Source organism: Pezoporus occidentalis, unplaced genomic scaffold (genome assembly GCF_034315485.1).
Source record: "Pezoporus occidentalis ecotype Australia unplaced genomic scaffold, CSIRO_AGI_Poc_V1 ctg36, whole genome shotgun sequence".
Classification (NCBI taxonomy): domain Eukaryota; kingdom Metazoa; phylum Chordata; class Aves; order Psittaciformes; family Psittacidae; genus Pezoporus; species Pezoporus occidentalis.
In genome coordinates, this window is record NW_026915591.1 from 3,168,549 (window position 1) to 3,231,665 (window position 63,117).

General features: G+C 40.0%; 1 protein-coding gene and 1 long non-coding RNA gene across 2 annotated transcripts; one reads left to right on the forward strand and one right to left on the reverse strand.

The window, feature by feature from the left end:
• Positions 1 to 474: 474 nt before the first annotated feature.
• LRRC9 (leucine rich repeat containing 9) lies at positions 475 to 39,317 on the reverse strand. The gene is given in 26 exon segments (XM_062630861.1): positions 475 to 629; positions 6,344 to 6,457; positions 10,124 to 10,256; positions 10,587 to 10,793; positions 11,283 to 11,432; positions 12,150 to 12,169; positions 12,172 to 12,210; positions 12,213 to 12,292; positions 12,294 to 12,361; positions 12,733 to 12,887; positions 12,890 to 12,917; positions 16,071 to 16,217; positions 16,681 to 16,749; positions 16,751 to 16,795; positions 17,644 to 17,681; positions 18,141 to 18,308; positions 22,205 to 22,331; positions 25,500 to 25,554; positions 25,556 to 25,567; positions 26,956 to 27,042; positions 28,379 to 28,592; positions 29,230 to 29,234; positions 31,042 to 31,109; positions 32,444 to 32,584; positions 33,098 to 33,345; positions 39,254 to 39,317. Coding segments are annotated over 26 exon segments (2,637 nt in total).
• Positions 39,318 to 45,425: 6,108 nt separating this feature from the next.
• LOC134169915 (uncharacterized) lies at positions 45,426 to 54,782 on the forward strand. Its single transcript, XR_009967073.1, has 3 exons — positions 45,426 to 45,668; positions 52,766 to 52,959; positions 54,530 to 54,782. It is a non-coding gene; the product is annotated as an uncharacterized LOC134169915 (long non-coding RNA).
• Positions 54,783 to 63,117: the final 8,335 nt, after the last annotated feature.

A 63,117-nucleotide genomic window follows, 5' to 3' on the forward strand; every position in this document is an offset into this window, starting at 1 on the left:
CAATCATCAAGTACTTCACTTACTCTTTTCTTCTTTATTTTCCTCACCAGAACAACATTACATCATTTTTTTTCCCAGTTCCTAGCATAATCTAATTTGCAGACTGAAATGTGTTAATAAATTATAATAATTTAAAAAATTCTAAAAAAAAACCCAGCCCCAAAACCAAACCCAAAGCTTTTGAAAGTGCTGAAAAGCTAACTCTTCTGTCAGTGATTCAGACTAAATCTGAAGAACCATCCTAGGAAGCAGAACTGACCAAGATAAGTAATCCTTCAGAAAACACATTCCTCAGCTCTGGGAAGGTTGTGAGAAACTTACAGACTTGCAAGATACCCAGGAAAGATAAAAATGTTCTTGTTAGAAATGCTTTATATGGCCCTATAACATGCAGCATGAAGGAGTATAACTATGTTAAGTATTTAGGAATATGTAATCCTGTTCGGTTTTGCTCACTTTCATTTGACTTATTCACTAAGGCACTTCAAGTTCATGACCAAATACAAGATCAGAGCCAAATAAATGCTTACTGTTTTCATTCAGATTCCCATTTGTTATTCTGAAATGATTATGCCTTGTAAAGTTTGCTCTCGGTGCCGGAAATCCAGAGTCCTCTGGAGAGTTTGAAACTGAAAAACCATTCATAAGAAAAGGAAAATATAAAATAGTGTTTACATTTCTTGGTCTTTATGATAGAAACATCTTTCTGATTTTACAGTAATACAAACAGTAATGATCAAGTTTAGTCAATAGAGAACCATAAGATCAGTTCTTCAAATTACTGTTGTGAGCTTAAGATGTGAGAATTGCATTTTCCAGATTATCTGTCAAACAGAAGCAGTGCAAGCTGTGTACATTAGAAGGCACCAGTAGCTACAAAACTCAAATGCTTGAAACAAAATGTAATCTCTTGAAGAGCAAAGCTACTATAATTCACTGAAACTGGTTTTACTGAAAAACCAATACATTTTCCAATGTAAACTCATTACAGGGGATGGCTGTCAGGGGGCTGATAAAAATTCAGATGTGAAAGAATCTTTATAGTATTTTAAAATACTTAGTAGTTCCTAAGTCTCACTTTATGACTGCCACTTCTTGTAGCAACTGATTTAAGGGAGTTGATGCCAGTCTGTGCTGATTTGTTAGTTTTGTAAAAACAGGGTACAGTACACTGACAACAGTGATTGATTGCCTCCTGTAAATCATCTCTAGTTCAGCAGTGATAGTGTTAAAAGAGGTTTAACCAATAGCATGAAAAAAGAAAATACCATTATTAATAATATTAATACAGAGTGCTCTGGTGTCTACCTAAAACAGTACTAAATAAAGTGCTAGCCTACTTTTTGCTGGGAAAATCTCTTTTGAAGCTTAAGATCAAAAGCACTTTTTAAGCTTAAACAACACCATATGGTTTCAATTCTTGCTTTCCAACAAGCACTTTAAAAAGCACAACTAAAATGCAACTGACAAACTTGAAAAATCTTTTGTGTTGTTCCACTTGAATGATCTAATGAGAAAATGGCTCAGTTCTGTTGTAGCTAATGAGGTATAACATCTTCACTGAACCTGAATATATAACAGATACTTCTCTAAAGATCTAGTCTTAACATGCTTCTATTGCTTTACGCATTCTGCCATGTTTTTATTTAAGTGATGTCCAATGAATAAAAGCACAGGTCAGTTTTGAAACAGAACATTTACACATGAAATTACTCAATCCAAAAGTGCTTTGAACTCTGTATACAAGCATTGTGGTTTCAAGTGGGAAAATTTGTTTCACCAGCTTACTAAGGCCCTGAGTCTGCAAACAGAGATATTAATGTAGCCAGGCAGAGATCTGTGAAAACACATTTTTGGCAGATAAAGTTCTGAGACAAAGCCCAAGTGTATGTGAACTTAAACCTGTCTATTTCAGCAGTGACCTACTATCAATGTGAAGACAGATTTGGCAAAAGAGTGAAGGTACCACTAGTATCAGTATCAGCAGCATTTATTCTGGTAGTACCTAGAAGCTATTATCCTGATAAAAGGCTTTATTTATACAATAAAATATTTATGCCAAGAGATTTATACAAGGATGCAATAAGGATGTAACCCATAGGTGTGGGAGGCTTTAACATAACAGCAAAGGGGTTAGATTCAGTGCATCAGGTAGTATTTGCAGCTTAGCAAGAGTTTAGACAGGTTGATGAGGGCAGAATAAAACTGATCATGCTGGTGCTTCTTATAATCCTTAGTACTTATGTTTCAAATATGTAAAAGAACATGGTTTTATGCTCCATAAATGTGAAACTGAGACATGAAGAGAGAGCTACCTTGCACAGCTAGTGGGACCACAGAGTGGGAGCAGAGTCTAGATCTCCTCATTATGCTACTGGTCCTTATGGGGAAACTGATGGTTAAAATTCATACTGCAGTCTTTGAGCTGGAAGGAAATAATTCTGTTCATCCAACAAATATCCAGACAAGTTTCATGCTGTGATACAGAAAACACAGGTCTGCTGTCGGACAACAAGCTCTTTCAGTGAGTGGGGTCTTAGTGATAAACAGAATTACAATGAACCTTCTGTTTGTAGGAGAGACGTGCTAAGGCTGGCCTCCTCTCTGACTCCTTGCTGTTATTGTTTTTCTTGCATTTAGGAATCCTACTAAAAATCTCTGTTCAAGTGAATTTATACTGTAAAATGAAATGATGCCTACCCAGTGAATGCAGACAGACTGACAGATGGGTGAGTACAAGAAAATAATGAGCAATAAAATTGATCAGTGACTGTGACAGACAATGGTCACAGCAGATGCTCGACTGTTGTGAAGCTTTCTTTTGGTTTCATAGTCAAACTTCAGGGCAAGGTCTGGAGGAAAGCAACAAGGTAGCTTGTTCAGGGACCCCCTTCTCAATACAATGTGCAGCAAAGTAGAAATATGGCAGTGAAAAAGGGTGTTGATAACCAGTAACAGTGGTCAGCTTAAGGTATGCAATTGCATCTCAGGGCATTAAGACAGGACCTCACTCTCAATAAGAATGAACAATGGAGACAAATGCTTTGATGTGGAGGGGCAGGGGGAGCTAACACAAAGCAGCAGGCTTACAGGCAAAGGCATAAATGAAGAGCGTTATCTGTGTTAAAAGTATTTCCGATGGACATAATGAGACAAGATGGTTTCTTTCAAAACTCAACAATGTGATATTGCGTTATCAAATTATAGTTGAAAATAATTATGAACATAACTATCATCAAGAAGAGAAATTGGAATCAGGTGTGTCAAGAATCCCAAATAGTAGACATCTTCCTGGCAGAATGATAGAAAGAACATATTACATGTCCTTACACTTAACCAAATCCGGTGGTGAAGAAAGGAAGCAGATAGTATGTCTTTTATTTTCCCTGACTTTACAAAACCTGAGGTTATCTAGAAAGAAAAAAAAAAATCTGTGTTAATACTAGGATAACCATATGTCGCACTCCTTGTGGGTGACATGAATATTGTCCTTGGAATTTGAATGACATTTGCTTTACTTGTTCCAGGGGCTCATAGTCTGATCTTATCCTCTCTTCTGCATTTACTGGCAAACAAAACACAAGCAATGAACAGCAGTTCTTGAGAGAACCCTGTGCAAAGAAAACATAAATTAACCCAGTGATGGGGTCCTTTTCCAAGAAATCCATCTGACAGTATATCTCTCAGCTACATGAGTAGCTGAACCAAATCTTACTCTAATGCTACTCTTAGAAACAGAATCCAAATTGCAGAAATAGCTATATATCTTTGAGCAACATTTTTTGACTTTAAGTGCCCATGAATAACTGACGCTTTGTACTGACAAAGTGGCATGCTATGGGCAAATTTATACGTTCCTCATCAAGTTAGCCTAGACCATGGCAGCTTCTTATGGCCCTCAGCCCATATGAGTATTTGAGTGCACTGTGTGCCTTACAGAGATGTGACTAGGAAACAGCCTTGCAGATGGCTGTGTTGAGATGCAGGCTGTGCTGCAGACAGAAAAGGCTAGCATTATTTTCCTCTTTTAATATACAATGTTATTGAAAATGATAGGCGGTAGGGTATCTGAAGTGCTCCCGTGAGACCCCACTTGGAGTACCATGTACAGTTCTGGTGTCCTCAACATCAAAAGGACATGGAACTGTTGGAACAAGTCCAGAGAAGGGCCACGAGGATGATCAGGGGACTGGAGCACCTCCCGTATGAAGACAGGCTGAGGAAGTTGGGGCTGTTCAGCCTGGAGAAGAGAAGGCTGCGTGGAGACCTCATAGCAGCCTTCCAGTATCTGAAAGGGGCCTATAGGGATGCTGGGGAGGGACTCTTCATTAGGGACTACAGTGACAGGACAAGGGGGAATGGGTTCAAACTTAAACAGGGGAAGTTCAGGTTAGATGTAAGGAAGAAGTTTTTTACTGTGAGGGTGATGAGACACTGGAATAGGTTGCCCAAGGAAGTTGTGAATGCCCCATCCCTGGCAGTGTTTAAGGCCGGGTTGGATGGAGTCTTGGGTGAGGTGGTTTAGTGTGAGGTGTCCCTGCCCACAGCAGGGGGGTTGGAACTTGATGATCTTAAGGTTGTTTCCTACCCTAACTATTCTATGATTCTACTAACCAATGCTTACTAATACATTGTGAGGTGTACTTCTTAATGCCACATTGTAAAGGAGGCAGCTGAGCCCAACACCTTGATACTCTTATGAGAAAGTATAAGCCTGCAGTTCTAAAGAAGGGAACCTTGGAATAGCAATTTCCCAAGAGGAATTTGTTTTTTTTTCCTTTGTGAAGAGCATGACTGTTCTTGCCATTACTGAGTAATACTTAGTTTGCTTGACATTCTTGTGTCATTTCATCATCTGTTTCAGAAGTCAGTTCATTCCCCACTCAGTATAACCCTTTGAAAGTTGACTTAAAAATGTCATAAGTGCAAAACTATGCTTTTGAGTCAATCATTAAAAGCAGAGATCATGACTGCACCATAAGTACTACTGCTCCAACGTGCCCTGGTCTTCTCTCTTTGCTGTGTTTCTAGCTGTTGTTTTAGATGAGAAACTGCTGGTTTATGGTAAAAGGAAGTTAAGAGGCATTTAGAACTTGGACTTTCCACCTAATCTTTAAGAGTCTATTTATGGAAACATTCTGTATGAACTATATTTTCAACTGAAATTTAGAAAGACGCATTTTTTTTTCTCAAAACTAACAATGAAAAATGAATTTTGTTTCCATTTATGTTTATGCTACTGTTAATCTCAGCAGTGTTAAAATACTTAAATATATGAAGCTGAGATGCTACAAACTTTATGCAAACACTTGGCCCCACTGAGTTCCACTTGTCCATTTATGGTTACCAGGAAAGCCTTTTCTACTCTATAAAAATGTTAACTGTTTTCTGTCCCACAACTATGTATTCATAAAATCAGAAAGGCTAGAGTCTCCTTTGCCCTGTTGTAACAGTTTGTTCCCAGGGATAAAAAAGGCAAACCAGCAGCACTACACTGAAAAACAGAAGTATGCCTGGAAAAAAAGAAACCTGAAATTTCCCTTTGGGACTTTTTCAAGGAGTGATGTGGAAAACAACAAAGAAGATGATTGCTATTGAGCCATTTTAAAAATAAAATCAAGCATTTCAGAAATCCTTTAACATTTTTTGATCTTTCTTAACAGATCTGACCTGCTTTAGAATATTGAAAGGACAGCCCATCACTGCAACATACTCAGGCAAACACATACATTTTAAATTTATCTTGCATCACTATGAAGAACAGCATCCTGTAGAATGAGTGGCTTCTGATCACAGTACTGCACTGAGACAGGCACAGTGAGTCAATGTGATCATCATGTATACTGTGAAGCTATCAGCCTTCAAAAAAAATAGCTCATTCCTTGGAATGACCCAGTTATAATGCAAATCTTTATAGTTTTATTGATTATGAAGAGTAAATATTCACTGTATAAAATTAAAAGCACATCTAGTTTAACAATGCCAGCAAATATAGTAGCTGGATTTCAAAGCTTTGAGATTGCCTTAAGAATGGGAATAGCTTGAAGTTTTTCTAGTTCAGATGATTCCTGTCCTAAAGTTAAAAAATACACCATATGTTAGGAGATCTCAAAAATCTCACAACTGATATGTATATTTTTTGGAAAATATCAGTAATTTTACTCAGGCAAATCCATAGAAGAAAATGGGAATTTTGTCCAAAGACAGTCCACCATATTTAGTCCACTGAATATAGAGCATTAAAAAAAAAAATAAAATACTGTTTTTGAGTTCTGTTGGAAGTCCAGAAAAGATTTCTCTAATTATACCAAAGCTTGTAAACTGTTTGGTTCTCATATTTGGTTTTGCTCCAGATGATGAGTCAACAGAATGTTCTGTCTATGAAGTAAACCTTATGAAACTGTTTTAATTCAGTTATGGTCCAATACCAACTGCAGAAACTGGAGACTTTGAAGTCCTAGAGTTTGCTCATGTATTTTCATAATACAGCAAGAGTAAATACATGGAATTGTCTTTAATGGATTTGGATTTCTTTCCAGAAAAAAATATATCTTAAGCAAAAGCAGCTCATGAATATTCTGAATTACTTGTACATTGTTTTGGACCACTTCAATGACAGTGGAAGCTGTGTTTGATTTCATCCATCTATCTATCTATCTATCTATCTATCTATCTATCTATCTATCTATCTATCTATCTATCTTATTTACTATCTCTATTTATAGCAAAGTATATTCCTAAATAAAATTTGGACATCTTGAGAAACGAGATTTAGGGCAATTTTTATTGTCAGTATTGCTTATATCGAGGAGGAAATTTCCTCAGTGTACGACTTGCTTCAGGCCATCAGCTGACAAATCCCTCTTCCACATGCTGGTCACCTTTCTCTGCCCTTGTAAGAGATAAGTGAGGCATGGTGGTGCAGTATGAAAGAATTTCAGTGCTCAGTATCTGAAGGATCTTGGAGCCAGGGCAAGAATTAAACCTAGGGTATCATTCTTATGGAAGTCAAGTCCAGAAAAGACTGTCCCCTACAAATTCAAGTGAAGACTGGATGTGAGGAAAGTACTGTAAATCCTTAAGTGCATGTACAGAAAAGCTGCTCATATCTACCCTGCCAAACCAGAAATCTCAAGTTTTTTAGCCTGCTATACTGTAGGTGGGCCACATTAGTAACTAACTCCATTGTAGCCCAGGATCAGGGGCAGTTTTCTACAGATTCTGTATCCCTAAGCCAATAAAGCAAACAGGAGAATGATGCCACAATTTGCCCTGGGTGAAAGAACTTAAGCAGTTCCCATTCCCCCAAAATATAAAATTATGAAGAGTATATGTGGATGACTGCAGTTTCACTAATCACTAGAAGAGGTCATAGGAATTACACCTGTATATGATGAAATAATCTGATGAAAAATGAAACAAGTGCACTACTTGGAGGTGGAAGTATATCCAGGTATGTCTGCTCTGTGGAAGCTAGATCAAGTTTTCTGCATCCAGACCATCAAAATCAAACAAATAAATAGCCCTCCTCCTCTGGTCACAGAAGTCTGAGGACATGAAAACCGCTGTAAACTGCTGTTTAATTTGGTAAAATACTTGTGGGAACCCTTGCGTTTATTCTCACAACAGTTGAATGACAATAAGGCAAAATAAACCAACGTGCACTGTTCAGTAACTTGCCTGTCAAAGCTTCATTTCTGTTACATCTGACCTGTAATTAGGTAGCATGAGCTAATAGATAAAGAAAGAGAAGGGGAAAAAAAGAGTTTGCATTTTAGCTTTGCTTCTTCCTTACTACCCAGCTAATGAAACAATGTGCTTAGCAACCTCAATTTCTCTAAAACCACTAAATGTTGGTGATTGCTGAGCAGGTAGTAGATCTGACTTGATTACATTCAAACATCACAAACAAAACAATATCCAAACTGTATGTTAATATGTAATAACAATTTGTGTTAGATACGTAAATATGTACTGTGCATATTTTACGCTTTACACAAGCTTCTCTCACAGGGCTACAAAAACTAAGAGCTAGTTCAACTTCCAGAGAAAGCGTCAAGAGGATCTGGGGAAGGTTTAAGAACCTTTTTGTTCCTAGAATATCTCACAGTTGAGGAAGAATGCAATAGTCAATAAAAAGATAGTATCTACTTAGTGGGAAATTAAAAGCAGCTATAATAAATGGGAAGATAAAGAAATTGTCAGTAAGAAATTTAAACTTAAAAAAAACAAATGAAAACCAATGATGAAAAGGGTAAATGCACATAAGGAGAAAGTGAGAAACAGTTTAAAAGTATATCAAAACCAAAAGGAATCTGGACAATGGTACTGGATCGTTACTAACTGAAAATGGTAGCATCAATAAACATGAAACAAAGCATAGTTGTTTAATAAATACTTCTGTGCTGCATACGGGAAAAAAAGGGAAATGTTATTCAGATTCATACAGTAATAATGACATAATTTCCATGCCACTACTGACTTGAAGTCCGTTAGGTAGCAGCTACTGAGCTAGAATCTGACATGTTTAAATCAGTGCCTCTGAGTAAGCTGGATTTGAAAAAGCTGGCTGAGAAACATGAAGTACTTACGTTGATTTGCTCTAAGTTTGGGAACACTGGCCAAGTTTCAGGTGCCTGCAAGAAAACTGAATCTTGTTGCTGTTTAAAAAGGGAGGGTGGAGAAAGCTGGAATGCATTAGTGTAAAAAAAAAATCCCTCCCATCAACAGGAGAGGCATTCGCACAGTTACTGAACTATTATTTCAAATCCTTTTTGAGCCCCCATTCTGTGTAAAGAATGTTCACCTTTCATGGGGAAGCAGATAAGCAAAATGAGCATAGGAATTTGTCACACTGGTGGAAGCCCAGACAGCCCATATCCATGAGTGCTTCCGCCAATGTCTCTTTTCTCCAGAAAATCTGAAAACAAATTCATTTTTTTTCCTCACACTTCAGATGTGGAGCATATGCAGAGAATGAAAACAAGAAGAGCTGGGTGAAGTCTTGAGAAGTATGCACACAACAATTACATTTGGCAGGATTCTCTGATGCTTTGTCACTGTTACTTTTGTAAAACTTGACCAGTGTATAGAAGGAATTCTTCATGGTCACTTTGCAAGACTTGACTGATGCGATAAAACTGAATTTGATAATGGATGTTGCCTTGTATGTGCAGAAATAAGTAAATGCATCCTGACAGGTCCTGCAAGTTTTAATCCAGAAAGAGTGCATAGATGAGAAATGCAAACTGAAAGGTAATTTGAAAATGCTCTTTAGGACATAAGCTGATCTAACGTTGATGGCGAAAGGAAGAAGAAAGAAGAAGAAAGAAGAAAGAAGATCCTCTGTCTCCCTCAGAGGATGATGAAAAGGGTATCAGTTTTGAAATGAGCACAAGAACAGAGGTTTAGTGGCAGGATGAATGACTGCTAAGACTGCACAGAACACTGCAGAAGAACATTGGATGAATGTACAAAACCCTTCTTTATGCTTATGAAAGGTACTGTGGATTGAACTGCCTGAATTTATTGATTCTAAGAAGAGATTGTGACTGCCATCAGAATATTATACAGTGTAAGACAGCTGAATTTTCACAGCTCAGGCTCAAAGAATTGAAATAGTATATATTCCTCACTATCTGAATATATTCCTAACATTTTGTAGTGTAATATTGCACCTATTCAAATAAGGAATGAAAACAGAATATCAATAATCAATCTGATCAGAGATACAGGTACACACTCTCCCAGATCAAACCAGCAGCCAGAAAGAGGTAGGTGCTTCCCTTACTCAAAATGAAATCCTTTGTAAAAAAGTAAAAAAAATCCAATATATGTTTAAAATCCAAAGAACAGAGGACAGCAGCCTGGTATAGTTAGTTTGATGAAGAAGTGTACTAACAAGTTGTTCACAAAGAACTTAGGAAAGAAAAGCCAACCAGATGATGCTTAACATACTATATGTGTGTAAAACAAACAAAACCCCCACAACATACTGGGTTTCTTCAAGCTAGTAGTGTTAAAAAAAGGGAGATCCAAAGCTACCGACACCAAAGACACCTTATTGCAACTCAGTGGAGTAAAGGAGTGATAAAAGTATGTTTTAAAAGCTGATGGTTCTTGCTCCCTTTTGCAAGTGCTTGCTGTCCATATCCATGAGAGGCCACCTTTCAGTACAGCTGCTCTTTGTTACCTGATTTGGGAGATTTTTATCCAGGCAGTATTTGTTCAATGTGAGTGTAGTTCGGACACAATACATGTAAAAAGGAAACATAATTAATCAAACAGAATGTTCTTCTGCTAACACATTAGCAAAACTACCATTACATTTATCCAATTCAGATATTTGATCTTTAGAAAGATGATTGGTCAGTTTAAAGTGCTTAAAATGTTTGGTGCAATTAATTGATGAGATTACTTTAACAATACTGGAAAATGGAAACGGTTGCAATCAGCTTTGTGCTGGTTGATTGCTGTTACAAAAAACCACAAACAGGGTATTGAAGGAGATCAAAGGCCATTTTCAATCAAATGAAATTAGTTTAATATTGTTAGAAAATATTGAAAAGACGATGTCATGAACCCACCTTGGCATTAGGAATGAAGATTTAACCACTGAAAGACATGAGATTATTGTTCTGTAAATTTACACTGCACGCATTTCTAAACTGGTCCGTTAGCACCAGAAGGATTGAGAATATAAATAACATGGAAAACTGGTAGAAATTAGATACAGAGCATGAGCGGATCCATAACATGCTAGATTGTAAGAAATGGGGTACAAAAGAAGCACCCTGATGAAAATCTCACAAGAAATTCACAGTTCTTTATCCAGCAGTAAACAACTGGTTTGATTCTGACACCAAAGGCAAGGGATTTCAACAGTCAGCTCTGCTTCTATGTTGCATTACTGAAATTCTAGTTCCATAGCTTTCAGGCTCTTTGATGTTTATATGAGCAGACCTGAACATCTGTTTTCTTATGGAACAGATTAACGGAGAGTCTGTGTTCTCTCAGTTAGTTTACAATATAGATTTGTAGGTAATATACACTAATTTCACAGGCGTTAGAAATATTTTAACTCCAAATATTACAGTTAAAGCCTTGGGAGCCCTAGCAGTGTGCTAGGGTACTATCACAAAAAGTGCAATTTCTAATCTGAAATGGTTAAAGAGAGACAGAAATAATAGAGTATTAGGGAGTATATGAAAAGTTTGCACACATATTAAAAAGTCTGATCAGCTGGGTCTCGATATCTTAAGGAACCATTTTAAAAATCTTACAGAAATAATTTGCACACAATAATTTACTACTGCAGTGGCATCTAGGGCTTTGAGAGAGGGATGATGGAATAATACAAATAGTTGCTAGTGATCTTGTTTTCAGGCTATTCAATTTCTGCTTATGTCCCAAATCATAAGATAAGTTAAACCCTAAGTAGAAAAAAGCACAGGTTTATTAATATGACTTTAAACCATCCATATATAGGTATATTCAGACTACTTTGTTTTCAGCTCCTTCAGCTGTCATCTGCATGACCCAAAACTGAGAAATTGCTTAACAAAATACAGATTATCTTAATTTAGGCTAATAGCACTTTTCAATACTCAAGCCACAAAGGAAGCCCTTAAAGTAATTGAAAACTGTACCGACATTGCCTTAAAAGCCTTTGCACTCTCACACAGTTTTACAGAGTCTGAACATAAATAAGAATCAGGGCCTCAGAGTTCCATTAGTGTCTGAATCCAGTTGAAAACGTTTAGGATACATACATAAGCATACCAGGTAAGCTGAAAAGATCTGGAACTGGTGCAGGTGTAATTGCTTGCTATTTAAGAGAATTATTCCATGGATTGTAAACCTTGATTTAGCCTACCTGTTATAACTGATGTTAATCTCTGCAGAACATTTAGAGTTCAGTACACCTGGAGGGTTCAGTGCCTCCATCTCAGGAGTGAGTATTACTCAAAAAATGTTAGATTGTGGTTCGCATCAGTTTGGGTTCCGCTGTAAGGATGAATGAATGCAGCACGCACAGGCAGAAATTCCAATTATGTTTAAGTATAGGTTCCTCTATACTTGACCAAGTGGGGAAACACTGTATTTCTAATGAATAAAAACAAATTAGTTTTGAAATAATAAAGATTTACCTTTAAATGATGAATCTTTTTGTTGACATACAGTTACTATTTGTGTATAGCTCTACTAGACAGTTTTATTTAAACAAGCTAAAGATGTGATTATATTGTTCTCAGTGGATGTGTGATAAGAGTAAGGCAGATTTTCAAACACGTCTTTTAAGGCTGACAAGACAGTTACTATTTGCACTATGTGGTGTAATCTTGGTTGAGCTTTGAAGTTCCTTGAAAAATAACCAAGACCACTCAATGCTGTTAGTTGTAATAGAAAAAGGTGGCTGATACAGGAGGTAAAACAAGTTACAAGTGTCAGAGTTTGCGTTATTCAGTCCATCTGTAACTAGATCAATGATCATTAGATCAGTTAGATCATTAAACATAGATAAATATGCACATTTTAAAAAGAAACACTCATTTTACTGGAACGTAATTGTTCTGCCTCACTCCCACTCTTCAGTTCTGCTAAAGATGCAATTAAAATGTTTAATATTTGAAAACCTGACTTTGTTGGCAGCTAGTAAAAACTCGTTATAATATTTCACTATAAAGAAACAATTCTACCATGTCCCAGGGTAACAGCCTGCATTATCACTACCACGGTAAACATAGTACCATTTAGTGTTGAGATGTAGTTCTCACCTAAAGTGAGGTCAAGACTAGACTCTATTCCTTCTGTTTGTGGGCGATTGCTGTTGCTAAATGAGGCTTATCTTAAATGCTCCACTTTTTCAAAGTTGGAACTTCTGAAGAGTGTTGGTCATCCAGATTTAAGTTAGCAATCTGTAATAAAACTCAGTTTTAGAATTGAAAGAAACCAACCAGTCAATTAGGCTGTAAACTAATTCCACCTGTGTATTCGGTGCTCAGTTTCTATGTGTACATTTCCCACTAATATCTGTGGCAACTTCTTGGATGCAGGATGTGATATTTCCATATTATGAAACAGAGCTAGACTTCAAAAAATTTCAGCTCCTCCTCCAAAACTAAGAATTGTAATGCGTAAGTAAGCCAGCTCCCAAATGTACCTTTGCAGCTGAAGGTATCTCAACACAGACCATTTTTTTACTTTTTTAATTGCATCAGATCTTAGATACCTTTATTCCATTTAAATCCATCTGCAGTACAGAATCATTTTATTAGCTAGTCTGCTTTATACACCCTTATTCTGCAACAGGACTTAAATAGAAACAGGATTTCAGCCTAACACTAAGGCTGGATATTTGGTCTAGAAGGGACTCAGTGCAAAGTCAGAGCATAATTTATCCTAATTTTATGGTTCTTCATGCTTTTCATATACAAACTACTCTTTCCCTGTATCACAGATTAACAAATTCAGTAATTTTCTTGTTTGAAATATTCTTGAACAGAAACAAATAAATGTCAATTTCAACCATATATTTTGCTGCCCATTTGTGAAACGAACAACTTTCTTACAAAGGATCTGACTTCAGATACCTGGCAGCATACTTCCTGTAAAGAGAAGGGTGTCAGTGATTCTATCCACAACCTGTTTATACGATTACAGCTCCTCCTTTCTGATAATACTATAGCATTAGCCAATCATTGTACAATAGAGAAAAGAAAAGATCACAGAGTCCCAATCAAATAATTCAAATTGCATTGTAAGGGGACAAAATATCCAGTATTTTATCTAGGTTGTATCTAAGACACATAATATTTAAATATTCAGTACCATTAGATTGGCTTTGGTGGTGACTAAAGAACATTTTTTGCCTATATTATTTTATTTTCCAAAGTACTTCTTATACCAATTCTGAATCCCTTCTCTCTGATACCACAAAACATGTATCATGCTAAAGCATTAATTTTCCTGGCATTTTTTCTAAATATGAATTCCCTAATGTATTCAGAATGAAACGCTACGCTTATCAGCAGAAACATGTTTTCCTCTAGCTATTTTTTTCCAATACCAAATTAAACTGACAGGGGAGCTTTTAACCTTTCATGCTGAGTAGATTAACATGATTTCAGCTGATGGATCAGCACAGGTTAGGATGACCTTGGATCTTCCTCTACTGAATCTTGCGTTTTTTTCTAGCTTGGTTTCCTACAGGAACAAGGCTAATGTGACTGTGCTGTCTGTATATCCATCTGCTAACCTTAGCAGGAATTTTGAAATCTATTTGTGAGTTTCAGCCCAATTTTTCAGACAAGTACTATTTGACTTCTACAAATTCCATGAAATGAGCAGCTGAATTAGAGTTCTAAACTGATGATCCTAGTGAAGGAAAGGCTGCCATACTGGCTCAGCTACAATGCCTGACACTAAAGTATCCAGGAGAGTCTTATTCTGAATGATCTGAGAAACTTTGAGAACTCACAGCTGATTAAGCACTGAATAACCCAAAGACAAAGCTCTTTCATAAGGCAAACCATTTTTTCCTTCAGTCCAGCTGCTCATCAAGTGAGTGCTTAATTAGTTTATAATTTTAGGTAGTCTTTCAAGGCAAGAGACAATGTTGAAAGAGTTATTCTTGATGTTTGGTGGTTTGAAATTAGACCTACTAGCTCTCTTCTTGCAATCTTTCATATTGGGATTTAGTAGAGCTGTGTAATTTTAGTCCTGACTGATCATGAGAAATGGATTAGAGAGTTCAATATGCACGTGGCAAAGTCCATTTGGCTTTAGACATGAAATATGCCTAAGCCTCTAAATTTTAGGGCAGGGCATATTTGAAGGGACAGTATTAACTGTGTTGCTATATGCATTAGAGAATTCATGTTTATTGAGTTTACTAGGAGAACTAATATTTTAATATATTTCAATATTATACTTTCGTGACATCAAGAAAAAGTTGGGTTCAAAATTGGCAGAATAAATAAAACTAAGCTATTATGATTCTATGATATTATAATGAAAAATTCTCAGGTCCAATCTCTACTGATCTGAGAGAGAAGGAAAGCAAAGGAGCTGGCTGCAATGTCCTGAATCAGTCTAGTTCTGTCATTATCTTTGCCACCAGTGTTTTTGTTCTTTAAAAAATTGTTCAGTATTCTTGAAGCTTCACTGAGACTGTCCTTTTTATATCTTAGTGTGTATTGAAAAGATTAGTTGAAGCTTAATTGACAGCTGACACAGACAACCCAGCATCAACCTAGGATGTTCCTGGGTACCCCAATGGAGTCCTGTTCCTTTGTCGGCTTGTTGTTATAATAAAAGAGATGTTCTCTTCTGTTTGCCCGACTTTTTAGTGTTAAATAATAATTTAAAAAGCTTCGTTAAAAGTCTTTCAATGACTCAAATTTGTCAGGTTTAACTCTGTGGATTCTCACTGAGCCCTTTAAATAATGTTGAAATGTACTGATTCAAAGGGAATAAAGGAGAGAGGGGAACATTTGTTCCAGAGCCTGGCTGGGCAACAGGAATGAATAAGAGTCAGTAAAAGGGCTGAGTATTGCCAAAGCTCTAGCCAACACAGCTGTACAGCTGCAGGTACATGCAGTAATAGAGGCTAACATTGTCTATGTGCATCACCAAGGCTAGGAACTGTCTCTGCTCCCACCCCTTATTCAGTGAAGCTGAGACAGCAAAATTAAAGCCAGGGCTCAGATTTTGATAGCTGGCACAGGCCACCAATAAATTTAATGCTTAAGGGAAGTAAAAAAGAAAGGAATTATGCTTCAGAGATGTCTCAGCAAAAAAAGTCACAAGAGCTCATTTACTTGGTTAGGCTGTGACTACAAAGAGAAGTGAAGGCACTGTGAGAACACAGATGCCATAGCATGATCATAAGGCTTCTTACACTGCAAGTGTCTTTAGAATTAATAAGCTGGAGGACCAGATTTTAAGCCTTTTGAACTGTGGTCATGGTTAGAATGCTTTCCCAGGAATTTCAATTGCTGATATGTACCCTATGCCATGGATTGTGTATGATGTCATGACTGAGCATGTTAGGAATGTGTTTATCACACATTATTATTATTTAGAAATATTATATCACACTTTGAATTTTTCAGCTTGTTCCAGCTCAGGTTGAAGAACTGCAGTTTGCTGAAGTCTCTGATGCCCTCAAAAGTCATCATGTGGTTATGGCTCACATCAAATTATTCGTGGCTGGGCTACAAGACAGTGTAGTTTTGAAAATAGTTGTATGGCTGAAAGTGTTGCAGAAGAAACTTCAGTTAAAGTTATCAGTTGCATTTAATCTTTAAATATACTTAATGGGATCCAGTGCCTGGGACTCCCCTTGCGCATTATTGGGTCTGTTGGGAGAGGCTTAGTGTGCTCCAGATAAGTTACTCTATTTGCTAAAACGAAATGACCATTATAAAGGTCAGACGGGTGATATAGCAATACCACTGTAATATCGTGATTCAAATTGGAGATGATATGAACAGGCACTGAAACTGTGAGCTGATAATTATAGCACAGTATTCATGACCCTAGTTTAGTCCCCCATTCTGTTTCCCTGTGTGCATCCTGGCCCAGTCTTGTCTTGTAAGCACACATCACAATGCAAGAACATTTATGCTAGTAAATGTTCCATAAAAAGAAAAAAAGAATTAGAGCTTAATTTCTCACCAGGTCATGAATATTATTAAAGGAAGTAAATTCATTAAAGCTGGTGATAATTTTTTGAAGGGTTTTTAAGTCTAGAGATGTCCTATAGTGTGCTCAGGCTGTTCCCATTGAAATTCTAAACTTAGACCAAAAGTCAAACAGAAATGACAGTCTTACCAGACCTGCAGCCTTTAAAATCAAAAAACTCCAACGGGTGGAGTGCAAATACAATACTACCCCACTAGTAAAATATAAAAAGACTATAAAATGTAAGTACAAACTAACATAAAATACTGAAAAGACTTTTCACTTATTTGAAAACTCTCTATTCTCTGACTGGTCCCTGAAATTAGGTGACCTGGCTGAGGTGGGAAGTCAGATAGACAATTGGTTCACAGGAGAAGGGAACAGATGCTGCTGACTCTAAGGAACTGGCAACCCTTCCATTATGAAAAATCAGTATAGAAAGGGTAAAGCTGAGCAGAGACAGGCAACAGATCCTCAGGAAAAGGCAAGGTGAGAGGAGAATGCTAGTATCTCACTGCAAACACAGATCAGTGGAAAGATGGCCCTTTGATAAAATAACTAAAGAATTGTTATTCTCGTCTTTCCTAACACTGACTCTAAATAAACTTTAGAAAACAAAAAGTTTATTTTAAACTGTAATATTATATATTACATGTTTTATTATTATTACATATTATAATTATCACATATTTTAAACTGTAATATATATTACAGTTACCATCAAGTATAAGAAATAAGACCATCTCACAAACTAAAGTTAAAAATGGGACAGTTCAAAAACTATTTCAGTTTCACGTATCGGATATTTAGAAGGCGTACTCCATCAGAAAAGGGGACTACTGAAGGTGCCACATGACAGTTATGCATATGAATGCAATGCCAGAATTATGCATATAAATGCCCACCTGAAGAAGTGTTTTTCTGTGCAGCTACTATAACAATATATATGTCCGAAACTAAAGTCTGTAGCCTGCTACAGTTTTTTTCCCCCTAGGCTTCATTCTTGAGATGTCAAATCTGACAAAAAAAAAGAAAATCTTTTCAGGAACAACTGACATAAAGGCATGAAGTCATGGGCTTCATAAAATTCAAAGGAAAGGGTGATAGTTTATGTACAGCCCTATTCTCTGGTGCATTCTTCTTAAACTGTTTCTTGATTAAATTATGTATTTTACACAATAGGAATGCGATTAGGATTCCGTTCAATAACTGTAATTCAGATTGCAGAGTAATTGATAGAGAAACACAAGTTCTAGTGATGTTAAGTAAATGTAAGCAACATCAGAGTCAAGCCCAAATGGAAATGTTAATTTTTAACTTTTGTGTTTGATTTAGGTCATGGGCCAACCTGAATAACAAAGTAACAATTACATAATACATCTATTTTACTGAAAATTTGGCAGCAATACCTTACCTGTACCTGACTAAATATTGGCCTCAGGCTCTGAAAATACTGTTGTTCTCTTTTTCATTCAAGAAAGCAACCTAAGGACTGACCTTTACTGTCATTTCCATGTTCAAAACTTCATCATCACGCTGCAAATCATGAGACAGAATAAATCTTTCTGGGCTTCTTTTTTCCTCTTCCACAATTATTTTGCACATAGAAAACAGGCACTGATCTTTGAACTATATAAAATAAAAGGCATTTGAAGTTTGTAAAGTTTCTAATTTTTAATTACATATGACAGGTTTGATTAGGAAATTAATAGCAATCAAGTCAGGAAATGAGCTGAGAGCGGCCTCACAGTCACAGGCCGTGGTCGTCATGGGGGATTTTAACTTCCCTGATGTTTCCTGGAAGGACCACTCGGCAACCCAGCCGCAGTCCAGGAGGCTCCTCCAGTGTATGGATGATAACTTCCTCCTGCAAATGGTGGATGAGCCGACCAGGAGAGGAGCGCTGCTGGATCTCATCCTCACTAACAAGGAGGATCTGGTTGAAGCAGTAAGGGTTGAGGGCTGCCTTGGTTGCAGCAACCAAGAGATGGTGGAGTTCAGAATCTCGTGTGGTAGGACTAGTAGAATACCAAGTAGAATTGCAATCCTGGACTTTAACAGGGCAAACTTTGGCCTTTTCAAGCAATTGCTAGGGGAAATCCCATGGGCAAGGCTGCTTGAAGGTAAAAGGGCCCAAGATAGTTGGTTGACATTCAAGGATTGCTTTTTCCGTGCTCAAGATCGGAGCATCCTGACACATAGGAAGTCAAGGAAGAGGGCCAGGAGACCTGCGTGGCTAAATAGGCAATTGCTGGGTATGCTCAAGTGGAAGAGGAGAGTTTACAGGTCATGGAAGGAGGGGCTGGCCACTTGGGAGGAATATAAGGCTGCTGCTAGAGGATGTAGGAAGGCAGCTAGGAGGACTAAGGCATCCTTAGAATTAAACCTGGCAAGAAGGGTCAAGGACAGCAAAAAGAGCTTTTTCAAATATATGGCAGACAAAACTAACACCAGAGGCAATGTAGGCCCACTGATGAATGGGATGGGTGCCCTGGTGACAGAAGATGCAGAGATGGCAGAGTTACTGAATGCCTTCTTTGTCTCTGTCTACTCTGCTGCAGGCAGTCCTGAAGAGCCCTGTACCCCTGAGACCTTAGATGAAGTCAGGTCAACGGAGCGGTTTGCCTTAGTCGATGAGGAATGGGTTAGAGACCAGTTGAGCAATCTGGACATCCATAAATCCATGGGTCCAGATGGGATGCACCCGCGGGTGCTGAGGGAACTGGCGGAAGTCATTGCTAGACCACTCTCCATCATCTTTACCAAGTCTTGGGAAACGGGAGAGGTGCCTGAGGACTGGAGGAAAGCAAATGTCACTCCGGTCTTCAAAAAGGGCAAGAAGGAGGACCCGGGTAACTATAGACCGGTCAGCCTCACCTCCATCCCTGGGAAAGTGATGGAACACCTTATCCTTGGTGCCATCTTAAGGCATATCAAGGATAAGAGGGTTATGAGGGGCAGTCAACATGGCTTCACCAGGGGGAAATCATGTTTGACCAATCTCTTAGCCTTTTATGAGGAAATAACATGGTGGATGGATGATGGCAGAGCGGTGGATGTAGTCTACCTTGACTTCAGCAAAGCATTTGACACAGTCTCCCACAGCATCCTCACAGCTAAATTGAGGAAGTGTGGACTGGATGATCAGGTAGTGAGGTGGACTGTGAACTGGCTGAAGGAGAGAAGCCAGAGAGTTGTGGTCTATGGGGCTGAGTCTAGTTGGAGGCCTGTAACTAGTGGAGTGCCTCAAGGGTCAGTACTGGGACCGGTATTATTTAATATATTCATCAACGATTTAGATGAGGGAATTGAGTGTACTATCAGCAAGTTTGCTGATGACACTAAGCTGGGAGGAGTGGCTGACACGCCAGAAGGCTGTGCGGCCATCCAGCGAGACCTGGACAGGCTGGAGAGTTGGGCAGGGAATAACTTGATGAAATATAACAAGGGAAAGTGTAGAGTCCTGCATCTGAGCAGGAACAACCCCAGGTTCCAGTATAGGTTGGGGAACGACCTGTTAGAGAGCAGTGTAGGGGAGAGGGACCTGGGGGTCCCAGTGGATGACAGGATGACCATGAGCCAACACTGTGCCCTTGTGGCTAAGAAGGCCAATGGCATCCTGGGGTGTATTAGAAGGGCGGTGGTTAGTAGGTCGAGAGAGGTCCTCCTTCCCCTCTACTCTGCCCTGGTGAGATCCCATCTGGAATATTGTGTCCAGTTCTGGGCCCCTCAGTTCAAGAAGGACAGGGAGCTGCTGGAGAGAGTCGAGTGCAGGGCAACAAAGATGATTAAGGGAGTGGAGCATCTCCCTTATGAGGAAAGACTGAGGGAGCTGGGTCTCTATAGTTTGGAGAAGAGGAGACTGAGGGGTGACCTTATTAGTGTATACAAATATATAAAGGGGGAGTGTCACGAGGATGGAGCCAGGCTCTACTCAGTGGCAAACAATGATAGGACAAGGGGTAATGGGTACAAACTGGAACACAAGAGGTTCCACTTAAACTTGAGAAGAAACTGCTTCTCAGTGAGGGTGACGGAACACTGGAACAGGCTGGCCAGGGAGGTTGTGGAGTCTCCTTCCCTGGAGACATTCAAAACCCACCTGGACACATTCCTGTGCAACATTATCTAGGTGTTCCTGCTCCGGCAGGGGGATTGGACTAGATGATCTTTTGAGGTCCCTTCCAATCTCTAGCATACTGTGATACTGTGAAATAATCTTTTTGTAACACAGATCTGTTAGAAACTTGGTTTAATTGCCTCATATTCAAAGCACTGCAAAATGTTTTTGCTTGTATGGGTTGTGTAATATCCAGAACTTTGGCTAGAGTCAACAGAAGTACACCTATGCACTGAAATTCCCAAGGGCCAAGAATCACAGTAGAGCAGCCTAACACTGGACTAATCTGACTCATCAGTGGATTCAGCTGTCTCCTTCCTTTCCCCAGAGCTGAACATCCCACTTTCCTGTACTCTCTTGTGAATAACAGAGTAACTCAGAGTCTGAAATGAGTGCTTCTATCTCTGCAGCAAGTCATGAAGTTAGATGAGGGAAACAGCAACATTGTATGTTTGTAAAAATAAATAGAAAATCAAAACAAACCTGTTCACAATACCAGCTAAGAATAAAATATATTTTATAAGAATACAATCTATATATATATATATGAGAATAAAATATCTTCTTTCAAAACTGCACATCTCACAATTTCAGTCAAACAACTAAAGATCATTTGCTCCTGTCAATATTTAAAACCAGTGAAATCTGAAATACAAGTAATTTCAGGAACAGTGGAACATGTGAAGCCAAGTGTTCTTTGGACTTGCGTCTTCCAAACTCTTTCTTCCATACTGCAGTAAACCCAGCTTCTCCGGGCTTCCTAGGACACCAAGGCCAAGCAGAAGTTTGATGGCAAACTTGCCAGAAGTCCATGCTGGCTGCCCTGTTGGCTGATGCTAAATGAACCCTAGAAAAGCTGAGAAAAATCTCTTTTCTTTCTGGGGAGAAGGAGATGAAGGAAAGGCGTCCTAATTTAGTTTAAGCCACATTTCTACAAAAATAATAAATACTTAATTATCTCTAAGGCTTCTATACTTTTTCAGATTTGGTTGAAATTCGGTCGTTCCTAAACCACTGCAATGACAGAGTCACACAACATGACCGATGCTTTGCCCTTTTGCGCCTTGTCCTGGGCAAGGATTGACCCAATGTGTTTGTGTCTTCCCTCACTCATCTAGAAAAGATCAGATGTATCTGATTAATTCTCACTTGAGGACATCTCTCATACATGCTTCAAATGTCTGTGGGAATTACTCCCAGCAGCTGAGGCTCTCTGTGGCACTTCCTAATACACAGAAATGCCGCTGGGACAGATTTCAGCTGTTTCAGAGCTCCTTCCAAGGCTGCACATGCCACCTCATGGCCATCTGCAGTATTTACGACATGTCCTTTCTGTAACAGCAATTGTACAAGCCATGCAGCACATGTTTGACAAGATCTTTCCAAAATTTGAATTACCGTGCTTGAGTGACTTCTCAGGGTCACTGCCGGTTTTGCCTTCTGCCTCAGCTTATTGTTTCAGAAACTCTGTTCTGGGACATTCACAGATGCTTAGACTGTTACAGAGGAGAAAAGTGGTTTTTTCCTGTCAAACTGCTGCAAAGATTAAAGGCAGGGCCAAGTATCTTTATTTGGCTGAGACCATCCCTTAAAAATGTAAACAGATTTAAGCAGCATGAAAATATAGCTGTGAATTATGGTAAGGGATGGCAGGCAGGGAATGTGAAGAATAATGAATAATAAAATAATTATTCCAACAGAATGAGAAGTGAACAAGAAAATCAGATCGTTAGCTCTGTGGGACAGGGCCCATATTCTGTATGCTTATATAGCACTTATATAACACTACAAAAAGGAACCTCAGTGGGGCCTCTGCAAACTAGCGTGCTATAAACACTAATAAAGCAAAACAGAGCAATAGATAATGCATTTGAAGATACAATCTTGCGCCAAAAAATCTGATGTCTTCTCAGAGCAAAAGGAGAAAGTCAGGTGTGCAAAATGCTGGAAAGAAGAAAAGGAGAGCAATAGGGACTAGAGAAGAGTTGCCCTGAAATAATTTTCCTACTTTCTATTCTTTGCCTTCATAAGTCAGAATGAAAACTTCCTTACCTGAAATATCTCCATTCTTGGAGATACTGAAAAGCTGTCTGGACAGGGTCCTGTGGAGCCTGCTCTAAGTAACCCTGCTTGATCAGGCTGGTTGGGCACAGTGACCTCCAGAGGCACCTTCCAACCTCAGCCACTCTGTGGATCTGTGAAAATACTTTCTAGTTCTATTCATAAATTCTTACTCAGCATGAAATAAAATGTACCATCTGCCTGGCTCTTTTATTGTCTGGAGATGAAAGGGGTCATTGGGATAGGACTGAAAGTTTCCAGGGTTATGGCTGGTCTGACAACTAGGATCCCTGCTAGAGGGACCTGATGTTTAGGGATAGGTATCTGGAGATAAATGGACTAGGATGAAATATAAGATTAATGACAAAGGAGGCAGTGATCTAGAGCGAGGACAAGGCTTGCAAGACAGGACCTGGGGTGCTGTATTGCTAGAAATGAGGCTGAAAGAACTGAAACCCATGCTAAGCTTTGTGCTAGCACTGTTAGGAAGAACGATACTGTGTTCAAACAATACAAATGAAAATTATAAAACAAATGTCTGAAGAAACCACTGAGCCAATCTATGCCAAAGGCAGTAAATACAGATGCTGCAGCTGTTACTATGGCAACTTCCAAATTAGTCTTGCAACAGCCCCCACAAACTAGTGGGGGGCACTGATGAGTACTGGTGAATGAGAAGAGACAATCTGCAACAGAAAGAAAAAGGGCAAGGAAAGGACAAGAACATGATGAAAAAAATAGAAAGCACTAGTCATGCCTTTGCCATAGATGGGATAAAGATGTGGAGAATGGAGTAGGGGTAACACAAAGAAGTATGAAGAGAACAGAGGAAAAAAGCAGAAGAAAGATGAATAGAAAAATGATGAAGGGGTGCAGGGGGAAGAGAGTAGCTTGCTCTCTTCTGTGCTATCCTTTACCAAACAACAGCATTTTTCTGTCCACAGTGCAGCACACTGTATGCACATACAGAGCACGGAAACAAGTGGTGTTCCTGAGAGGTTAGTATTGGGACTGGCGCTGTTTAACACCTGCATCAGCAACATGGACAGTGGGATTGAGCACACCCTCAGCAAGTTTGCCAAAGACACCAAGCTGTGTGGTGCTGTTGACACACTGGAGGAAGAAATGACATCCAGAGGGACCTGGACAGGCTGGAGAGGTGGGACAGTGCCACCCTCACGAAGTTCAACAAGGCCAAGTGCAAGGTCCTGCATCTTGGTCAGGACAATCCCAAGCACAAATACAGGCTGGGTGGAGAATGGATTGAGTGCACCCTAAGAGGAAAAACTCAGGGGTGCTGGTTGACAAGAGGCTCAACATGACCCATCAGTATGAACTTGCAGCCCAGAAAGACAACCATAACCTGGACTGCATCACAAGAAGTGTGACCAGCAGGTCGAGGGAGGTGATTCTCCCCCTCTACTCTGCTCTCATGAGACTCCACCTGCAGTACTGCATCCAGCTTTCGGGGCCCCAACACAAGAAGGATGTGGAGCTGTTGAAGCAGGACCAGAGGAGGACCACAAAGATGATCCGAGGGCTGGAGCACCTCTCCTAGGAAGACAAGCTGAGAGAGTTGGGGTTGTTCAGCCTGCAGAAGAAAAGGCTCCAGGGAGACCTTAGAGCAGCCTTCCAGTACCTAACAGAGCCTGCAAGAGAGCTGGAGAGGGACTTTTTGCAAGAGCATGTAGGGATAGGACAAGGGGGAATGGCTTTATACTGAAAGAGGGAAGATTTAGATTAGATATTAGGAAGAAATTCTTTACTATGAGGGTGGTGAGGCACTGGCACAGGCTGCCCGGAGAAGCTGTGGCTGCCCCATCCCTGGCAGTGCTCAAGGCTGGGTTAGATGGGGGTTTGAGCAACCTGGGCTGGTGGAAAGTGTCCATGCCCATGGCAGGGGGTTGTAACTGGATGATCTTTAAGGTCCCTTCCAACACAAACCATCCTATGATTTCACAATTCACATAGATCCCCAAGATTATCTCTGCCCACCTCTAAATGCTTCTTGTGGCTATGCTGTTTCTGGGTCAGAAACCCACCCCCCCAAATCCTCAAGCAAACAAACAAAAAATACCAACCCTAAAAACCATGCTGAGTCATGTTATGCCATTAACTGATGTATTGCATCTCAGAATGGGCATGCTCTGAATCCCAGGGAATTTGTTTTGATCTCAGCAGCTAAAATGCCCTGAGATCAGAAGATGCCTGCTGTCACTTAGGGAGATAAGGCTTTGCTTTCGCATTCTAAAGGTCTGCAGCTCCCTTCGAGCTCTCAGCTCTGATTTCTACACACAGAAATCATACATGCATTTATATGTCTAAAGTAAACTTTCACATATTAGGAACAGATGAGGTAAGAACCAGATTCTAACAGCAAACATCTCAACCAACTCTCGTGACTGGTATCTTCTACCAAGCTACAGACCTCTGAAGTACAAGAACCAGTCATAGAAACACCAGGCACAGGGACTTTGTGGAGCATCAAGCTACCTCTATCTGGGTAAAACTTCTTCATAATCCTAAATCATTTAATACTTTACAAAATGTATCTGTTCTTATAATCACAAAGTTAACTTCGCTCACAGGCCAGTGCTAACAATATCTCTTGAAATTCTTGCACTTAGTCTGCTACACTGAAAACTTCTTTTTACAGAAATACTTGAAACTTCTTAAATTTCAGCCTCTTGATTGTGTGCTCTAAAGATGAAATTTATTTTCATTCCCCTGAAACTGCATGCTCTGAAGTTCCTAGGTTCAGAGTTGTGATTGAACTACGTAACAAGAACTAAACCTGTGTGCAGAAATGCAGAGAGCACTAAGTTAATAATATTTTCGTCTTGTTTTGCACTTTTTGCCAGTGCTATCTGCATTATTTTCATCTGCTTCCTATTCAGAAGAATCAGAAGCAATACCTTTAGCCTGTTTCATTTTAACTTTGCTCTCTCAAGTGAAGAGAAATACATTTACCTTATTTATTCAAATGCTCCATTCGAAGTTAAGCATAAAATATCAATATATTATAAATTGTGATTCATTTTATGCCTTTTCTCTATTTACACTGTCATATTTAAAACCTGTTTAGATCCTTCTTTGCTATGCATATGAGCAGATCCATGCTAGTAAGCACAGTCATGCATAAAGTTAGCATAGCTTGCAAGAAACTGCAACAGTTTCTACAGCCAGAAACCTGGGGGCAGAAGCTCACCTATTCCCCTATACACAAATAACTTAAGTGGCCATTTTCTCTGTGTCTGACTAGGAAGACGATAAACTCCCATACTGACATCTACTACTGTAAGATTCTTTAAAAATTATGGGGTAATCAGACACCTTAGAAAGAACCATCCTAGAAATGCTGTAGGTTTCCCAGTTTTTCAATCAATGGGAAGTTTTCTGCAAAAAGAAGATACAACAGTCAAAATAGTTGCTACAACTAATAGAGATATTTCTCACTTTCAAAAAGATTCTGTACTAAGATCACTCATCCGAAAACCTTTGGTTTGGCTTTCATCCCTAGAAAAGTAATTTATTAATTTCTCCTTGCCAAAACAAAAAGATCCTTTGCTTGAGAAAGTGGCATTAAAAGTAAGCAGAATGCTATTTATAAACAACCTCAAATAGGAACTGTATACAAGACTACCTGCAGCTCTAACAAACATCCCTGAACACAAAAAGAAGGTATACCTGAGGTGGATAAGCTTGGAGTACTCAAGCAGAAAACAATCCTTGAAATGCTGCCAGTCTAAATTTTAATCTCCCCTCAAACGAGCATCAAGGTTATTCATACAAAGATTATGTAAGCAACCTTTAACGCTTCTTTACAAGTAAAGCTGTGTAGGAATTTAGAATAGCCATTATCACTATTTAAAAAAGCAATTGGATAGCTTTCTTATTCTCTTATCTTTTTAAAAATTGAGACCTTCATAAATAAGTAATGACAAAATAAAGGCAACAGAAAGTCTGTGTGGTCCCAGAGCCTAGTACACCAGCAAGAGAAGGACAGGGGAGAGTGTTTCTTTTCTTATCAGCTATCTGTAAATGCGGTCTGCGGAGCACAGATGCTTCAAGATAATCCAGATCCTTGCAATAAATCTATTTCCAATTGCATCAACAAGAATTGTACTACTAAATTCAAACTTTTCTTCATTTCTACTTGGAAATCTTTTAAAATTCTGCCTGGAAAAACATAACAGGACAGATGAACATAATTCTTATTTTTTATTATTTTTTTTTTAACAACAAATTTAGGCAAATGAATAATAACAGAAAGATTTTTATTTTTTTTTTTTTTATCTGTAAGTGGTAGATGATGCTAGACTACAACTGTGGGAACACTGGTCCTAATGTGTGGATATACAGGTCCTGTACTGTTCCCTAATACCAAGCTTCATCCACTTCATCTTCCATGTTGTTCTGCAATCATTAACTTCAGGGAATCGCCTGAAGTTAATGACCCTCAAGTAAAAAAGGGTCATAGTTTGCTATTTAGCATTCATAATGATTGCAGCATTAATGTGTGCTGGACTTCGGTGCAGTGTGAGGCAATGGCATGAAATCAGTGGCAAATAGCAGAAACAAATTTTACAGTATGTTTTAATTCTTCCATGCCTCTATCAGTTGTTCCATCCTTGAGGTGATCCACAGTCTTCCCCTGTCTTTATTAACAGGCTTTAAAACAGTACTACTTCGGTGTACTATTTCCACCCAAATGATTCAATTCTTCTGGGGCCTGATGCACTACAGACTCTTTGGAACAGTGTTCGTTGATCTTTGATACAAAGACAAACCAGGAACTTGTCAGATGAATGATATGCTTTGCTGTCCTGTAGAATGCCAAAGAGAGAACAGACAGCTTTCTACTCATCAGAAGAAAGTAATCCAATTCCTTCATCATAAAAATTATGTTGAATGAGCTTCAGACCCATGCTGGCATTCAGAACTAGGTCTATGGCATTACTGATACCCTCCACATGCCCTATTATGAAGGATTCTCAGTGTAGAGACTTTGTGCTGGTCATTGAATTTACAGTGAATTTGATTCACAAAGTCCTAAAACAGAATCAAGAATGACAAGAAGCCACTGGAATTACATACAGGGAAAAAAAAAATAGAACCCAGAAACAAGCAAACAAAAAAACCCAAAACACAGCACATTGCTGGATCTCTACAGTTAGAGGTCCAGAAAGGCCCAGAAAACTTTTCCAAGCATTGGTCCAATATAACCACACATCCCAGCTGTCTTTGTTCAATCCTCTTCCTATGTACTGAGAGCACCAGTAATGGGAATGACAGCATCTGTCTATTGGAAGCTGGCCTGGATCCAATAATTCAGACCATGTAAGAGCTGTGACTTTATTGATATTTTCAATACTCCTAGTTTGGACCTTATAAAAACCAAATCTGAGACAGGCTTCAAGTCCTGTCACTAATCTCCTAACCACATGCCACCATGTTACTTAATGTCTGAAAATACCAGAATACTGTTCTTGTACAATTCACTGAACATGCTTATTCAGTTTTTTGTCCTTGAATGTTATTCTTTTTTTTTCCAGTGCATTTATTTTTTGTGAGAATGCCTTTTCAAGACATGTCTTTTCTGTACCTTCATTATCATGAACTGCATTTTCGGTTTCCAGATTCTTACTCCTTAGAGATCTATTACTTGATGTTTTACCCAGTGTTTGCAGCTTGGCCAATTCACATTCCAGCTGATAAAAAGACCCTATTAGGATTCAGAAACAAGAGGTTATGTTAGAGTATAGTAGGAAAATTATTTTGTTTCCTCAAAAGATAAGCTCTCTAAATGAGTACTAAAAAGCATACCTGAAAACATCAAACCAGAAAATTAATTTAATAAATTCAAATTCTTGATTATCAACAGAAAAAGCTGAATTACTTGTTCAAAGGAACAGCTCTGCTCTGAGAAACTGCACATACTCTGTTGTGTACTGGCTCATATCCCAATCCTATTCACGTCAATAGACCATTGTTTCACCCAGGCAGGACCAATCCCTCAATGTGACTTCATTATGATGCAAGTCTCAACAATGAAAAGTGAGCTAGAGGGTACAATTTAAATAGAAGTTCAGCTTTTTCAGACACCTCAGGGCAGGGATCATTTTTATCCCCAGGTTTGATCACTGTGTGGCATAGTAATTACTCTCTGCTTTAGGGAAGCAAAACTCTTTTTTTCATTCTTTTTTTAGGAGGTAAATCTTCAGGATCAATCAAGCTGCTATAGAGTTGAGATTAGGCAATGGAAGAGAATAAACTATTCATGCCTTTTGAATAACAAGCAAGGATTTGGCTCCCAAGTATAAAGCTTTCATAAAATTCTTAAAGAAAGCAGCAAAACTCACTCTGCCTACACACCCCAATATGAATATTATTTAGAATATTCATATATGCATATAGGCAATTCTGATAGAGAGATGAGGTGATAGAAGCACATGTCTGCTTCCTAGATTCTACCTGACCTCCACATGGCAAGCAAAGGAGGAAGATAATACCATAAAGGCATGAGCCTGCACTGGTAGAGTCTTTGGTCTGTGCAGCCTTGATCAAAAGATTCTGTTGGGTTTTGATCAAAGTACTTTTAAGAGGTCCTATTTACATAATCAGCAATTTTTTTTAGCTTGTATTTGTATAGACATATGTACAAAGAGCTCACTCAAAGTACATTAATGACTTACTAGGTACGTTTACAAACTACATAAAATCTGTGATATGGGTCTTTTCATTTTAGAATAACTGCAGTTCGCTGATGCAAAGACAGTCTGACTCTGATCCATTATAGAATCATAGAATCAAGTAGGTTGGAAAAGACTTTTAAGACCATCAGGTCCTACCATTACCCCAGGACTGCAAAGTCCAACACTAAACCATGGCACTAAGGGCCTCATCTACAGAGTTTTTGGACACTTCCAGGGAAGGTGATTCCACCATGTCCCTTGGCAGTCTGTTCCAACGCCTGAGCACCATTTTGGTGAAGGTATGTTTCCTAATATAGAATTTAAACCTCCCCTGCCACAGCTTGAGGCCATTACCTCTTGTCCTACCTGCTTGTTAACTTGGGAAAAAATGTTGATCTTTAACTAAAGAGAGCAGTTCATTAATGACAGAAGGACCAGAAGAAAAATATTTACATTAGGGATCACATGTTACTTATACTGCTCTTAAGGGGAACAAACTAATCAGTTGGAAATCATGGCAAAAAAAACACCTAAAACCCGACAAATAAACCCACAAAACCCACAGTAACTTGAGAGCTGGGCGAGAACAGTGTTTCTCACCTCCAAAATGCAGACCTTTTGGAAGTGTTTACAGTATCAACTACAATAAGCAAGAACCATAAGAATCTGGGAAGTCAGCAGGAAGGTCCTCTGCAAACATCTGTACCGGATGACTAAAAGCAATATCTCAAAACTTAGTTTACCACATTAAGTGAGTATCTTACCTATTACACTGCTCTGAAATGGATCTCTATGGCCTTCTTCTGGGCGCAGTCCCATTTAAGAGCACATTGGTCAAAGCATTAATGCTTGCGACATGATATTCAAATAAATATGAACCTGGCAGAACTGAAATTGGAAATGGATCCCCTGCAACACATTAAGTGTCCTAGAAACTTGGCTGTTGATTATTCTGAAGACTGATTAGCACAAGCAATGACATCATACATACAGGATATTATTTTCCATTTCCACTCAAAATGCAAGGTTAGCATTTTGAAGATTTTATTTTATTTTTTAACAGATAAAGATAAACTAAGAAAAATGATCAGATTCTCTAGTGTCTGCTTACATGTGCAGTCATTATTTTCACTTCCATTTATAACCAAACAGGCTTGATTTAGGTGTAAACTAAAAGCCCTTTATATTAAAGTCAGTGAAACAGAGAAATGAATATATGCACAGGTCCCACCGATACCTATTTTCTGTCTTATTTGACATGGCTACATCAACGGAAAGGAGTGTGGAGTAAATAAAGATGAGCCCTAGGGAGTGTTTACACAGACTTCAGGATGATTAGGGCTGTGTGTATTGTATATAACTCTGAACCATGCAAGCTGGTAGGAAATTCGTATTGAATGAGAGAAAGATTAAACCATATACATAAATCCTTGATAGTAAAGCAGAATGCTCGTGCTAGAAATGCCAGACTGATATCACCTTCCTGTATTTTCTACTAAGTTCCCAGAGAGGTTGACAACTTGCAAATTTTGCCAAGTATGTAAGCCCTGTGAATGTTTTAAACAATACAATTTTAATCTAATGTAGGACTGCAGATGCTGACAAGCCTGTAGGCTAGGAGGCAGATCATTCAAATGTAAAACCAAATTTGACTGGAGCCTAAACAATGTTGGCCTCTGTTGTAAACTATAGCTTGCTTTTGACATGGAAAGAGAGAATGCATTTTGCCAAAAGGGAATTAGCTTGGAAAGCCTCTGTAAATGATACTGCAATGAAAATAAACTTAGTCCCCCAGCCTTAGTTTCACAGCTGTGCATGAGAAACTTAACAGATCATGCCTCGTGTCACAAGTACTCATGAGCTTTTGGCCCATGTCTTGGCCTTGGGATATCATGAAAACTATATCATTGATGTCAGTCATTTCTCTCCACGACATGGCAGTTCTTTGCAGTGAGATGCCACCAGGGTTTGTAGTATCCTCACTAATAAATAGTAATTCCTGGAAACACCCTACTGCCTTTACAAGTGTACTTTGTCAGCTGTAATTTCTCAGTCTTCCCTTTCCTTCCCTATCATCACGCTCAGCATCAGTTTCTCTTTCCTCTCTTTTGTGGGTTTAAGGTTCACTGATTTGGTCTCATTCACCCTATCAGCATCTCCTTCCATTCTAACTACTTTTATCTTGGCATCAGTATCTCCCCCTCCCTTTTTTTCATGTACTCTCCCATTGGTCGAAGCTGCAGCCAATTCTGTCTCCTTTTTGGGGTGCAAAGAGTCAGGTAATTCTGAAAGCTAGCGGTTTTTTGGTAGAGATGGACATTTACACATTTCTTCTCCTGTTACATGTCAAACTGCTAATCACAGAGCTCTTGCTGGTTCTGGACTAGCCTCCAACTCGGAGGTTAGCATAGGGAGAAACTAAGTTTTCATAGGAGCTAATTTGATATATGACAGCATGAGAAAAATCTAGAATAAAGCTTCTCCTGAACAGGAGTTAATTTCTCCAAGTTATAAAAAAATAAAAATCCAGGCACTGAAATAAAAAGTGCATGATGAGCTTTTTACATAATGCTGAAGTGCAGACAAAAATCTGCAGTTACAAGAAAACTGAAAAAAAAAAAGTCCTCATTAAGAATCTCAGAGGTCTCGGAAAATGAGTGATTCAGTTAACTCTGCATATGCAGAAAACTTTGACAGCCAATCAGTTCCAAATAATGTTTCAGCCTTAATTCTTACAAATTAAAGCTTAAAATTTTCCTTTCTGCGGTTCAGTAATTCTAAAAGTCAGCCCTACTTACTAGACACATTTATATACTATACTATAAAAATACCATGCATTATATGAATTAAAAAAAAATCATAAGAAGGAAACCAGACTCACCTCTGTATTCTTGATGAGGTTATTATTCAACAAAAGTAGATTCAGCTTTGTTAGATCTTCCAAATTTTCCACCCTGGAAATTTCATTGCAATAAAAAGAAAGCTTTTGTGAATTTACATATTTTTGTGGACCATTCATTTTCTGTTTTCTCAGAAGAGGTATTGCTTTGCAGCATTGAAGAACAAAATGTCACTTTATTTTTATTTATTTTTTTTCCAGGATGCTGTTAACTAGTTCGGGAGTTACAAATAATCTGAGACCACATCCTCTGTGTAGAATTCTGCTGATTTAGAAAGCTCTTCAATTAAGACAACAAAGTAAAAGCAGTGGCAGCTACAACAGTTCATGATTATGTGTTTTTAAATAAAGCAGTATTTTCATTAAAATGTAATTATTCAAGCTTTTGAAAATACTGTTTCAAATGAGAGAGAAAAAAATCCAACAATAGATTCTAAGTTATGAAAACCTATAATAAGTAACAGATGCAATTTGATCCATATCTAAGTTGGGTTTTTTTGTATACTTAAGTAAAGACGTGCCAGATCGTGACTTCTTCCTTGAACAGACAAAAGGAGTGTTTGTGAAAGAGCGATTGTCATTGTAAGGGACTGGAAACTGTATAAGGTTGGCTGGAAAAAAATCCTCATTTATAACTTCTACTACACAGCATTCAGCATCTCATAGCTCTTTGAGGAACAGGCAGTACCCTAGGTCTGAAATCTTTTGAATACTTTGCCCAAGGAGAATGAAAGTAGTTATAATTGGAAATATTTCATGCCTACAATTCTGGGATAACGCAAGTGAAAACATTTCCAGAGCTGTTGTTTTTAGTCCATCTTGATCAATGTTCTCATAAGACAATCCACTGTATGTGTACCAGAACTGAATGCAGCTATTGTTCTCTTGAATAGACAGGAGGTGTTATGTTCCACGAAACTGACTTATCCTGTGGGTTCCCTTGACTGTATTGACTAAGGACGGTATTCAGAATATACACTGCAATTTCAGAGACCTTAAAGTACCCTGCAGCAGCTGCTCCAGTAGGGTGCAGTTTTCTGTCTCTCCTCCTAGATATGTGTTTTGTCTTAAATGCCCTGAGGCAAGTAAACTGCCACTAGACAGCTCTATCTATGCTGTCCTTGATTTCCACTGACTGTAATGAAAGCCAAGAAATGAAATGCGTATGTAGATAACTATCTGTAGAGACCTAAGTGAAGGAAATGGGAGTGGGATCCCGTTTTAAAGTTCTAACCAGTTCACAGACAAAATTTCCACCATTTTAGGTAAACACTTGATTCTTCTTCCAACTATCTACAAAATTGCAGGAGTGAGTCAAAACGACAAGATATATTTTGATTACATTTATGTAACAAGCTTATTTCTGTTTCTGTGTTTTTATATTTCTTAACTACTTCAGTATATTAAGAAATATAAGAAACTACTGTTTCCCACAGTTCTGAAATGTTCAGATCACCACAAACTCATTAAAACATGCACTTTGCCGCCTTTGGAGCAATCAAGAATAGAGACCACCTTACAGAGAGTATCTTTAGAGAAGCAAAAATAATTGTCTAGCAAAGACATTGATATTTATAGAAGTACGGAGAGAGGGAAAAATTAAAAAAAAACCAAAATGTTAAAACCAAAACTAACTTAATAACTTACCAGCTCCATAATTATTTTCTCAAGGTTCTGGTTTTGGTTACTACTTGCATCATCTCTTGAGTTCTCTGCAGTAATTTCCTAGTATCTTCTTAGAAAAAGTACATTAATATCATCAGCTGTGTAGCTACCCACATTGTCCATAAATGTCGGAATTTCCAGGAAGTTTGGAAAGAAGATCTAAATTTCTAACAGACTGAGTTCCAGAATATATGTTTCTAATAGAATCACAACAGAATTGCCACAGAAGGAGATCAAAATTGCCTGGAATACTTTATTACTTTTTTAATTAACGTTTTTGAAAAGAAAATAGTACAATGTAAGCTATTCTGCCCTATTCTTAAGGAAGGGTGAGGGATTGCACCCACTTCTCCTTGTATTGGATACAAGGATATATGTATCCAGTACAAGTATTTGTGCAAATACTTGTATTGGATACTAGGATATATGTATCCAATACAAGTATTTGTGCAAATACAGTAAACTATATTTACACAAAGCATAAAGATGCAGTAAAACCAAACCAGTCTGTGCTCACAATTCACCAGAAGCCTCAATAAAAGCTCCTCTGCTTTATGAAAAAACATAACAGAATATAAATGAGAGTATAAAAACCTCTGCTACAATTTTTTAAATAATTACACAGCTGCTACAATTAATATTTAGAATTATAAACCACTTACTAGCAATAAGAGCATGATTGTTGCAGCAGCTTTTTTTTTGCTTGCCTTTTGAAAACATTTACATGATATATTAACCACAGTATGTGCAAACTACACCCTTAATGTACCACTTCCCTGCTACTTTTGACTTTCTGCCACATATTTAATGACACACAGCTCCTCTAGCGAGTAATTTAGGACAGGAAATGAAGAATGTATTTTTCCATTTACACAGATGAGGAAATTACATTAGATGTGAATTAGGTTTGGGTGGATGCCTACTCCTTTGGGCTCCATAGGGAAGCTCTGGGAATTGTTCTGCATCTCCTAGAAGGGGCATGGCTTTGCCAGCATTCCTTCTGGAGCACTGCTTCTACAAAGAGCTTCCATATAATACAGTGCCACAGAGTAATAGCTACTTGCCCCCTGCAGCCCTCAGGGCAGTCAGTGACCCCAGCCCAGGCTGCTGCACTCAGTTCTGGTGTGGCAGAGACCATGGCCATGGCGATTACCTCAGTGAGAGGAGTCTGCAGGGGCAGGGGTTATTGGCACAACCCAAGGGGCTCAACACCATAACCCAGGTGAAATGGGACAGCAGAAACTGGTTCTTGTGCCCCTCAGCCGTGCTAGACCAACGGTCTGACAGCAACACACTGGAGACCTTCACCATCCCCTTAAAGGTTAAGGGTTGGACCAGATGATCCTTGAGGTCTAATCCGATTTGGTATTCTGTGACTCTGTGATTCTTGCTGAGCACCTGGCCCAGTGCTGGTGAGTAATTTAATCTGCAATCACTTTTCCTTTCCTCTTTTAGTGTGTGGGGTGGTGGAGCAGGGCTGATAAACTGGTTTTGGAAATGTCAAAAAAAACCCACAAAAGGGTTAGAGAGTTTTATTCTCACTTGTGTTATCTCTCCTGGTCAGGGAGGGTGTTATGTCTGTGTAGCAGTTTTTCTTCAGTGGGCAATGTAAACTGACTGTGCCAAACTGCAGCATAGACTGCACATAGACACACTGCAGCTAAGCTTAAATCAATTAGAAATGTGAGTGTGAGATAAAACAGGCCATTTTTAAACCAAGAGGACCATGTTCACTGAGCCATTTGCACTGGATTAATTTTATCAATTTAAGAACAATTATAATTAAATTACTATGTTAGCATTTTTTTTTTTTAATGCAATGAGACCAGCTGAACATTTTCCAGTGGCAGGATTCCTCGCCAGAAACTTGGATCCTCGCTAAAACAAATGTCGTTGAACATGTCTGATTTGTGAGTAAGGAGGTTAAACTTACTGAAAATTGCAGAGATTTCTTTTAAAGCTTTGTATTAATGTTTCTTAAAATTTGTAATTGGGATGGATAAAATTGCTCAAGCAGTTTATGTGGTTCTACCAAGGGAATCTATTTGCCTGCAGCTTGTTATTTGCACTGCTTTCTCTTACCACCAGATGTCAACCCAAGTCCACATAAAGCCAGAAACTTCCGTTTATTTCACATTGAAAGATGTTCCAGCTTGGTCTTGTATTTTTCTCTCCATAGGTGCTACATTTCACTTACCCACAGACCAAAACATACATATACTGCTTCTTTTAGCAGAAGTCTAACACAAGTTGTTTATGGGTCCAAATTTGTTCTCCTGAATTGATATATATCATAATAAGCACATAATGGAACAGCCTGAAATTAAAAAGGGACTGTTAATATTCTGAAAACTATGTGTACTTTCTAATGCAAAAAAAAACCCAATCATCTACTCTGAGCCTTCGCCAGAGGAATTTTTATGTATTGTTGCTTAGGGGGAGTGTGTTCTGTTCCATTTACACCAAATCCTGCAAGTAAGAGGGTCTTGTTTAGCAAATGACTCATTTTCTCTCCTTTCTCATTGACAAAAGAATCTTAGGGACAACATTCTCAGTAAATTAGTTTAAGCACTTAGGCCAACTGATACCATTCTGTGATCTCTTTAGTATTTTTTAAACATTAATTGAATGAATAAGCATTAAAACTGGACATTGCATCCAAATTCAGATATTCATTGTTACTATTGATAGCAAAATTCAACTGCTTTTGTTTCTGCTCTTCTAACAGAATGACTCATTATTGGCAATGAAGAAGGCCAGATGATCTAATTTGGGTAGAGGGATTTCTGTTTGACTGGAAAGCACTCCTCTCGTACCAGAAGGGAAAAATTGTAAAAATCTTCATTTTTTGGGTTTTCTAGGTGACTGAATCATCTCAGAGTGACCTGTTCCGGCAGCCTAAAATCTGTGTGTGCAATATTCCTATCTCTTCAACTGCAGCAAACATGCAGGGCAGCATTACAATATTAATCATTTATTCAGCTCATTAAGAGCTAGCTAATTTTACTGCAAGATTGTGTTGGTTTACAAGGCCTTTAATACACTTTAAAATACATGTTAAAAGTGTATTTGCATGTATAGTAATTAAAAAATATCTGGCAGCAGTTGTTAGGTTTCTCTTTTAATGTAAACGATTTCCAAACCTATCTCAGACTGAATTAATCAGTTCAAGCGTGTTATCTTTCACCTTCTGCTGTGGCATATCTTGCTTTAATTCTGCTAAAGCCTTTCAGTATAACTTGGAATCTTTCACAGTGTAATCAAAGCAGCTGTTTAAGTGCTGATGCTGCTTTGCTGCTGTATATTTACTTTTGGAATTGTCCTTGTGGTTCTGCTGACTACTGTAGAAACTTTTGAAGCTGACATTCATCAGATTCTCATGGATCACTGTGCACCGTAGGCATGTGTTTCTGCCTCTGCCTTCTAGTGATGCAGATATTTTTATAGGCTAGTAGACCATTTGGTTTCACTGGCATTGCTAAACAGTCATCCTTGTAGTTGTTTGTAGATGGGGCTTCATCCTTAGAAAAGTACTGTCTGTAATTTACATGCAGCTTCTTGTCTGCTTCTGCTTTGTATCACTGGAATATTTCTGACTTCCACAGTGCTTCTGGTATCATCTCTGCAAACCAGGGCACATTTAGTTGAAATGTCAGATTAAGTGGTTAGAAGTAGTCGTGATAGACCTTGAGCAAATGTTTAAAAGAGATTACATTTTAGAAACAAGGCCTTAACATTAATAAAACTGTAAGCACTTCACCTAGCTTTTAGCATTGGGTAAGATATATGAGATAGTTGTGGTCTTGGGTTTTTTTCTGATTATTTTAGCAGTATAAATATTTCATTGTGATACACGGCTATGTCTTTTAAAGTATTTAAAATAATAGATTTCCTATTAAGCACCTGGAAAATGTCACGCCTTCAGCTGTGATTGGAAGCAGTTAGGCTAGCAGGATAAGCAAAGAGAATAGTTGGAAACATGATCCAATTATATTGATGTCTCCACTTAATAATGCCGAATCCTTACTTCCACTGAGCTCAAGAAAATGTTGCTGAAAAAAGGCTGAGGAAGGTTTCCAGGGTTTGGCCCAGCAGTTGTGGTGCATTGAGGATGTTCACAAGAGTCTGTGATCCATGGGCACAAATGTGGCAAGGGGAGAAGAGCACTTGCTTTTGGCACTGCCAAAAATAGGTATTATTGGAGGAGCATTCTGGCATGTATTTCAAGCTAGTTTCAACATGACCTGCAGGATCGAATGAGTGTGTTGCCTCAAGTACGTCACTAGCCACAGACAGTTGTCACAGGCAATCCAGAATCATTACTTTAAAGGCATATGCATTAATGTTTTATCTAAAATAATTTCTGACTATCGGAGCTCTGGGTGAGAAAAGCCATTTTCCAGTAGATCTGGCTGCATCTTCATGTCACAGTGACAGGATCTGTCAGTGTTGTGGGGCTTTTCTCTCTCTGAAGCTCACCTGATTTTGCAGACAGTTGTTCACCATTTTTCAAAAGTAAATGAACTACATAGAAGTATAAAGAGGAATATCCTAGACTCATAGAATGACTTGTGTTGGAAGGGACCTTAAAGATCATCTAATTTCACGCTTCATTGCAATGGGCAGCGACATCTTACATCAGGTTGCTCAAAGCCCCATTCCAACCCGGCCTTGAACACTGCCAGGGAAGGGGCAGCCACAGCTTCTCTGGGCAGCCTGTGCCAGTGCCTCACCACCCTCATAGTAAAGAATTTCTTCCTAATATCTAATCTAAATCTTCCCTCTTTCAGTATAAAGCCATTCCCCCTTGTCCTATCCCTACATGCTCTTGCAAAAAGTCCCTCTCCAGCTCTCTTGCAGGCTCTGTTAGGTACTGGAAGGCTGCTCTAAGGTCTCCCTGGAGCCTTCTCTTCTGCAGGCTGAACAACCCCAACTCTCTCAGCTTGTCTTCCTAGGAGAGGTGCTCCAGCCCTCAGATCATCTTTGTGGTCCTCCTCTGGTCCTGCTTCAACAGCTCCACATCCTTCTTGTGTTGGGGCCCCCAAAGCTGGATGCAGTACTGCAATTGGGGTCTCATGAGAGCAGAGTAGAGAGGGAGAATCACCTCCCTCGACCTGCTGGTCACACTTCTTGTGATGCAGTCCAGGTTATGGTTGTCTTTCTGGGCTGCAAGTTCATACTGATGGGTCATGTTGAGCCTCTTGTCAACCAACACCCCTGAGTTTTTCCTCTTAGGGTGCACTCAATCCATTCTCCACCCAGCCTGTATCTTTGCTTAGTGTTTTGCATGGCTTTATATCATCTGAATTACTGTATTTTCTCATTGCTTTGGATGACAGGCCATAAAAATTGAGTGAACACAGATGGGCACTGGGAATCTATATGAAATTCCCTGTGGAACAGGGCAAGCTGCTGCTTATGTATCTGTCAATAACACTTTAGGAAGGAAGACGGAGTTATCTCAGATGACTGTGTCTGGGGATAGCTGTTGAAAGTCTCCTGTAAGGAGATAAAGAAACCCAAAACCTATCCAATAAAACTTCATTACTGCTTCTAAAAACAACAGGTAAGACATTACTTACAGAATATTTTATGGTTGCAGTAACTTCTTCAGCCAGCTCTGGACCAGATGTCATGCTAACAGGCAGAAATGAGCTCAGCATTTATCTATAAATTAGCAGTTGCCTAGTGACTCATGATTTTGGCATACTTGCTTTATGCAAACAAAAAATAGCACTATGCAGTAGTGGATAAATGCCAATTTTTTTGTCAGGGTCACTGTCCCAGAGCTTACTGCAATTTTTTACATAAATTTTGACAGGGAGAGTAACGCGAAAATGCAAAATGTCAGTGAAAGCAGGGAATTATTCAGAAACCATCAATTAGGTACCTACAAAGGAATGTAGTTGCAAACACTGCAAGGAAACCACCCCCTCCCCCCCCCCCAAAAAGGCCTGAAATATGGGAAAATAAGCAATGTAGCATAAAATAGAATTTTCAAATAATAAACGGAATTGAAATTGTCTAAAAGCAGACCTCAAAATGGGAAAAATAATGTTAATTATTATTAATCAATTTAATTAATCTAATTTGGCTATCCAAATGGTAACATAGGTCTGCCATTTAAATCTGCAGACGGCACAGGCTTTTAGAGTATTAGTAATAAAGTTATACCTACAAAATTATCTGAATCACCTAATGAAATGCTGACAATATGCACTTCAATAAAGCTGAATGTAAGCTGATACACTGGGGCTATATGGGCTTACAGCTACATGATGAGAAACCTGGGCTTGAAATGCTTTGATTCAGGAAAGGGATCTAGGGTCATCCTTAGCAAACTACTTCATCCTGAGACCCATTGTAGTGGTCTATTTAAATTAACCAACCAACATGTTTTATGGATTTATTGAGCAGATAAATCCATAGGGAAGAGATTTTTCTTTGTATGCAGCACTGATAAAACATGTAGTGGTGTGTTCATTTAATACGGTTTTACTTCAGAGGAGGAGATTGCAATCTTAGCCATGGACTGAAAACCAAACCTGATAATGCACTGCTAACAGGCACTCACTGATAAAGGAAGGTTGAAACTGAACTGAAGAGTAGTATGTAGTTAGCTGTGGAAAACTACACCTGATAGCAAAGGGCTTCTGAGTCTGACAGGGACAGGTGCAACAGTATCCAGCCACTGACATTTTAAGTTGAACAACGTGTTGTGACATGCGTGTAATATATTGTCAGCATTAGCATGGATAGTATTGTGTCAGTGCTGAATTCTGCTGTACCATTAATCTCAATGGTATCTGCATTAGGGTAGAAATCAGCACCTATGAAAGTTCACCCTGATATTTTCATGGATAATCTTGAAAAGGAAGTTGCAATTTTTGCTTTTTATTAAATTCAATTATATCCTTCTATCATTCCATGTAATCTATCAATGAAATCCAATAGCTCTTTTAAATTTGCAGTCTGTATTTTCCAATAATTTTGATGAAGTAAATAATTTCTCCAAGAGGGGGCTCAAATTCTTCATGCCTTCTAAAGAGAACCTGCAGATGCAGGAATGTGAATGTGCTTCTTGTGTTAGTGGTGAATAATTCTGATTTTCGTAAGAGAACAAACTGCACTTACACCAGTACTTTGAAAAACGTCACTTTTTCTGTCTCCATCTTTCTTGTCTTTCTTTCCTCTCTAAGCACCCATGGTCTAAACATGATCTACTAAACCAACAATAAATCTTCCATGGGACACGCTGTCATTACAGGGTAGAGTCATAAGAGAAATAATCTGGGCTATAATCTGCAGTCCCTGGCTCCACTGAATCTCATAGAATGATGCTAGTTTTTTGCTCACTGAATGCCAGAACCGTTTTGTGGTCTTATTTTTGTGTGCTGTTGGCTTTATGCTACACACAGGGCATTAAACCCAACCACCACCCACCACAGTAGGTGTGGAAGAATCATTTCAATCTGATGAAGCATCCTTATGAATCACCTTTTCACAGAGCGTGGTTACACTGAGATCGAGTCCACTAGTTACAAAGTGCAGGGAGAAGCAAACAAACCTATTCAGGAAAGGACTTGAGCATATGCTGCAGTCACACTGTAATGTTAGTTATCAGAGGTCTCTAGGAAATGTGAACCTCAAAAAGCACTACAAAAGTAGCACTGGAACATATTGTCTAACATCTGGAGGAAAATAATGCGCTGAAGGCAACAATAAAATGTAATGAGGAATCTTCATTTTTTTTCTTTTCTTTTCTTTTCTTGCATTTTTCCATGGTGACTTTCATATCTCTTTTTCTGAGGCACAGTGGAAACTGAAAACCTGCCAGACCAGAACAAGTACAGTCAGCTTTCCAGGATGAAATAATACCTTAATTGGTCTGTCTGCATGAAAAAAGGCCCAGTCCCATCATCCCAGTCTGAGAGACATGATGAGAAAAGTATCCTAAATCTCTATCAGCAGATATTTCTTGAGTTATTTATATCTTTTGATGAAGAGACCTGGTAACATAATCCACAGAGACAGGGTACTGTAAGATACCGTAACACTCATGTATCAAAACGTTGTTTTGAGCACGTAATGGATTTCCTACATAATTGATAATGTAATGGATTCCTACATAATCCATAATGTAATGGATTCCTACATAGCTTAAGGAAGTCTCAAAAAAAATTATCTTGTTTTTCATATTTTTTCCCCCTGAATCACAAAAACAAGACTAGCAAGTACCTTGAGAAGTCACCCCTTTACTTCAAGGCAGAATAGACTTTTTCCAAACCTTCCCTTCATACTGTTTCTGTAAACTTTTTTTAAAAAACTCTGGAGATGGAAATTCCAAACCCAAAGACTAATGGGAAATGTTAATCCCAATGCGCAGAGAAAATTAGTGAATGTAAGACAAAAGAGTGGTGTGCTCAATGGCGCTTTGATATTACATTAACTTCAAGATTTTGCTGTAGGAGAGCAAAACCCTGGAAGTTTCAAAGGCTCAGCTGACTATGTCAGGAGCTTCCATCACATCTCTGAACTATTTGTACAAGTTTATATCCCTTTATATTGCATAAGGAATACATTTCTTGTTCAAATTCCTGGACTAAAGATTAATAGCAGGAAATGGAACGAGCATGCTTTTGACACATTATTGTGACAGAAGAGAAACACCCTGTTTATAGTTTTGAACAGGTTACTATACCAAGAACCTCCCAAAAATATGTATCAAAAACATCCGAAACATAAAGCCATTTTTGAAATCATCTAAAAGGGAATCATATTTAGCTGTATTGCCATAGGTAAAAATGTTCTAGAGCAAAACGATTACATATGTGTTTCTGTTATGGAAGTGACTGTGCTCTGACAGGTTGAGATACTGATATTGACAAAGCAAAGGAGAATTTTGAGAAGCCCAAGTGACTGAGTTCATCTGAAATATAGAATTTTTCCATCAATAGAAGTGCCAGGCCTGTGCAGCCCCTGAGTGTCAAGAGCCCTGACAACAGCCTTCAGTTGCTCTGGGAGAGGGATTATGACTTCAAAAGTGCAGCTGAAAGGTTGCACTCACATTTCTGGAAAATTATTTTAGCCATATAATACACCAGCCTTTCTGAGCATAATATAGAAACTAGATACTAGGGCTCAAGACACTTTGTCATTTCATTTCTGTAGTAGTAAAGACTGTCTTTCTCTGCTGCTTCTGTTGGTTCTGGGTCATCTGATGTTGAAAATATAATGTATTCACCATTTCCAGGCCTTCATCTTTGTAATCATTTGTAAGAGTAGCACCTAGACCTGGCTTGTCTGCTCTTCTAAATGCAACTGGAAAAAGAACAGGAAGCACAGACCCTTCCCTTCCCCCCCCCAAAAAAAAAAAACAACCACAAACCAACAAAACCAACCCAACCCAACCAACCAAAGCCAACAACGAAAAATTCCCCCAAAACGCCAAAAAACCCTAAACTAACTGTCATGGTTTAAGCCCAGCAAGTAACTCAGAACCACATGGACACTTGCTCCCTGTCTCCCCTTCTTCCCCTCCCCCCATTCCCAGAGGGATGGGGAGGAGACTCGAAAGAATGTAACTCCCACAGGTTGAGATAAGAGCAGTCCAGTAACTAAGGTATAACACAAACCACTGCTGCTACCGCCAATAATAATTGATGGCTTGGCTTTGCGAGCGAAGATTTGGGAAGGGCTTTAATTACGCTTACTACAAGCACCATGACCAAGGGCATGTGGGGTATGCAAATCTGGTTGAAAAAGGGTGCTTAGGCAATCAGGAAGTGTCCGACCACGACTGTCAACTCCTGAGCTAACTCGAGCTACCCATGCGCTGGTCCGCCCACATGCAACACTGGATCTGCAGCTTCCCATGCACCTTGTCACCTACCGTTTAGGCCCTCGCCCGTCCATACAGACAAGTGACAGTGAGCCCTTCCAGCTTCACCACTAGTAATAATGATAAGGGAAATAACAAGGGAAGAGAATACAACCGCTCACCACCCACCGACTGATACCCAGCATGACCTGAGCAGTGTTGTAATCCTTCCGGGTAACTGCCCCCAGGTTATATAGCAGGCATAACATGCTGTGGTATGGAATACCTCTTTGATCAGTTTGGGTCAGGTGTCCTGTCTCTGCTTCCTCCTGACTTCATCTTCTCCCTGGCAGAGCATGAGACTCAGAAAGTCCATGGTCAGAGTAAGCATTACTGAGCAATAACTAAAAATTGGTGTTATCAGCACTGTTCCCAGGCTGAAAGTCAAAACCACAGCACTGCACCAGCTACTAAGGAGAAAAATGACTGCTACTGCTGAACCCAGGACACTAAAAACCTAAACAAAACCAAACAAACCCACAGAAAAAGCCAAAACCATAAATAAGGGCCATGTGGGCTAGTGCCAGTCAACGTTCATTCCCAGAGTGGGGTAAATAATGAGTGTTTGTCTCCGTAGAGAATTTCCAAGCCAGTACAGCTGAGAAGAGAGTTTCTCTTTTGGAAGAAGAAACACAAGCACTGATAGGTTCAGATCCTTTGCTTCTTGAAGAAAAGAGGAAATATGGCTCCCATGTTGACCATAGCACTATACAACATATTCCTGGCCACATCTTGGCCAGCTTTCTTTCACTAAACTAAACTCCTAAGAAACCGCCTAGAGTAAGAGTGGCACAGACTGGTTTGCTGTCCGCAGCAACATATATATATGAGCAGAAAATGTTCCTACTGGGTTAAGAGGGAAAGCAGACATAATGAAGACAGCTGATGAGATTTGTTTCTTGGTTGCTGGTTGTGCTTCCCACAGACCATATTAATTCCAACAGATGAGTAAAAGATGGAAAGACATGCTAATTAGCAGCTTATTTTAATGAACCGCTTCTGTACTTTATGATCTAATAAGCTTTCTAGATAAGGCTTATGTTGTCAGTGCTTTCAGAGGCAAAAGTTTCTGTTTCTCCAGTAGAATCATAGAATCATAGAATAGTTAGGGTTGGAAAGGACCTTCAGATCATCTAGTTCCAATCCCCCTGCCATGGGCAGGGGCACCTAATGCTAAACCATGTCACCCAAAATTCAGTACAAGGGTTATGTTCATGTATTTCCAATGCTTAAAGAGAACTGCTTCAGATTGATGAATATTTACTTATACAGTCCATATATACACCATAGGTGATGAGAGCCCTCTTTTATTACAGCTCTGTGGAATTACACAGCACAATCTACAAAGACAAGAGAAGGTAAATGGAGCACAAAGGTGTGAAAGTCATGGTTAGGACCATTATATCAGAGTGTTAGAGAACAGTCATGGTTGTGAGACAATAAACAGAGGGAAAACAGAACAAAAGAGGTCTGGGGAGGAACCACAGTTAAGAGGAGAAGAGCCAAGAGAAATAGCCAAGATCTAACTGCTTTGCCTATAGTTTATATGTTGAAGGAAGAAAACAGAACATATTTAATGGAACACAAGGATGGAAGAAAAAGGGAAATCTAGGGAAAAATATAAAGAAGAACTCACCTGATCAGATTAAACTGACAATGAAGGTAAGAATTTCCTGGGAAATACATGTTAGAAGTTGTATATATCATATCTCTGTAGATTTTGGAAAGATGTATGATAGTTGCACTAAAAGAAATTGAGACCTAACACTCTGCTGTTTGCAGCCCAGAGCACAGGATTTATTACCAGGACACATCTGCTTTTAAAAATTCAAAGACATGCTGGCAAGTAATTTCTTCATCATTTTTATGCCGCAATTTGTGATCAATGAAGATGTTTGAAAACAATTAGGAAAACCATGAAGGAACCTGAAATGCTAGTTCAGGGCCAAACTCTGAACTGCATCAAGTCTGACTTCAGAAATGTTCAGATATTTAAAGATAATGGGATGCTAAAATGTTTGCTGACTCACAACATCAATGAATAAAGCCACAGAGGTAGGATCTGGTATTGTACTATAATGGTGGTAGCATGTAGTGAATAAAGACTTAAGGACTGTCTTAGCATGTTTGGAAGTCAAGCTCTGAGCCTCAAGTCCACAAAAGTAGAGGATAGAGTCTAATTAATTTGTTACTGTTACTTGGCTTTGGTGCTGGTCAACCACAAAGGATGCATTAAAAAGGCCACCCAGCACCTCAGCAGCTTCTCTCATTATGACAGATGCGGGACTGTGCTGCCACAGAGGTAATAATGACAGGCTCAGGCAAAAGCTTTTCTTTTCCAAAACAAGCTCACATTTCTAGGGAAATACTTAACAAAATAGATGGCAAAAATTGAGAAAGATGTTAAATTTGGCTGTGATAATGAAATTCTGCATATTGAATTACCATCGGGTTAGACTGATTCTCTCTTGCCAGGCAGATTTGATTGCTTTTTTAATAGAATTATGAAATGCAATGGAAAGAGGGAATCTGAAATCTGCCTTGTATTTGATGGAATATGTATTTGAAACAGATACCTCTCAAAACTTAGCTCAAGGGTATTTAAGTGTGGGTATTGTCACTGGCAGAGCGGTAACACCAGTATGAGATCTTGTAATGAAAATCACCGTTAACCAAGTGAAGTCTTCAGCTTTCCAATAAAACAAAGAAATCTTAGTTTCAGTTTCAATAGATAATTGCTGAACGTATAATATAGTGCTGCCTCAATCAAGATAGTTACAGAGAGCACAGGAGTATGTACATGAACGCTGCTTCTGCTGCAGGGAAAGGAAAGGCCATGCTGATTTTCCTACCCAGATGCACTATATGAGAGGAGACATTAAACACTGTCAGAACTGTCTTGACCTGTTCCACTTAAAGTTATGACAAAATTTATCTGCTTGGATGACATGTGTCCCTGAGGCTTATTTATGAGATTATGGTGTGAGAGGCAAATCAGAAATTGGTGGGATGTTGATGGGGAAGTAGCATATAGTGTGCAACATGTTCCTAAATTCTCGTTCAGTAGTTAAAACATTCCCTGTTCACTGACTGCAGTGAGGTTTGGCACTGGCAATACTCTTGGCAAAACCTATTTATGCTCTCTGTCCCTCTCTAATGCCTCTAGACTTTCAGTCACCATTGGAGATGTCAGAGGTGCAAGCTGGGTGAAAGCCAGGCAGAAGCAATAGCTTCCTTTAGCATTACTTTACACTCTGTTCTTAGTCTCTGTCTCCCAGAGTTGCAGCTGGACTCAGAATACGGTTATGTGGGTTAGATGCTGTTGCCCATCTGCCTACTGTTTTACCAGAAAAGGTGGTCTCTCTACACAGTATGCACTCCAGCCATGACATGTCATACCTTACTGTGCAGGAACAGTGGCTGCAACATATCCAGACAGATATTTTCATTGCTGGAAAGTCAGACTGTGAAGCAGGCTGATGTCACCATGCTCCCTAAAGGGCAGTCTCCAAAAACAGAGGATACAAATGGCTAAAATTATGTCTGTCACAGCAAAGTGCTGGAGCATAGATTTAATATTGTGAGAGTTAGCAAGCTGGGCATGAGGGATAGAAATGGGGAGGAGGCTTAGTGAGCTGAGGGAGAGTAAGAAATGATGACTGAAAAGAGGAGGCACATGGCACATAGTGTTCAGCGGATGGATCTTCCCAGTAATGTTTGGGGGGACCATGTGCTGGATATGTGCTGTTCATCATACTCATAAATCATGTGAGAAATGGAGAACAGTGATGGGACAAGGATTACAAAAGATGTGGAATTAGGTTAGTAAAAACAAAAGCTGCCTGCAAATAATTGCAAAAGGGACCTCATAAAATAAGAGCGACTGGATCATGAAACATTAGATGAAACTCCATGGCAATAACTGCAAATTGCTGAGCATGGGGAGAAACAGCAGTGGCTACAGATATGCACCAGTGAGCTCTAAATGAGCTATTACATCTCAGGAAAAAACATCTGAGAGTCATTGTGGATAATCCAATGAAAATATCAATTCCATGTTTGGGAGCAATGAAAAAAGCAGGCAAAAGGTTAGAAACCACTGAAGGGGGAGACAACCATCACACTGCAGCACCAAATCCCCAGTGAACCTACACCTTACATTATGCAAGCAGTTTGGCCTTTGCCAGTTCCTCCTTCACAAAATTTTTAAAAAATACAGCTACAAAATGCTCAGGGAAGAGTAATTATCATGACCAGCAGTATGGAATAATTTCCATATGAGGAGAGCCTAAATAACAAGTGCTCCTCTTGGAAAGCAGATGACTAAATCACAGGGGTATATAAATATATATATATATATGTATTTATATATAAAAATGGTTAAAATATGCTGTACAAATAGCCTGAAGGGACAATAGCTGTTATTTCTTACTATGCAAGCACATTGTGAAATTGTCAAGCAGGTTCAGAACAAGCAAAAGGAAGTGTTTCTTCAAGCAACCTATAATCAAGTTGTGGAACTCATTGCTGCAGGATGCCATGGAAGATGAGAGCATAATTAAATTAAAAATGTGATTAGACAAATTTTTGTGTTTATCTCCATCAAAGGCTGTTAAACAGAAGGATGTGGTTTCAATATCTGACTTGGGAAATCTTTCAGCAAAGATTGTGGGAAATCTGCACTCCCTGTGAAAGGAAGCAATTTTTGCTCCTGGCTTCCTTTTCCATGTGCTCTTTCTCTAATCTGCTGCAACTGGACCTTCTCAGAGACAAGAGCTTCAGCAATGCTTTGGCTTGTCTCATTACAGCTCTTTACAGTTCTTTCTTTCTTTTCTACTTTCCCTTTATCTGCCTGCAGTTTTCATAGCCAAACCATTGGATTAGCTCAGGTCTTGGCTGACTGGACTTTACAACCATTTTTTACTCCTGGGAGTGTTGGGCAGTTTGCCCATGTCTTGTCTTAGTGCTCAGCACCTGGCAAAACGGGAAAGATTTTTAATTAGCTCCTGGGTACATGATCCATACAGTTTGTTTTCCTTGGTGCATCCTGGGAGAGTATTTAAAGACACTGCTAGGCAAGTGTGGATAGTTCTCTGAGACACACAACAGACCAACAGACCAGAGTTATGGTTCTAGTTACTGGTGATGTGCTCCTGGAATGACTGTGATAATGCACAGTGAAAATAGTGAGTTGACCTAAGCTGAAGAATCTGGATTAGAGTTACTCTTCATGAATGAATGTCTATAATCTAAAAGAGCACTTAAAGGCACAATTAAAAAATGTGTAAATGATCCAGCTCCCAACAGGATGCAAACACCAGTTGGGGGAAAAAAAGAGCAACTAGGAAATGGAATCTGGAAATTAGTTTTTAAAAACTACCTTTCTCTTGTAAACTGATACATCTGGGAATTGCTCTGCCCTTCCTCCTCCCCATAATCCTATTCTCAGTGGGAGATAGAAATGTTAGTGGGTACATGAAAAGCAGAGGGTAAGTGAATAGCAACAGGAAAATTAAATGACAGTGGTATGCTAAAATGGAAATTCTGCATACAGAGAAACATTATGTCATGAAGTCTCTTTTGATTTAACCATAGTAATAGCATGTTTATGACACTGCAGCTGGTTTCAGAATAAACAGAACAAAACTGCACAAACTTTAAAACCTATAGCAAAATGAAAATAGGGAGTGACTTTTGGGAAGCTATGAATGTATCAGCAAAGAAAACACCAGTGAGGAGGAAAAGTTGTTTAGGCTAAAGTACATTGTTGGCACAAGAACAAATATCTGTAAACTGGCCATGAATAAATTCAGGCTGAAAATTAGAAGAATTTGTCTACCCCTTAGAGAAGTGAATTTTTGGAACAGCTTTCCAGTAGAAATAAGAGAGACAGAACGCTCTACCGTATTTCAAAATGGCAGGGAACAGTTTATATGTTATTGTTGCCTGAAACTGAAAAGGACTATGTCTGGCAAGCCTTATACTTTTGTATTTTAAGCAATCCTATATTATAAAATGAAGGTAGATTTGAGAATGTAAACATTTGAAGGGCAGAGGAAGAAGTACTTTCTTGAGAAACTTCTTGAGAATGAGGTGGTTATGCAGTATTTACTCAAAGGAACTCTTGATCACTCATCATTTGGATTGTCTAAAATAATACTAACTAAAGCAGTAATCTGGGTACTTTCAAGATATGCCCTGCAGTGGCCAGTGTAATGAAGAAGGCAATCTTAATTGGTCTGTCTTCATCGTGAGTTATGTTACAGGACCTTAAAGATTCAAACCCTGGAGCCCACTGACAAATTATGATACACAGGGAGATGGACTCTCTGATTGTTGCTGAAAAGGAGGAAATAGTGACCTAAAGTCATGGCTGTTGGGCTGGGGATTCCTACCTGCTCACCTCAACTTGCAGGCAAGTGGTGTCAGGTCTCTGCATTGTTGGTATTAGCAGGGTCTGCATCCCAGGGAGAAGCCTGCAGGGAGGAGTACATTTCAAGAGGAGCTTTATGATCAACATTTCTGCCTACATGTTTAGAAATGTCATGAAAGAATCTCAGATTCTGAGACCAGGTGGCTTCATGAAAGTTCACATAATGTAGCCACTAACCACAGAAGTCAGTACCTAAAAGATCAGACCTCAGGTATAAGGATTGATCAGTGCAGGCTACAAGATTGGCTTCTAGTTTTTGTTTTATCTTTAAACAGCTTACTTCTCTCTGAAGATGACTTTTTTGAATGTTAAGCTGCCATCTAATCTTGTGTTTCACTTTAGGAAAACATGATGTTTGAAATGCTCAGAGATCCCCTCTCTCAGGCACACAGGAGGATCTTCTTGTCATCTGAATGGCTAACATACCAACGGGTTTTCTGTTTAGAGCTGCTGGAACGTTGTTTTCTAGATCAGTGGTGAAAGTGATGGTATGGAGACTGGAACATGTGGAAGACACAACAGGATGGAAGAGCAGGTCAAAAAGTTTTTCTCTTACAAGAACAGTCACTGGTGCTTAGTTTTAGCACATTTTTGAAATAATAGACTGGATCTTTAGTAGCATATCACTCTGGCAGTAGCACAATTCATGTTTAAGTTAATGTCTTTATTACACCAACAGGTAATGGCTTCACACTGTTTGTTTTAGTGAACTAGAAGAGATCTTTAACAGAAAATGAAGGTAAAAATTATGACTTCACTTATTGCTTTAATGGAAAATAAGCTGTAGCAAAAGCAGACATATTTGGGAAATTGAGCTCTCTGAATAAGTTTTCTAGTTTTAATTCAAACTAAAATTTTGGTTCTTTATATTTTAAGACTTGTTCCCATGCATATCAGTAGAAGGTTATTTCATTGACCTCAGAGTGATCTTTTAATCTATCCCCTTAACATTTGCATTCCTTGATTAAATAAATATGTACTGGGAGCATTTAGTATCTGACCATGCCCACTTACTTACACAACAGATGTCAAGCAGCTACCCTTTATTCTTAATGTACAAATTGCTAAAAGCATTGAAAGTCTGGGCTCTGTCCAAGACTGATGAATGAATATTTAAAGTAAAAAAGACTTCAAGTTTTCACATTTCTTTTTATGAACTCACTGATGTAACTTTCAAAACTGAGAATACCGAAGCTGGACAAATCCCTGTTGGCATACTTCCACCACTAAAAGTACAGGTCCCAAATCATGAATTATCTTCTACCAATTCTGCTGAACTGCTTAGCTGAGAGATGGAAATGCAGATGCAGAATGGTGTTATTTAAAATGTTTAGCATTCACAGAAGTAATCATATTAGACAAAACTGTATAAAAACTTATTTTATATAAAATAGTGAACATATAAAGATGTGGGAAAATCATCATGTGTTCACCATTAATGAGCACAAAGGCAATGGATCTGTATCATAATACAGCTGCAAGTAGAAGATGCTAAGAAAGTTCTGAGAAGCTAAAAAAAATCACAAATGATTCCTTCCTATTTCCACAAGGCAAACCTCAGGCAGCCTCTTCACAGCTCTTAAGCTTTCAACTCTCCATTGAATCATGTTGTCGCTTATTATGTGTTCATCTTATTTTGATTTCTCACCCCTAGCTGGAGAGTCAGACTTGTCAAGATTCACCCCTTTTCCAGAAGCCTCTTTTGGAATGTCACTAGAATTATGTGTGTGGACATGGAGGAAGGAATCGATTGGGTCTTCCAGGTTAATATTGTCCAGAGTGGTCTTGTGAAACATTTTCTACTAACAGCTGAACAGTGACACTGCTGACCTGAAATGTTTTCTATTAGCATCACATTCCTCTTTCCATTTGGAAAGCCTTTCTCATGCTGTGCTGGGACCCCAGCTATCTCACTATTATGGTTTGGTTTGTTTTTTTTTCTCTAGTGCCTATCTCCAGTTTGCTTTCTTGATTGAGGTCTTAGGGCTCACAAAAGTCCTGCTGCCTGGGGTAGATGACAGAATAAAGCAAACAAACGGTCTTTCCACCACTTGAAGGCAGGGTGATCCTTAGGAAGGGTTGATAAGACTTCTGACTGTAATGCACAGAAAATACGCAACTCTTACACTTGCTTGAATTTTTCTCCCCAACTCCCCATGCTGTGTGCAGGTCAAAAGCTCATTTTCTGTTACAGCGTATTTCACTTGCTCTTACCTATTTCTGTTTTCATATCTGTTTCTCTACCATGTTCAGTTGTAATAAGTTGTTGAGAATTCAGATAAGGAAATTACAATGAATGAGATGTTTTAGGTTTTTTTCTTCTTAGGCACAATAAGGACAGATTCTTTATGCCTTACTCTGGGAAACTTTCCCTGTAATGTTGCTTGTGAGTAGCAAACTTTTTTGTCACAGAGATGAGTCATAACCTGCAGATCTATTTTCATAAAGATGTTGTTGATGGCTGAAAGTTGCATGTTGATGAACTTCCCAAGAGTGATTCATCTCAGCAGTTTAAAGAAGGTAACGTTTTCCTCACAATCCAGCAGAGGGCTCTGGATCTGATTTCACTTTTTTTTGGCAGCCTGTGACTTTAATTATACAATGGGCTGTTCACAGGAAACCAGCGAAGCCCTGTTGTCAGTTCAGGTTTTGATTTTTGCAAAAATTAAGTTAATAAAGAAAAGAACATGCCACAAGTTCTAAAAACAAGCCATCCAACTTATTTATGTACCCACTCCACTGCAAAATGCAGAGAGTAAAAGCAATTATTTTAGGGGTTATTTGTATCAGGGATTAATCCTGCCTGGTTTTGCTTTTTCAGCACTGACATCAGCTAGAGTTTGGGGAATGTAGTCTTGTGTTCATTGCAGCCATGTAATTCACAAAATAAAGCCACAGATGTGAGTAGAGAATGTGGTAAGAATTTGCAGGTTGTTCTTTCCAGTTTGCATAATGTGGTAATACAGAATGCACTACAAAGAGATTTTGAAATGTAAAGCAGTAATGTTCCCTTTGAAGAGCTGATATCAAGTGCTAAATGATAGATCAATTAAATGCAAAACCAAATCCCAACCCTGCAAATACTATACAGAACCAGCTTCTTTGAAGTCAATGAGACTAATTAAAATGTAACATAGGGCCTGGTCCTACTACACTTCTGCTAACTGGAGTTTAATTTCATGATTTTAATAAAAAATAGATAAAAGGTCTTAGAACAACTCTAGCTTGGCTTCACCCTGGCAAAATGTAGTCCTTGCCTGACTCAGCCATCTATGGGTCTCTAGCACCCAAACACCTTGGAATTGTGTTTAATTTTGCACTGAAGAGCAGTAGTTCTCATATCTTCAGTGAGGTATGCGGGCACCAACTGGCAAAGGGTTATATTCAGTATTATAGCCTAACTATTGAGTATTGTAACAACCAACCTTTAGGCAGGTAGAGCCAGCTCAAAAGGACTAGGCACATCTGTTATTTACTGTCTGTTTTGAAATGGAGCAGCCGTGTTCAGGGTTGAGCTTGGTCTCTTTCTCAGATAACTTCTCACAGGAAAACTTAAATGAATAATTAGAAATGTGGAGTTCTGAGCCTGATTTTGTTTTATGGATTGGCCCCAGTGGCTGCTGCAAAGATGTTCTTGGTTCTCATTTGTATATAAAGCAAGAAAATTAGGTCTCTGCCATAAAAAATGGAAGAAGAGACAAGTATGCTGTTCATTAGGGGAATATAAGTCCCAGCTATCAAGGTTACACTGAGGCAGCTATTGCAATGTTCAGTTTTACTATATATGGACTTCTCTGTCCTCAGACCTCTTATACTAAACTTGATCTCTAAAGTTACGTATCAGCACTATATCTTTAGATGAACTAATAGCGTGCTCTTAGATATTTTCATAGCAACTATTAGAAGCATCGCTGACTACCTCAAGGTGACAATTGCTTAGATACCTCTGAGGACAAAGCACTATGTCTAGCAAGAATTGTGTTTCACTGCAGTTTTGCCAATATTTGCATATCACAGCAGTTTGGGATCTTAGAGGTGGTGGATGTACCTCTCAGTTACACTGAAAGGTGTAATCTCTTGTGTGTTTTAGAAGTGATTGCAGGTCTTACCTCCACAGACTGATTCTCTGATATGTTCAGTGCCATGCCAAATCCTAAATGAAGCATATCAGGACATTTCTGTTTCTTCCAGCACACAAGCTGTAATCTTTAGCACCTATGAGTTTCCAAAGATATGCAAACAGTACATAATCACCACTCAGAGTCTGATAAATGCATGTATTATATCACCATAAATCAGGATTCAAATGCTAACCTCTAATGGACTTGCTGAAAAGCTGTGTAAGTGCAGAGAGCACTCTGCACAAATACCTCCTGATGTAATGCAGTGGAATATGAATTCATATAAAAAAAACTGTTTCTGCTTCTCTGGTGACTGTCTGTACTTTTGGGTACTTACCCTCTGCTGGAAAAAATCCTGGTTAGATCTTTGCCTCACTTCCTTCAGCTGCTCCCAAAACCAAATTTGTGGATACTTTTACTATAGTTATTTTTTTATTTTCACTGTTTTATCAGTATCAAAACAATTGCCCATATAAACTTCTGGCCACTGTATGATCGGTTCAGAGATCACACAGACTGTCTTGTCTGATACTTTCTTTTCAGCTGGGTCATTAACAGTGAAATTAAGTAGCACCAGGCCCATCGGTGTCAGTCTGAACATTTTTCACAGTGATGACTGGCCTCTGAAACTGCTCTGCCATGGCTTAAAGAAGGAAGTCCTGTTCCATGAAGCTGAGAATCTGACAGGACAAATTCCAATGCTTCTTCTTTTGATAACCCTGGGCTGGGCTCCCAGGATGAGCATTGTAAAAAGAGAAAAAGATTACTGTTCTGACGATGCTAGTGAGCAACACTTGCAATAGCACACAGAGATCATGTTGCCACATGGAGAATGTACTGACAAATAGTATCACCAGCTAAGATCATGGATAGAGACTTAGACTCCTGGTCCAGTGTCCTCCAGGACAGGCAGTCATTTCAATAGACATATATTCTAGAGGTGAGCACAGAGCCTTTTGGACATAGCGCTTGGATGGTAATTCAGCTACCAAGCACTGCTGAAACTAGGCCACTACCCAATGTATCTTGCATATGTTGAGCTCTCACCTACTCACTTGTCGACTCTGCTCAGCTCTCCTCTACAAAGAGACTGAAGCTGGGAAGAAGGGGGAAGCAGACTGTGCTCTTCAGAGGCCTGGTGGGTTTTCTGCTCTTTGACACTTCGACCACACATCCCATGACTGTGTCTGCTCATGTGTTTAACAGTCCTGCTGTTCAAGCTCCTGTCACTGGATTTCGTTGTGAAACTCCCCTTTCAGAGAAACAGAGGTAATCCTCACTGCTCCTAGAGCAGCTGTTGATGTGGATGGGATGAAGGACAGAGCAGTCAGTCAGGCTTACCCGCAGAAGGCACCACCTTTAATCAAATTTCATTACAACTGGAGAGCTAGAGATGCTGAAAGCTCTTGCATGATGTGGGAATTAAAAGGCCAGGCAGGGACTGTATATATTGCTCTGGTACAGCTATAGCTAGGCAGACCTCAGGGCAATGAACTGTCTGATAAAGACTGTGGCTGTGAGCTCTGAAAATAGAGGTTAAATTACATGATATGTAGTAAAAATTTTACTATCGAGACTCTGGTATTTTTGAAATTGTACTTACTAGAGGCCCCAGTTGAACCAGTCTCCCCAATTTACAGTGTGTGTTAAGAGATGGTACTCTCCAGGTGATCATTTTCAGAGCTGCAGCTCTGAACTGAGTACCTGTCTCATCTCTGCAAGCTGCTCATTACAAAGGAGAGCACACCCTACTCCAAGCCAGCTGTTTGTCTGGGAAGGCTCTTACTACACCCATTCTTAAACTTATATCTTTCCTGGGCTTAACCAGTTTTGCTGTTGCTTTCCTGGCACTGGGGTACCTGTATTTTCAGGAGCAAAACTGTGTCCATGACCTGCTGTCTGATGCAGAAACTCACTCCAGGTTACAAAGCAGTGCTGGGATAGGAACCTTTGTTAGGTCCCAGGGGTGCTGTGGGAGGTGGATGATGCCTTGAAGCTCTCTGGGGGGCTGGGGTAAGTATTTCCAGACAGGCCTGAAGGATTCACACTGGCAGTCGTAGCAGTGGGAAGAGCAGATGAAAAGGACCTTGGAGAGGCTGCCTTGTCCTTCAGTGCCAGAGCTTGTGGAGAATATGTGAAGACCAAAGGTCCAAGGGCTCTCTCGGAAAGACCACTGTGCAAGAGCTGCTTGATGGACTGAAAGATGATGGATGGCCTTTGCTGTGGGGAGAGCCATCATCACAGGTCATTTTTTCACACAGGCCATTTGCCTGAGAGACAGTCTTGAGTAGTTTGGCGTGCTCAGGAAGTGTACTTATCTCACCAGGTTTCCAGCCTTGCTTTGGGAGTCCCAATAGCTCTCTGTGACTTGTAGAGCAGGTGTGTTCTGGTTTATCCCACAGCATGGCTCCTGAGGTTTCTACCTGTCTGTGTACAAATGAGATGTAATTGCATGCTGTGGAAGAGCATTCATGCATGTTGGCCAGGCCAGTGCTGTCATACACTCCCAGAGGTTTGCCTGTTGGAGAGAGAGGATGTGAGACACACATGGAAACCAAGTGGTCTGCAGTACAGATGTGGTGAATTGAAAACCAGACTGTAGCTGCTACAGTGGTGAAGTCTTTTCAATGGGGTAGGGGGAGGTTGTTTTACTTATCTTCTTTTCCCTATTTACATCAGAATCCCTTTCTCTTTTCTTTTCTTTTCTTTTCTTTTCTTTTCTTTTCTTTTCTTTTCTTTTCTTTTCTTTTCTTTTCTTTTCTTTTCTTTTCTTTTCTTTTCTTTTCTTTTCTTTTCTTTTCTTTTCTTTTCTTTTCTTTTCTTTTCTTTTCTTTTCTTTTCTTTTCTTTTCTTTTCTTTTCTTTTCTTTTCTTTTCTTTTCTTTTCTTTTCTTTTCTTTTCTTTTCTTTTCTTTTCTTTTCTTTTCTTTTCTTTTCTTTTCTTTTCTTTTCTTTTCTTTTCTTTTCTTTTCTTTTCTTTTCCCCCCTTCCCCTTCCCTTCCCTTCCCTTCCCTTCCCTTCCCTTCCCTTCCCCTTCCCCTTCCCCTTCCCCTTCCCTTTCCCTTTCCCCTTCCCTTTCCCTTTCCCTTTCCCTTTCCCTTTCCCTTTCCCTTTCCCTTTCCCTTTCCCTTTCCCTTCCCTTCCCTTCCCCTTCCCTTCCCCTTCCCCTTCCCCTTCCCTTTCCCCCTCCCCTCCCCTCCCCTCCCCTCCCCTCCCTCCCCTCCCCTTCCCCTCCCTCCCCTCCCTTCCCTCCCCTCCCCCCTTTCCCCTCCCCTTCCCCTTCCCCTTACCCTTCCCCTTCCCCTTCCCCGTCCCCTTCCCCTTTCCCCTTCCCCTTCCCCTTCCCCTTCCCCTTCCCCTTCCCTCCCCTCCCCTTTCCCTTCCCCTCCCCTTCCCTCCCCTCCCCTCCCTCCCCTCCCCTCCCCTCCCCTCTCCCTCCCCTCCCCTCCCCTCCCCTCCCTCCCCTCCCCTTCCCCTTCCCTTCCCCTTCCCTTCCCTTCCCTTCCCTTCCCTTCCCTTCCCTTCCCTTCCCTTCCCTTCCCTTCCCTTCCCTTCCCTTCCCTTCCCTTCCCTTCCCTTCCCTTCCCTTCTCTTCTCTTCTTTCTTTTTTTTCTCCTTTGCTTTTCTTTGCCTTTCTTTGCTTTTCTTTGCTTCTGTTCTCTTTTCTTTGCTTCTGTTCTTTTTTCTATTGCAATTTGTTTACTCTAAAACCTCAAGAATTAATCCTCAAGGAAGAAGAGATGATGCTTTCTATTGCTGAATTTGTTGATATACCCTGCTAGGTCATATGCTCTTTACTGGTAATGTTATATCTGAGACCAAAATTCCCCTCGAGGTTCAAAGGGACTTCAGCCCAGCAGCATACATCAGCCCAGGAATACAAAGGGCTATAATGGAAGGAGAAGCAATTTGTGTATATGTTTTCAGACTTCATACATTCAGAGTCTTGTTATGTCCAAAGGGAACTGCAAGAGAATTAAATACCAATGAGCAGGGATAGATGAGCCTTGCACAAGTCAGTTTTCAACACAATCTAATTACCAGGAGCTTTTGTAAATGTATTGAAAACATGAAGAAATCATCTTTGTTCCTTTGTGCTGACTGTTAACTTAAAATTACACCTCTCTTAAGGACACATTTGATTAAATCTTCATCCAGCCTGATCTTCCTACAGGATCTTTAAAAAGCATGTATAATCTTTAGTGACTTAACGTTATACATGATAGCCCAGGTTGTGCCAAGTTCAAAGTTTTCTGTACAGCATGCAAAATAGATTGATTAAGCTTTCTGGGTTTTAGTCCTGTTGTTCCTATTGATTTCTTTTAATTCATGCTGGCAAACCAATGTCAGTACTCCACTTGTGATGGTCAGTAGGAGCTCAAGATTTGTATCCAAAGTATGAAATTGGACCTCTAGTCTCCCATCCAATGATATTACATGGTGATGAGCAGGGCTGATTGTATTGCATGAGACTGTTCCAGGTCACCTGGGGATTGTGCATGAACTGGTGAAATAAAGCCCTGGATTGCACCACTACTGGGATCGTTGAAGTGATAGAACACATTTTTGCTTTATTTATGTGCTTATGCCTGCTTGTCCCCATTTCTCTTCAATAAGCAAAGCACACATTCTTTCCTCTAAGTCTTTTACTGTAGTAACACTGCCTGTGTTCATGCCAGCAGCCCTCAGATCATGATAACCTTTCTGGTCTGCAGGAATGAATCATTCCTAGTGTGTGTGCACACATTCTGATGAGACTACACTATCGGAAGACCTTTGTGACTGTGTACTGCTCACACAGCAAAGCTGGCAGGGGCTCAGCGCTCCCACAGGCCTTCTCCTGAGCCGTTCAGTGCATTACTGACTCATTTAAGTAGTATCATAGGGTTGCCCCAGCAGTGATGGACACAAAATAAAACTGGGGAGTCTGAACAAACACAGGAAGACATATTTTTGAAAACATATGGTATATCATTAACATTGTTAATAGTAACTTGGAAGTCATCAGAATCTTAATGAGACAATACACAGAGCATGATGCAGTGTATGTCAAAGGGGAAAACATAAAATAGGTAAACATCTCCTTTGCTCATGAGGTGAGCTTTAGGTGTGGGATTTGGCAGTACAAACATGACTAAAATCATAAGCTACTGAACTGCAGCAAACACTGGTCTCTCTTGACATAAACAAATAAAGAAAATCCAATGAGCCTGTGCATATAAGGCAGGGTGAGCACACTGGAGATGCATAGTTACAGCATTGTTCCACAAAGACGTTAAATAATGCTTAATTAACAAATACTTTATGTGTGAGTTTCAGTAGAGTCAGAATTCATGAGAGGTTCAGTGAAGCTACATGGTTCAGACAGGGTTTTCCATAGTGATACCCTATTAAAAAAACTTGAACCTGGTATCAAAAATCAGTTTTCTGTCTACACAGATGTCTTTGGAATATGGATTACCTGGAAGTAACTCACAAGTAAAACTGAATTTGATAGACTATGTTGTGTGACACCTACCTCTGTATTTTTTTTTAACAAAGCAGTGGCTAAATAGGAGCTTCCCTGGAGATATCCTCCTGGTAGCCATATTTCAGCCAAGTGTTTTGGAGTAGTTTTCTTATTCTAGCCCAGATGGTCTCGCATGCAGTGTTACAGCGCAGGTTGCCCTGAAAGTAAAATTACCTATATAATAATGCTGAACTTGAAATGGGTTACAAAGCATAGTAAAGGGAGAAGTGGGTTTGATGACATTGTTTTCCAGTAATTAATCACATGTCCTGGGTTCAGCAGTAGCAGTCATTTTTCCCCTTCTTGGTAGCTGGTGTAGTGCAGTGTTTTGACTTTCAGCTCGGGAACAGAGCTGATAACAAGGATGTTTTGGTTTGGCCAAGGACTTTGTGAGCCTCATGCTCTGCCAGGGAGGAGGGGAAGCCAGGAGGAAGCAGAGACAGGACACCTGACCCAAACTGACCAAAGAGGTATTCCATACCACAGCACGTCATGCCCAGGAGGTAACTGGGAGTTAGCCGGAAGGGCCGGGGACTGCAGGGTTGGAGGAGGTATCGGTCAGAGCTTGGTCGGGTTGGGGGGGGCGAGTTATCGGTCGGCTGGTGGTGAGATGATGTATTCTCTTCCCTTGTTATTTCCTTTATCATTATTATCATTGGTGGTAGCAGTAGTGATTTGTGTTATACCTTAGTTACTAAACTGTTCTTATCTCAACCCGTGGGAGTTGCATTCTTTTCGATTCTCCTCTCCGTCCCTCCGAGAGCAGGGGGAGGGCAAGAAAAAGGGGGGAAGTGAGCGAACGAATTACCTGACTGGGTTTAAACCACAACAGTTCTTTTGGCGCCCAACGTGGGGCACGAAGGGTTGAGATAACGACAGATCTGACCGGATTAATAGTCACTCGTCACAATGCTGATTTATTGGGTCTCAGAGTTGTTTTGCTTGATCTCACAGCTTCAGAATGTTGTAACTTACGTAGAGCCGGTATTTGCTGTGATAGTGTTTATCAAGTATGGGGCTTGGGCTAAGGTTCTTGTCTCACTGTGCTTTATGGCAATGGCTTGTAATACGGGCGGGCTCCAGCAGCAGGGCGGGACGGACGTGGCCGTGGACTTGTACCTGGCCGTCCGGCTGCTCTTCACCGGCCTGGCCCTCGCCCTCGCCTCCATCTTCGTGAGGCCGCGGGGAGCCGAGGGGGAGCGGCCCCGGGAGCCGGCGGCTGCTGAAGCGGCCCGGGAGAGCGGCCCCGGCGACCAAGTGGCGGCGGGAGCGGGGCCGGAGGCCGCGAGGGGACGGCTGCCGGTGGAGGAGGTCGGGGCGGTCGAGGAGCAGAAAGAAGGGGCTGCCGAGCAGCGGGAGAAGGCGGCGGAGGAGCCGAGCCCCGCGGAAGAGCCGAGTCCCGCGGCCGAGCCCAGCCCCGCGGAGGAGCCGAGCCCCGCGGAAGAGCCGAGCCCCGCGGAGGAGCCCAGCCCTGCGACGGCCGAGAGCATTTCCCGGAAGCCGCCCGCCGAGCCCCAGGAGGATGCAGGAGACCACGCAGCATTTCCCAGCAAGGCAGAGGAGGAAGAGCTGGACTCAGGAAAAGAGAAGCTGGTGGTGGGAGAGCCGGCAAGCACAGCAGCTGCACCAGCCCCAGTGACAAGTACAGCAGCTACACCAGCCCCAGTGACAAGTACAGCAGCATCAACTGAGAGTTCTGAAAGTTTTGAATGGCCTTTGGGTATCCTTGGGACCTGCCTGCTGATCGTGATGGGGATCAGCATGTTGGCACACACAGAGACTGTGTTCTACCCACAACCATTTTGTCTGATCTCAAAAGTTAAGCAGAGTCAGGTTTGGGTCTTGTCTGGGGTTAGACGACAATATAGGGGGACCAAGAGGTTTTCCCCAAGGCTGGACAGTCATGAGTGGCAGGGTGTGTGTGACAGTATGGGCAAGTATCTAGTCCACTGGGCCCCTCCAGTGCTTTGGAAGCATTGGAGATGGAAGGCAGCTGTATGGAGTCCCCAGCAACAAGCTGCAGAAACTGCTGAAGGGGACAGTGAATTATTTTAAGCCTGGTGGGCCCATGGCACTTCAGGCCATCAGAGCAGAGATGCAACACAGAGATGGACTCATGATCGAGGGGTGGACTTAGCAATGGACACTATTGCCCAGGTTATTCACGAGTGTGAACACTGCACACAGTCTCTCCTGCTCTGGCTGTTACAAGAGATGGAGCCTGACGTCATGGACCAGATGGACTCAGCAGCTTTATAGGGACTGGTCCATGCACTAAGATAAGAGTATATTGAAAATGGGGGATCTGAGCATGACGTGAATGGTATGGAATAAGGGGTGGATAATGTCCTGGGTTCAGCAGTAGCAGTCATTTTTCCCCTTCTTGGTAGCTGGTGTAGTGCAGTGTTTTGACTTTCAGCTCGGGAACAGAGCTGATAACAAGGATGTTTTGGTTTGGCCAAGGACTTTGTGAGCCTCATGCTCTGCCAGGGAGGAGGGGAAGCCAGGAGGAAGCAGAGACAGGACACCTGACCCAAACTGACCAAAGAGGTATTCCATACCACAGCACGTCATGCCCAGGAGGTAACTGGGAGTTAGCCGGAAGGGCCGGGGACTGCAGGGTTGGAGGAGGTATCGGTCAGAGCTTGGTCGGGTTGGGGGGGGCGAGTTATCGGTCGGCTGGTGGTGAGATGATGTATTCTCTTCCCTTGTTATTTCCTTTATCATTATTATCATTGGTGGTAGCAGTAGTGATTTGTGTTATACCTTAGTTACTAAACTGTTCTTATCTCAACCCGTGGGAGTTGCATTCTTTTCGATTCTCCTCTCCGTCCCTCCGAGAGCAGGGGGAGGGCAAAAAAAAGGGGGGGAAGTGAGCGAACGAATTACCTGACTGGGTTTAAACCACAACATCACACTAGGAAGCTCAAAACAAGAAAGAATTTATTGATGGTTAGGTCCACATTGGCTATTGAGATCTGCCTAAGTACTAACCCACCGACCTGTACCATGAGTTTTTAAGCATGGCTATCAGGACAGACAGAGCCTC